This window comes from Corylus avellana, chromosome ca6 (genome assembly GCF_901000735.1).
Source record: "Corylus avellana chromosome ca6, CavTom2PMs-1.0".
Classification (NCBI taxonomy): domain Eukaryota; kingdom Viridiplantae; phylum Streptophyta; class Magnoliopsida; order Fagales; family Betulaceae; genus Corylus; species Corylus avellana.
In genome coordinates, this window is record NC_081546.1 from 2,806,289 (window position 1) to 2,876,692 (window position 70,404).

A 70,404-nucleotide genomic window follows, 5' to 3' on the forward strand; every position below is an offset into this window, starting at 1 on the left:
TTGATACCACACGTCCTTAGTGTTCTATTTTTTTGGAATGCATTGAAACTTAAAAAAAAGTCATCAGACAATTAAATACCCTTACAGTTATAATGTCAATGTTTGCTACCATGTTTGTAATTGACCGTTTCTTGATTGAGATTCTTATAATTTTTTTTAAAAAATAAATAATAATAATAATAGTTGCAAACTCTAGAATAAAATGTCACCCATCAAATCCTTTGCTAATACTTTGGTAAATTACGAAAGTTAAGTTTAGGAGGGGAGGTTTTGTAACAGCTATTTTGCCCCCACCGATTAGACAGCTTAAATTGATCATTTCCACGACATATAGATTCACAAACACACACTGACATATGCCTTTTATGATCAAGACCTGCAGGGAGAGCAGCCAAACCTTCATTCGAATCAATTGCATGGAATATTGGATGCAATTGCTTCCCTGTTGCCTTCTTTCCTACTCCTCGATCGGCAATGAGCCAAAGCTTAAGGGTGCAGACCAAGAGCAATCAACTTAATTCACATATATATTTATCAATCCCATCTATTATATATATATATATGTTACTTTCTAGAGCAGTTAAACATTTTTGTTTTTGGCATTTTAATTGAGGAAAAACGACAGGTGCCAATTGCACCATGTTGAAAGAGGTTAATCAAAAGCTACATATTTCCATCAGGACACAAGAGTCAATATTCTTAATTCCCTCAACTAATTACTAATTTCACTAACTAATGAGGCCAGAAAATGTTGTATGATCTTCAAATCTCTAACCTAGAGATCACTAAGGAATTACGACAGGTGCCAATTGCACCATGTTGAAAGAGGTTAATCAAAAGCTACATATTTCCATCAGGACACAAGAGTCAATATTCTTAATTCCCTCAACTAATTACTAATTTCACTAACTAATGAGGCCAGAAAATGTTGTATGATCTTCAAATCTCTAACCTAGAGATCACTAAGGAATTACCTAACACATAAATGAAACATATATATCTGCTAATTAACATGATGTAATAAATAGAAATGACTACAAAATTGCTAAACCAGCTCATCATATATATGCGATGCCAACAATAAGTGTCATAAGATGAATTAAAAAGGTCATGAAACTGCAACCATAATTAATATACTTTAAAAAGTTAAATAAAAAGGTTTTTCTTGTGATAATCAAGAAGAGATTCCCACACCAAGAAAATCAATGAAGGGAATATTGTCCTTGTGTTGCTCAATAGATTCATCTCCTTGCTCTTGCTCTGCAGGCAACATGGTCAACTTAGCTAATGCGGGCGAGTTATCGCAAAAACTCACTAACTGATCTCTCCGCCGGATCCTTCCATTCTGTTCATAATCATTACCAAGATTAAGGTAACCAAAGGGACTTGGAACAACCTTTGTGTAGTTTTGAAGTCCAAATGTAGCTGAAACGCGCGGCCGATAGCTGCCATGATACACAGAAGAAGCATTATTCGGATGATATCTACGAACATATTGATTATTGGAACTAGATGAGTTGCTTGCTACTGTTGCCGCCGCCATTGAAGCAAAGTTCCAAGAAAGCGAACAAGTAGTAGTGGAAGGTGATGATGATGAATTATCCGCGAATAATATCCTTTCTTTACTGGGGTTTCGGAATTCAAAGAATCTGCTAAATTCTCCTTGAGACGATGCTGTTTTCCTTTCATGAAAATTGCTAGAGTTTTTAGAGTCAATATTATTGTAAACATCTTGATAAGTCCTCTTCCCGCATAGCTTCGATTGTTCTCTTTGCTTTCTTGCCATTATCACATGCCAGTGGTTCTTCACGGCGTTGTCGGTTCGACCGGGGAACAGCCTCGCTATTAGAGCCCACTTGTTTCCGTGAATCCGATGAGCTGCAAGAAGCCTTCCTTCCTCCTCTTCCGTAAACGGCCGTCTGTTTATTCTAGGGTCAAGTTGATTAAACCACCTCAATCTGCAACTCTTCCCTGCATATTTATCCACAAAAAACAAAACAAAAAAAAAAAAAAGTGAAAAACCTATTAGACTATCAGTCGACACAGAAAGAGAGAGAGAGAGAGAGAGAGAGAGAGAGAGAAATTTTTTTTCTTCTGGGTCATGAATCATCATGATGTAAGAAATTAATAAGATCAGATAAATCCCAACCGTTGAATCTAATCTAGTAAGATCCAAGAGAGAGAGAGAGGGAGATTGATGAATATGATACCGGATCTTCCTTGAAGCTTCTCTGCAATCGAGTTCCAGTTTTGTGCGCCGTACTGGTCGACAAGTTGCCGGAGCTTTTCATCCTCGGCGGGCCTCCAGTGTCCACGTGGGCAAGTACCACTCTTGGCGTCGTCACTAGAACCGGCACCAGAATCCTCCATGGAAGAAGCGAGGGGCGGAGGTGAGAAATAAATAAAAATTAGTTAGTTGTTGGAGAGGAAAAAAGAGAGAAGTGGAGAGGAAGTATGGATAGGAGTAGAAGAAAGGAGCAGCAACAGAATAAGAAAGTGGGGGAGGTTTGGTTTAGGGTTGTGGATGGGAAGTCACTTTTGTTGGTTTTACACGACACAATTTTTAGCCTACATGCATATGTAATCTGTACAGACTCAGCCAATCCCCCTTTTTCTCTTTTCTCATTGGCTCCTCTACTTTTCTCTATATATATTCTCGCTAGCTCTTATATATATATATTAATATATTCTAATTAATTAATTAAGCCACGGTACTACGTTAAATCAAACCCAGCACCTTATTGTTTTTATTAAAGGGACATTTCTCCTATAGTACTGCAAAATTAATTAAGAGCTTTCCTAATTTCTTTCATTTTTTAATTTATATATATTAACATTAATTAATATATAATTTAACATTATGCATGCGAATTGGGTTTATGTTGTTTTGAATTAAGCTTTATATATATATATAGCATTAATGCCACATATATAAAAGTTGTTCTTCTTTTTGGCACTAGTAAATAAGTCATTAATTAAACTTTGCTGTATATTTACTCATTATGGTTCTCAGTGGAATTGAAGCCGTTTAATTATCTGGCAGATGGACTAGCAGTAGCAATCCTGCATTAACTAGTGTAGAAGAAGCTTAGTCATCTTAAGGTTGTCATTTACCTTGATTTGTCAAGAAGATAATGTTATGACTAAGAGTGCAAGCTATATTAATGTATCCACGTACATGTGTCAGCAGATAATAACTAGCTTTATATAATGGAATTTGTCTCGAGATATTTAATTTGGCCAAACAAAAGGTTAGAATGACCTGTAAAAATGCACAATTTAGGTTCAGATTTACATAAACAACAGATTTTGTACTCAAACTATATATATAGATGACATCTTATTAATTTTAACCTGATTGTCCTGTAAAATTCTTTCTTACTTTTTTTCTTTTTTTTTTTTTTGTAATAGATATATAATTACATTGACATTAACTTGATATATAACAAAAAAAATTAATATTGCAAAACTCCGAGTTCATCTGCCCGCTTCTCGGGCCAACAACAAACAAAAAAAACAAAAGTGGGCAACGATCAATGCCAATAAACTTCAAACTATTGAAAATAACGTTAAATAAATAACTTGGTCCATAAAGAGAGTTGGAGCTGGAGCTGGAGCCGGAGCCGCCACAAGGGCGGCTTGAAGGGGGTCAAATAATTGTTGAGTTATGTGGTACATTCTACATTATTTGGTTGTTATGGTAAATTCTGGGTGCAGGGGTTGACCTTGTGATCAAATCCAAATAAGTTGATAAACATTCTTGTACGAAAGCCAAAAAAAAAAAAAAAAAAACTTTAAGAAACAAGAAAAGAGTTAAAAACAAAAAAAATTACTGGACTTGTTCATGGGTTGAAGGAGAAGTTGTGAGGGTAAGCCAAATGCCGTGCGAGTCCAGCATCAAGAAAAGTATGGGTAAACCGACTTCCTTTTTCCATACTTCCATGCAGATGGCTAGTCAGAGAAAAATATTCAAATTAAACAATATTTGCGAATAAATATTAATTTGTGTTTTCTTAACTGATTAAGATTTCATACCCCACGAAATCAAACACCTTTCTTCCCATCTAAATATTCTTAAAATAGATTTTCTATTAACATCATCAGCATTAATCAATTAAACTATACATCACTCCCCCAGTTGGTATTAAATCGGTATCTAATTCTAATTGGTGGACGTGCCAATCCAACAGGTCCATCCTAGCAAACGGAATTTCTTTTCTTTTCTTTCTTTTTCTTTTTCTTTTTCTTTTTTCTATGTTTAATTCTCAGGGGATTTGTAGTTGGGCAACGGAAAATAAGGTCCACTTGATTAGTCAATCTAAATCATTTTGATCATACTTATGTTAATTAGGTTTGATTTTTGGAATGCCTTGGACTCCATCAATAACAGGTTGGTTTTGGGTAACCGTCGATCAGGTCACAAGTTCACATATATATATATTATTGGAAATTAATTTATATTTTTTTAAATTTTATTCATAATATAACTTTCACTATATATATTGAGAGACTAGCTATCAATATTTTGGTGGGAATTAGCCGCATTTGAAGAACGACCAGACCAGCCAGACCAGCTGGGACCAAGATGATAATTTGGCTTCACACTCTACACATCCCCATCAAGGCACCCATTCTTTAACTAGACTGTATTGACTCTTGCACAGCTAACTTGATGTATAAAGCTTGGACTAATATAGTAACCTATAGCATATGATTTCTTGTCTATATATATATATATAATTGAATTAATGTTAGGGATATTAGTTCCCTAAAACACAATTTGTATGATTTTTTTTATTAATAAAAATATTTATTTTATGAGAATTGAATGAACATTGGAAAATTATATATTTACTTGTTGAATATATAGTCCATAAATTGCTCTGGTCCAACTCTATAGAGTCTATTTATTTTAATCACTCTTTACTAAAATACTAGATTCAAGACTAGGAATAATCAATTCTCATTTAATCTATCTCAAGGAGATATTTTTTATCTCTTAAAGAGATAGTGGATTCCATCTTGAGAAGTAGTGTTCATGCAAATGCTAACTACGTACATGTGACCACCCAATTCATTGAGATATTAATTATATAAAATCTCATTCCTAAATACGTCAAAGAGACATACACTTCATATTTGAGTTAACGGTTCTCTCGGGATTGAGAGTCAATGCCATAAACAGTCACGAGTTTAATTTTTCAAGTGACAATAGTTTACAAAATAATAATTATACTCATCTTGCCATTTTTTTTTTTTTTTGATATGTCTGCACAAAAGGGGCGAGGGAAGGGGGGTTCGAACTAATGACTTCTGCTTCATGCATGAAGTGTGGCCCCCAGCCGATTGAGCAACTCCTTAGAGACTCATCCTGCAAATCTAGTTGTTCTTATTATAGACATTTAAAAAAAAAAAAAAAAATTGAACATCCTCTTCCTCCTATAATATGCTTAATTGGTCATTAATTTCCAGCTAATCTAACATGTTACACGAATATAGATCATGTAAACTAATATTGAATTATATTTGATATATTGGAAAATCTACACATATTAGCTAGCTACCAGGTTCGATCACCAGACTAATACAACTTCAATCAAGTTATGATCATCTACCTAAACTAATTGATGTAAGGAGGAATATTAATTATTTGACAAAATAATTGCTGAAGATGTTGGATAGAATTTGGTTACTTCATTTATTTATTTATTTATTTTCAAAAAGCAAATTTCCTTAAATGAGAAAGACATTTGGGACTTTTCTAATCCAGTATAAGGCCTACATATGGAGGCAATTAACACGTGCATTTTATTGACTTGCACATATATGAATAATTAATACACATATTCTCACATGCATGCATGCATCCAATATATGTAATTGAGTCAACATAATTAATTTCTTACCCATGGAAGCTTAAATTGCTAATTTATGATTTTATTTCAGTAATTACTAGAGGATAAAAATGTATGACATGATGCCAAGTACTTTTCAGCAAACCACTAATTAAGTTAAGGGCTATGATCCCAACTTGCATATATTATGTTGTTGAACTAATTCTTAATTACAATTAGGTGCCATATCTTTATTAATTTAACCAACCCATGCAGTACTAAACCAATTAATTCTTGCATTAAGGTACACCATTTACTATTTAATCAAAACCAACTAATTAAGTCTCCAAGGGGTAGCTCAATCGGCTGTGAATTACGCTTCATGAAGCGGAAGTCACTAGTTCGAATCTCCCTTCCCCCTTTCCTTGTGTAGACATGTCAAAAAAAAAAAAAAAAAAAAAAACGAACTAATTAAAAAAAAAAATTGAAAATATACATATCTACCAATTATAAGGTTTAACCTTAATTAATGGATTTCCTATGGAGAAATGGACCGTTAGAATTATAAAACCTGTCTGATATACATGTCCATGTGTTTCATGGGTGTTGTGTGCATGCAGCAAGCACATATAGATCGAAGGTTTTCAAATAGCTTTCAAACAGTAATTGCAAAGGGTTTCTGTTATTATTACTTGCACACCCAAACATCCATTTCCTTCGAATGTCTTTGTATGAAAATCATAATATACCTTTTCCTCCTCTCACCTTCCCAAGCAACCCCACCTCCCTCTCTTCTCTTTTACATCACCGGGCTCTGAAAATATGCAACAAACTACTTTGACTATTCACCTCACACACCCACCTAAACACTACCTATTTTTTGCACTCCTCCAGCTTCACAAAACTTCCCTATTTTGTTTTCTCAATAAATGTCTTTTGTTATATGGTTGTTGCTAATGATGTTGCCTGGCCTCCATTAAATGCCCCCCCTCATACAAAAACAAAAAACCCTAGACTTCAAACTTCATGTCAGAAACAACATGAAAACTATTGTCTAGCTAGCTAGCTAGGTTAGCCCAAGCTTGAGTCATGATTTTTATATATATCAGCGACTTAAAGATATATGGAAAAAGAAACAAAAAGAAAATGTAAAAATCAGACAACAAATTTGAAGAGGTTGTCAGAATAAATATATACTATATATGACGTGTTATATAACAAAACGGTGAAGTAACCCAGAAGAATTTTTTTGTTGGACTTTTCTTGTATTTACATGGTTACAAAAACTAGCGAATAATAAAACTGAGTAAGATATTGTGTTTTTAAATGCATCAAGTACAGTTAGTTTGCCTTTCATTGGGTTTCTTAATATCTCCCGTTTCAGAAACAACGACGTGCCGATTCTCTATTGAGGTATCTCTAAACTTTTAGTAGTGCTATAAGATAATGACGCTTCAGCTACCTTTGAGGTACCTCTTTAATGGGTCATCACGAACATTCTCTATCTAAACTTTATCTAGTTAATGTATATCTAATCTCAACTCTTAATCATAAAGTTGTACACGCGCTTCAACGTGTTAGGTTATGTGGAGCGTGGTTTGTATTTGATCTGGTTTACATTCGACCCGGTCCAACGTTGGAAGCCCTAAATATGATTATTTTTTATTTTTTATTTTTTATTTTTTTAGGCTTAGTCCATGGAGAGGAGCGCTTAAAATTGGTGGCCCCGTTTTAGTGTTTTGACTCGATTAAGAGTTATATTTATAGTCGTGTCTGATTGGCGTTGTATATGAATATATGTATTATTGAAGTCTCTTATATTGGTTCTCTTGAAAATAGTAAACTCTCGCTGAAAACTCTGTGAATGTAGCCTTTAGTAGTAAACCAAGTAAATCTCTATGTTTGTGGCTGCTTGTTTTTGCGTTCTTCTTATTTTTTGCATTTTCACTGGTTTCTAAAAAATATGATAAATTTTCTTACAAAGTGTACTAAATTTTAAGATCAATCATTATTGGTGATATATCGAGTATCAATCCGACCCGCTTAGGTTGAGAATACAGGTTTTAAGTTTAAGTTCGGGAGTCGGGCCGAAATCACGAGATTTGATCGTGAGATTACCTTCATGGCATGTAGTGTTAATTAAAAGAAAATTGAGAAATTCAAAACCAATCTGAACTACAAGATTTTGACACCAAAGAAATTTTAATCCATGCTTAAACTTACTTCTCATGCCATAACAACTATATTCCTCCTATATATACTATAATCGCAATCCCGATTATGCATAATCCATTGCAATTAGCCAGCTGTTTACTGTGATGGGATGTCAACATTAGCATTTCAAAATCAAAGTAGGTAATATTGTTCAATTACGCCGCCTTCCATGTTGAGTAATGGTGAACGTCTCTAGCTAATTCCTCACCTTTTTTTTTGGTTTTTCATATAGAAAATATAAACTTGGTCATATATGGACGTTGCTTGCTCCAATGTAACTATATGGCACGTTTTATTGGCAATCCTATTTTAGTGTTATATATAGGAATTAAGTTGGGACAGTTATTATCTTTACATGACATCCTACCTACCAGTTCTTGGACCCAATTAACAATGTCAAATATTATAATACAATTAAAACTATAACTTGGACCTTTTGCAAAGCATGATTATAATATTATGTATGAAAAAATTATCAGATTATATATATATATATAATCTGATAATTTTTTCATACATTAGTAAGTTAATAATTTTGAATATATATACAACTTCACTGTCACTTCAATATGAAGGGGAGAGCTTTAAGATGCCACTAGAGCCAATAGCTCCACTGCCATGATGTCATGCATATAATATTTGCTACATATACACATATAATGGGTGCAATACTAGCTAAGGTCAAGTGATCCTATTAAATTGAGATGGACTCATGATTAATCCCATAGATTGCTTATAGATAAAATTGGCAGCAACTGAGGCAATGAGATGGGGGTAGGTTGTATGATGTATTAATACTGCCAAAGCTATTAATTGTCGCCAATCCTGAAATAGACGATCCAAATGAAAATTAGCTAGGATTGCTTAAAGATATGAACAACTATAACCCAGAAAGTTGGGATCATGTTTTATGCAAATTTAAGAGAAAATATATTTTAGCTCTCTGAATTATTATCACGTTTTTATTTATCATTCTAAACTTTGAAAAGTGACGCTTACGGTAAAAAAATGAGGGTGGCCAAGCAACTCCAGTAGCCATGGGGTTGTTCAACCGCCCCCATATAGGATCTACCACCCCTAACTTTTTTTCCCAAAGGCTATGGTTGTCTTTTGGCAATCCCTCCATTTTTTTTAAAAAAAAAAGTTTTTCAAGAAATCGCTTTTTTATTTTTTGGCTTTTGTTGTCAACTGCATTTAACACTAGCCCATATTAAGCCCATCAAATTTCACCAGCTGTTTGGCCCATCTACTGCCGGTACACATGTCCAGCATCAGTTCGGTTGGCCCATTGTTAGGCCCATCTACTGCCATACAAAGAAGGTTAAAACTGTACCTCAGTTCGGATTTGGACGAGAGTCAACCATTTGGGCCAATCCGGACCAACACTCTATGGTTAGTTACTCACAAAAAATAAAAAACATTATGGATGGTTGATCCAATCCGGAGCTAGAAGTGGCTTCATGATGGCCATAATATATTATTTGGACAAAACGCATATGGTCCCAAAATTATATATGTTGGCCTAACACAAAAAATACAGTTTTGTAAAACTATATTTTTATAAATAATGTTAAATATTACATTTTTATTTTATTAGACTGACGTAACAATATTAATTAGCCTTTCGATTAAGAGCCCGGCCATTGTGATTGGTAGATAACCCCACATGCCTTATGACTAGCCAAAAACTTAAAGAGAAAATTAGAAGGGTTGCACACTTGGGCATGCCTAGACAACATTCCCAATGTAATATTGAGATGGCCCTAGCTATATTATTAAAATGTATTTTTTTTTTTTCATATAATATTTTTGGGATTATCAGGTATGATTTATAAAGTGAACATTGTTTAATTGTTTCTATCTCTAAACACGATCACGTTATGTTAGCCACAAATTAGTGATAAGAAGTATCACTCGACCCTAAAAGTTCACGAATGTTCCCCGTTAGTTCTTTCGGCAAATTATCCGTGTCTTTTGGTTTATCTTTGCAAGTGTATTAATTTGGCTGAATTCAGATGGTGTGGTCAACTATATTAACAGTACTGATCTAGATATTCTCATCTCAATGACCAAAGACAACACCAAAGTTAAAGTATGTTTTTCTTGTTTTGTTAGGTAAAAGTGCAATAATAGCACACTGAAACCATCCCAGGTTGGACACCGTCAATCTCCTTGGTTGCCTCTTTTTTTTGAAGACAAACCAAGGTTGACCCAGTAACCAGACCAACCCTACCCTCTCCCCCACCTTCTCCCCCTTTTTTCTACAAGATCCCATCAAAACCTAAAGCAATTAGTTGATTGCCCAACCAATCTTATTTGTCAAAGATTAATTTACATGGTCCCTCTTTCGTAAACTTAATCCTTATAAAAGCAATTAGTTGATTGCCCAACCAATCTTATTTGTCAAAGATTAATTTACATGGTCCATCTTCCGTAAACTTAATCCTTATAAATTTCTCATAGAGTTAACACAAAAAGGATTGGAAAGATTGACCTTATCACACCTATAGGCCATCTACCATTCCGATTGGTCTACCGAAAAATTAGCTTCATTTTATGAGTAATGAGACAACTTTCAACATAATTAACACGATATCAAAGAAATTAAAGCGTACAAGTTTGAACTTTAACTCTACGATTTACCTTATTTGTAGTTAAATATTCTAATACAAGCTTTTTGGAATAACTTCTGTTCATTTGGGCTTAAGAGACAACTTCTCCGGCGACCTTAAAAAATAATGTAGAGAAAGAAGAAAATAAGGAACATTATAGATAAGGTATTGAGAAGGACAGGCTTACTAGGTTGTGAGTCTTGTGACCAGCTTTCAACCTATAGGACAAAGGTGTTGGTTAAATATCTTCAGAGGTTCAACCCCTAATGCCAAAGTTAAATGAGTATTAAATAACTATTTTCCACCTGACTTTCACCGCTAGTTTCCATTTAGATGAAACTGACAGACTACAGTTCCTTCCATACCCTTGATTTGGATAAGATAAGGGAAGGATGATGAGGACTTAACACTGCAATATTACAAGTTTTGTCATCATCCTAATCCTTGCTCCTAGAAAATTTTCTTATCCCTTAATAATTGCTTTACACAATTCATAGATTTTGATTGATGTCTTCTAAGATTCATTTCCCATTACAGATGGCAATATCCAAGGGCTCTTAAATGAACAAAGTCGTTCAGGAACCAACTCAGGTTTGGTTCCAATAAATTCGATTCGGTCTCTATTCGTAATAAATGAGCTAATTGTGAACATAAGAATATGCTCAAATATTAAATTGACATGTGTCCAAAATATATTTGAGAATGCGTATTAGATACTTGTTCGTTACTGGGTGGATAAATTTTTTTTCAATTAAATTTGGAAGAAAATTTTATATTATTTATAATATAAAGATGATCATAATATCTTTCTAGGTGGAAAATCAAATCTTGTGATTAAGGGGAGAACAAGGATTTGGTGTGTGGGGGGCAAACTAATTAAATCAGCAAATCATTATAGTATTCCCTTCACTCGTTTTCCAGCAAGGCAGCAACCAAACGACAGCTAAAAGAAGTCTATTTAATTAGCCGGAGAAAAAACTGTTAAAAGCATTGAGGTAGATTTTAACAAGGAAAAGACAAGGTGGACCTTGTGAGGGGAGGTGATTAACGACGTCGTTGGGGTCCATGTTAAACAGATATTTCCAAGGATATATTCCCTTTGAAAAAAAAAAAAAAAAAAAAAAAAAAAAAAAAACGAATATATATATAATATATTCAATTTTGTGTCTATGAAGTGAGCAAGTTGTAATTGTTTTTCTATTTTTTTTGTTTTCTACTCCAATAATTATACGCATTTGGCATCAATGGACTATTATATATTTATGTGAACTATTTTGGGGGTGTACTCTCTCTTTCTTGAAGGGAATAGCCATCAACATCATTCTTGCCATTTAAAAGTCGATCTCTTTAAGAATTAAAACTTTATTTCCGTTATTTTGTGGGGTATCCATTTTTTGTTTTTTGTTCTCTTTTTATAACTATAAAGCTACTAAACTAAAGTTTTTAGAAGCGTTAATACTCGAACACATTTGTTAGCTAAATTGCCTGCCCTACTTTAAACCTAGTGTTTGGAAAACTCAATCCCATTGCTTTTTTCATTCGGATAAAAAAATGGGAAAGACCCCTTTGTAGCAATTTTACTATTTGATTAAAATATATGAATATACACACACACACACGTGATCTTCAGTTGATTGAGATATCATTTGAAAACTACAATATAAAGCTTAATATTCATGATTATCTTTATAAACTGCACTCTATGTGAACTACTCATCGTTTTCTCAATATAAAATCAGGGTGTCGCACAAAACAAGTAATTTTTCTATAATTATAATTAAGAATCCTTCAAGTTAACCTTTAAAAGAATTAATGAAATTTAAATTAAAGCCGAACATTAGATGAGGTAGGCAGTTAATCCCACTGAGCCGTTTCTTTAATCACGACTGCAGCCTAGAGGTGGTGCTTCAGTTCAGACTTCAGACTAAAAATAAAATAAAAAAATAAAAAAGCTGGCGGATTCCTGTTCCCACTCATACACGCCTTTGAAAATTTTCTACACGCCTTTGCCATCTGTCTTTATAAGATTTGGGTAAAAGTGTAAAAAGAAAAGAAAAGGAGGAGCTGCAAAAAAACCTTTGACTTTCTCATTGAGTGTCATGATTCCATTCCACACCCATTTCAATTATGTTGATCCAATACGTCACTAAGCACCACCCATCTTTTGTGCCATTTACAGCTTTCCACCCCATCACCGTACACGTGTCTAATATGTTGCCATCTCTCAACTACTTCACACGTCAAAGAATATTGCCATATCCCAAGTCAACTTTGTGATGATTGGTCTACAAATTGACCGGCCAGGATAGCCTAATGAAAATTGGAGAAAACCCATTACGGTGTTCTAGTTGCACACCGTATTTGCACGACATTGTGCTGTCAAACAACCTCAGTCGGACAAGCAGACAGACACTGCTCACAAAAGAAAAAGTAAACGAGCTTCACAGATAAATAAAAAAAAAAAAAAATTGATGTAAATTTGCGTTGAATTTTCTTTGAAGGAAACCTGAGGTGAGTTTCTCCCTACTTTTCTTCCTCACGCTTTCTCGGATTCCAGAAGATTGGTTGTTTTTTTTTACTAAAAGTAGTTGTATTTGAAGCTAAGGACTTTCTTTGAAGGAATCTGAGGTGAGCTTCTCACCACATTTCTTTCTTTACACTTTCTCAGACTCCAGAAGATTGGATTTTTTTTTTTTTTTTTACTGGGGTCATTTATTTTAACTAATTGGGTCTTGGCATGTCGATCGTTCGGATTCTTGTATAGGGTAGCTCAGTTCGCATCCTCCTAACAAATACGTTAACTTTTTTTTAAGTACTTAAAAAGTTTTCCTTATCTGGGTCTCTGTCGTTTATTTTATTTATATTAATTGTCAAGTTTGTTGTTGTTTCCGCTTCTTTATTCTGGTTTGTTGCTTCTCAACCTACCCAACCACAAAGTCTTAATTTTTTTTTAAAACATATATACGGCAATAAAGAGGTATTTTGCTCTTTGGTTTGTCCTTAATTCCACAAAGCATTGTCAACCAAAGTTTTTTCTCTTCATTCAAAGCCAATTCTGATATTCTTCTCCATCTGGGTATTTACTGAATCACAGGATATGACTTCTGACATGATCTCTATTGATTCCTCTTGAGGTTCTCCTCCTTCATCAGGTATATGCCTTTATGTTCTTCTTCTTATTCTTCAATTCCCCCCCACCCACCCTTTTTTTTTGTTCTTTTTTTTCTGTCCTTAAGTTTATTCTACAAGGAATTGAATTTCCTTGGGTTTGCCTGAATTCTTTTCAAATTGATTGGGTTAGCCATGGATCTCTTCCTTGCATCAACTTTTTTTTTTTTTTTTTTTTGTTAGTATAATTTTCTTAGAACTTGGCACTTTTCTCCTTGTTAGAGAGGTCAGCTAGTTGTTAAAGTTCTCTGTTAGTTTCTTTATGTGTTCTGTTTTTGGTAACTAAACGAAAATTTATACTTCAGGATCTTTTGAGGTTAGTATGTTAAACGAGGTGTTTCCTGATGGATCTTTTATCTTAGAATAGTATTGCATCTAGGTGTTCTGTGCTTTTGAAAAGAACCCTGAGCTTGTTCTGTATGATAAAAGGGAACCAACTGCTTGGTGCAGCGTTTGTGCCTAATATCTTTTGTGTGATATCTTTTTAGTTTTTTTTTTTCTTTAATATCAGTTGTGTGTACTTTGTTACCTGACTCCGAATTAAACTTGTGTAGATTCAAAATCAACAAGAATTATGTCTCTTTTCTACACTCTTGTTGGCATACATCCAGAAATTCACTAGAGAAAATATTTGCTTAGCCCTTTTTCACTTTTTGTGAATTATTATATTTGGACAGAAGTTGAGAAAACATTCAATCTAGCCTACTAAGTTAGAACAGGCTTTATTGATTTAAAATGACAGCAATACTTCATTAAAATTTAGTTGAATGTGGTGCGCCAACTAACTATTAACATGAAATATGTTAGGTCGAAGTGAAGCATACACTTGAAAATTAACATTATTATGGAATAAAAAGTGTAATCTAACATTTGCATGTTATACAGGCTGCTGCTACATAGCACCTTCAATTGCCAGTTTTTTGTTCTAGTTTTACCAATCCATCAAGCTGTTAGACTAAATAGTCGTGCTTATGAATGTTGATTGTATAAACTCTCTCTCTCTCTCTCCCCCACCCCCGGGTCTTCACACATGTCCATGCTCACGCAGACATATTTTCTGTTCTTCAACAAGAAAACGAAAAATGCTAGTTTCAAAAGTTAATAGAGTTCAATCAGAATTCCTTTGTCAAACTTATGTGAGAGTTTGTGATACAGGACTTGTTCTATAATAGAAGCTGCCTTCTTCCAACAGTGAGTAAGAAGAAAACTATGTCGTTAGTTAGGTCTGCAGAGCTATCTGCCACATCATATAGAAATCCAAAGCTCTATTCGCTAAAGGGAAGTGATGACTGTCCTGGCTTGTCTACCCAAATATTTGGTTCTGATAAGCATAAGATTACATATATGGCTGATTCTTACAGCAATGAAAGTTATGAAAAGTATTTCCTTGACTCCCCAACAGAAGAACTTATACAGCCTTCCAGTTCTGGCATATCAGGAAATTCATTTCAACCGCGTGGTGCCTCCATGAGCACTCAAAACCCGTTTAGCACTCCTTTGATGTCCATCAGACATGGTGATGCCTGTCGATCCAATTTTGAATTGGATTACTTGGAAAGCCAAAGCCCGGATGCAATAGACTATGATGAAGATAATATGAGATTGAAGCTTCAAGAATTGGAAAGAGCACTGCTTGATGATAATGATGACGATGATGATGATGACATGTTTGGCTCTGGTCACAGCATGGAAATTGATGGTGAATGGGCTGACCCAGTTCGGAACGCATTGCTCCATGACTCACCTAAGGAATCTTCATCAACTGATTCTAACCTTAGTAGCATCAGCAGCAACAAGGAAGTATCACAAGTATCTCCTAGGAGTCCCAGAAAGTTGCTACTTGATTGTGCTGGTGCACTGGCAGATGGAAACATTGTGGAAGCATCAGCTATGATTAATGAGCTCCGGCAGATGGTCTCAATCCAAGGGGATCCTCCTCAGAGGATTGCCGCCTACATGGTAGAAGGTCTTGCTGCTCGCATGGCTGCCTCTGGCAAATGTCTTTACAATGCTCTAAAATGCAAAGAGCCCCCCTCTTCTGACCGGCTTGCAGCCATGCAGATCCTCTTTGAGGTGTGCCCTTGCTTTAAATTTGGATTTATGGCAGCAAATGGTGCAATGATAGAGGCATTTAAAGATGAGAAAAGAGTTCATATAATAGATTTCGATATCAACCAAGGGACTCAATATATAACACTGATACAAACAATTGCCACTCGGCCAGGGAAGCGGCCCCAATTGAGATTAACTGGGGTTGATGACCCTGAGTCAGTTCAACGTTCTGTTGGAGGCCTGAAAATTATTGGACAAAGACTGGAGAAGCTAGCAGAAGCACTTGGGGTACCATTTGAGTTTCAACCCTTGGCATCAAAGACTTCAATCATCTCTCCATCAATGCTTGACTGTCGGCCTGGGGAAGCATTGATAGTGAACTTTGCCTTTCAGCTTCACCACATGCCAGATGAGAGCGTGTCGACTGTAAACCAGCGAGACCAGCTTCTTCGGATGGTTAAGAGCCTGAATCCAAAACTCGTCACTGTGGTTGAACAAGATGTGAACACGAACACCGCCCCATTTTTCCCTAGATTCGTTGAAGCCTACAATTACTACTCAGCTGTGTTCGAGTCTCTTGATGCAACTCTCCCAAGGGAGAGTCAGGATCGAATGAATGTCGAAAGGCAGTGCTTGGCACGGGACATTGTTAACATTGTTGCATGTGAGGGGGAGGAGAGGATAGAGCGGTATGAGGTTGCCGGCAAATGGAGGGCAAGGATGATGATGGCCGGCTTCACTTCATGTCCAATGGGTCCAAATGTGATTGATATGAGGGAATTACTAATTAGGCAGTATTGTGACAGGTACAGGATGAAGGATGAAATGGGTGCACTTCACTTTGGGTGGGAAGACAAAAGCTTGGTTGTTGCTTCAGCATGGAGGTGATATAGATAATCAGTTAGTAGTAGCGTGCGGGTGGTTGTATTTTTAATAATATGTGGGGTCGAGATGTATGCTGATTGCTGATGTATTATCTAAGTTAGAAATGTTTATCTAATATTTTTCATAAACCATTTCCTTTGTTGTGGAGCTTTGATTTTGAACCGTTGAGATGGGCTAAAACTACCTTGTTTATAATATTTCCAAACTTTTCCTTGGGTATAATGATGGATCCATTTCCGCAATTTTACAGGCAGGAAATAAATATAGAAATCCATAGAAATGGATTGAAAAGAAAGATGATAAACACTTGACCGCTCAAAACCATGGAGTTGCTTCAGGAACAAGAAAGGAAATGCTTACAGTAATTGTAGTGCTTAATCAGCTCGACTGTTCTCAAAATTCCATTTAAATTTTAACTTGCTTTGCCCCAGGCATGCTCACATCTCAATTTCGAAGTTTAACCTGCTACCCTTTAGGGCAAAATAGTTGCTAAACTAAAAAGTTGATTATAATTTAGGTGAGCCTTATCTACAAATCAACTTTCATCAAAAGTATTGGTTATATAGGATCCCTTCTCAAGGAAGAGGCAGTTAAAAACTATGATTGATTGGTACTAAAGTAGGAGTAATGTCTGTGTCCAATAGTACGACAAAGGACAAAACGCACAAAAAATCAGTAACATATCTGCACAACAACAAGCACTTAGGAGGCAAAAATGAGAGCACCATTTTTTAAAAATCAAATACCAGCACCAAATTGCATTATTGATGCCGAGAGTACATCACAGGTCCCTGTCACAACTACATCTTACAACCTTTTTTTTTTGTTTTTTCCCAACAATCGTGTTGGTGCCTATTTCTATCAAAATTTTGAGGACGTCGTTGCTATAGCAAATGATCCCACTAAAATTACAAGATAATGAGAATAATTAAGACATGCATATTTTTATACTCAATGCTTTACACCTACAAAACACAGAGCCACCTCAGCTTGGGCCTGGAGCTCTTCCAAGACCTTTACTAGCTTCTCGCGGCAGATACTGGTTTCACCCCGCTCTGCAAGCATTTTCCTCAACCTTCATTCCATGCAAGACAGAAGATGAACAAACATCAGACATAAAGAGACCAATTCCAATTGATTCAACCTTGCAGAGGAGAAAATTGTCTTCACTATTGAATGCCATGGACTACATCTCTGACCGCTCTCTCATGTGTGCGCACACACAATTAACATAGAAAATAAACCTAAAATAAAGAAATCGGTGAAAAACTACTAGTGGTGGTATCTGATGTTTGGTCAGATTTTTATAGTTAGATTCTGCTAACGGCATAAGCTATTTATTCATTCTCTCAATTTCAGGACCTGCAAACAACAGGAAGTGCAAATGCATTTTTCCCAATAAATGGTACAATATATCAGGGTGGGATGAGTGTATGCTATTCCCATTAATGTGTTCATGACCAGCAACAAGAAGCTGAATAATACTAAGTGGTATTTCATTGTGTTTAAGTTGACAGCCATCCTTCTAAGCTAGTAGCAGTGCCACCATATTTAAATATGATGATTGTGTTATAAAAAGCAAAATCAAAAAAGAAAAAAAGAAAAAGAAAAGGAAAGGTTAGAATACAAAGCTGACTTCTACTACATGATGTATGAACTCCAAAGATATCAAAAATCATCTGAATGTAAGGAAATATTGATGAAAATACGTTGCCAGCTACATGGCATTTGAAGTATAATGTTATATCTGTTTGGAATGCGCAGAAAGAAACATGACATGGTAACTGAATAAAACAGGTCGAATGAACATACCTATGGACAATTGCTGTGTCTCCATGGCCAGTGCAAATTATAAGCATGGCATTAGTGGGTAATGCATTATAAAGGCTACGTATTCTAGCATCCATGAGAGTTAGTATTTCCTTTAGCTCAGGCGTGACGCTGCATTTGATGCCTTTTCTGTTAGCAGACTTCTTACGACATGTAAGCAATGACATCATCTCTGCAAGTCTTCCATTCAATTTCTCTACATCCTCTGCTTGTTTTCTGAAATAGGAATTCAGTTCTGAGAATCGAGTCCAGACAAAGTGTACCTGTTCATTCTTCACCTGAAAGCAATAACAGATGTAACAAGCTTGTTATGCAGACCGTTAACACCAAGAAGAGAAAGGGACATTTACAACCCATTATAAGATCTACCTCCTTTGTGGACTTTGCCAGAGCTGCATCATCAGAGCACACAGGAATGGCATGGGATGACCCAGAGGAATATCGCTTCACTATAGAGATATCATCAATGAAAGAAGAGGTTTTGCCAGACTGACTCAAAACTGTAAGGAGCTTTTCCCTCATGTATGATGGAGGTGAACCAAATTCAGGCCCTAATTTTAAGAGCAAAAGAGCCAAAGGAATAGGTCAGATTGGACAAATATGCTTCTACATCGCTTTTTTTTTGTTTTGTTTTTTTTACAAGCAATAGAAATTTATTCAAACAAAATAAGAACGTCACAAGGAGTGTGACTACAAACTCTAAGGGGTTTACAGAAGAAAATTTGATATATTTTGACAGAAAATTTTCCTATGTCTCATATTTAAGTTACCTAGAAGATGCTTTACTGCAAACAGATAACAGGAACTTAGAATGTCATTTACCCCAAAATAAATAGGGGTAGACCTATATACAACTCATACATTGTTTCATTGGAAGCCAAAAAGTGATAAGCTAGTCATCATGTTAAAAACTAAAACTGGTTTTGTCCAAAAATTATAAGAAATAGAATGTCATTTTTCAATTATAAATCAGGGAAGAAAAATACATTTCTGGATCATCAAAATTAGTGTATTGGAAAGCAAATGCACCACGTGTTTTATGGATGATAAGTACTTTGTGTAATTCGCTGCTTGTTCGCCTAGCAAAAGAAAGATAACAATGAAGGATGCTCAATATCCCAAAAGTGAGGGACTCGAGCAATAGAAACTGAAACTGAAGAGAAGATGTGCATCCAGGGAAGTATAATTATGGAGAAGGCGATTGAATGACTTAAAAGGATAACCATGATGGCAATGACATCTATGCTAGTATCACCATATCACCACCACTTACCTTCGTAACTCAAGGAACTTTGTAGTGGCTCCATTCATTGCCTCAATTCCTAGGGAACCTCAAGTAATTGAAATATGGCTCCTCACAGGGCCTATATTTGTTGAAATGGACCTAATTTTGTTTTAAAATAGCTATGAAATTAACAAAGATAGTTAATATCTTCTATGCACTTTTCTTAATAAGCATACACAAGTATGTTTTCTAAAAGAACTTCCAAGTTGCAGCTATCCAATAATCAATCTATCGACCAACCCAATCTCCACTATTGCCCTATTTTCCTTTCACAAATGGTTCAACGCAAAAGCATGGAAAAAAAATTACTTGCCATGTCGAATCTTTAAGAGTGCTAGTTCCATAGTAGCTCTTGCATCTTCAATACTGTCATGACCATTGCCTGACTGTTGTATCTCCTGAGACAGATATCTCCTGGCAAGAACTCTCAGAGCAGTTTTGTGAGATGAACCACGGGGGTGCTTGTATAATACTGCGGTATCAATTACCAAATCATGAGAGATCTTTAGTGCTAACAAATCATTCTCCAAGGAATGCCCAACTAGGATGGTCTCCTTGTAAACCAGCTTTAGCAAAACTTCCTGAATATGGAAGCAACTGTAAATAAATCAGAAAACAGTAGTCTTAACATGCAATCGATCAGTGAAGAACAGCATGCAATCATGATGAATCAAGCAGGCAAACAAACGAAGGAAAACAAGAACAAGTAACGAACCTGAATTTCCTTGAGACTTGTAGTGACCCCAATTAACATCTCACATGTGATTCCACTAAACCTGAATATCCGTGATGAATGATTACTAATGGCAAAGAGTGAAGTCAAATCACTTTTGACACACTCATATATACATGCATAGAGAGAGAGAGAGAGAGAGAGAGTCCTCAAGTGTTCTTTTGATTTCAGAAATCCTAGTGGGAATCAGTCAATTTGGGTTTCTACAGGGAATTGGAATAAAGAAGCTTTCTCAAGGAAAAAACAATTTGTACAATTAAGTTAGTAGGACTAATAACAATCACCAAATATAGAAAAAGTATCAAAACCACACATGGAAATTTGATATCCAAAATGCCAGCAAGTTGCTAGTTTTTGTTTTGATCAACTCCACAATATGAATAACATATCTAAGGAAAAAGGGTTCTTAGTAAGTATTCCAACTTGCTTTTATTTTTTCTTTTTTTATCAAAACACAAGATACCAAAAAACCCAAAATAATTTTAAAAAGCTAGTGAAAAATATTCAAAAAAAGGTTTACTGGAAGCTCAAACGAAGGTGTACCTGGTGTTGTAGTCAATGATAGCGTTTGATGGTTTAACCAATTTATCTAGCACAACCTGGGAAAATTCAATCAGGCCTAGTTAGATGTCCAAGACAAAGATCGTTAATGGCAATCCAAATTTGCTTAGTACTTCTTTTAATTCAAACATCTACAAAATTAAAATGAGGCATTTATACCCAAAGTTAATGAAGAATGGATACTCAAAATTCTGGAGGATATGGATCCAGGTATATAGAGATTTAAATACAACGCTTTGCCATGTTGTGAATCCCACAAAAGGATATAAGACATCAATGAAGATGATGATAGTGATTTTAATAAGTACTCCATAGAGCACTAGCATAGGCTCACATTGATTAGAAGTACTTTATCCAATTTCCCCACTTATTTCTTGGCCTTTTTCCCGCCTTCTTTCCCCATTGCGGTTGGAGTTGCTTACCATATTGAGAAACTTCAAAGGGGCTTCCTGTGGGGCAGAGTTGGTGATGAGCTTAAATTCCACCTAGTCAACTGGGCAAAGATTTGTACTTCGTTGTCTCTAGGCAATTTGGGGATTAGAAACATGTTTAATAGAGCTCTCTTGGGGAAATGGTTATGGCATTACAACACAGAGGATGAGGCCTTGTGGAAATCGGTGGTTGAAGCTAAATTTGGAAACATGTGGTGAGAGTGGTGTTCCAATGAGGTTTTTGGACCCTACAAGGTTGGGGTGTGGAAAAACATTAAGAGGGGGTGGAGGGACTTCTCTAAATTTGTGGGTGGTTGAAATCATGTTGGAATTTTAAAAGAGAGACAAAGAGAGAGAGAAGGGGGGAGGGGGTCTGGCATAAGTTGAATGTCAATGTTGTAACACATTGGGAAATGAATATAATAAGAGTCAATTTCATTCACATAAACTCATGCAAGACTGAATTACTTATCAGTTCATGTGTACTCCCGCATCAGTTCTCGTTTCTCTAATTTTTCTAGAATTTCTAGATTTTTGTTTTTCTTCTTCATATGTACTTTGATTGTGCCCCTTTGCAGCTTCTAATAAGATTGAATTACTTCTAAAAAGAAAAAATGAAATCATGTTGGAATTTTAAAAGAGAGACGGGGAGAGAGAGAGAGAGAGAGGGGTCTGGCATAAGTTGAATGTCAATGTTGTAACACATTGGGAAATGAATATAATAAGAGTCAATTTCATTCACATAAACTCATGCAAGCATATTGACCCGCACAAGACAAATAGATATTTAGGCACCCAAGGGCAACTTTTAGTGAACAAATCCAAGTCTAAAATCAACAGAAAGATAGCCTTGACTTCAAAAAATGTTGTTGATAGCCACTTCCTTTTGCAAAATTGGGTTAAAAGCAAAATTAGCTTGAGCATACCTCTCCTTTTATATCCACCAAGGTCACCCTTGTAAGCTCAAAACCCTCACTTGTGATACACTACCAAAATAACCAAAAAAGAAAAGAAAAAGACAATGTAAGTGCATGAGCGAACTATTTGCTAAGAAAAATTTGTACTGTCACTACCAACAAGTCATTTGAAGAGAAGACAAATTCAAAATGAACCACTATTCTAACTATAAACATTTACTTATATTCAACCTCTAAAAGGCAACTTTCAGCAAATAAACAACCTAGATTTAAAATTTTAAGTTCAAATGCAAGTATGTGACTCTCCAGTAGGAAATTCCACCTAGAGGGACCAAATTATGTTCTGCCTGTCTTGGTATAGTATAATTTCATATGTTAAAACTGAAATAAATTAATCAGAAAAAATAGAACATATTAATGTGACACTAAATTCAACAACAATCAATGAAATGCCAGAAGCAAAGGTGCTCAAGTATTAGATAATAAAACTGTATTAGATAATAAAACTAAGTAAATACAAAAAATAAATAAATAAATTGCTAAAATTGATCACATATATCAGGCAAAAGTCAGAGTCTTATAATGAGAGATCATTACAAAATCAAAGTTATGGAATCATAGAAACATTTAAACAGTCTAGACGCAACGAGAACAGGGCAAATCAAGATCAAGCACAAATGATGAATTATAGAAAGACATCTGGGTGTCAAGAGACATGTACTAGTGGTCAAACATAGCCTAGGCTTTCACTTTTTCCATTTTTTCTTTTCAGCAAGTGAGGTTTTCATGTATTGTACCAGGTCCTTGTATCTAATTTTCTAATTATTTAGACTTCTTTTAGATCAAGCAAATGAATGCAACATCACCAAGAGTACTTCATGACCATTACAGACAGCTTTAAATTTTGCAGTTAAATGAGATGCCAGATAAGAAGATATAAGGGAAACTAAAAATAGGTGTTACACCCCAACATGAGTTTATCAAATGATCAAAGCATTTTCTAATATACATTAATACTGGTGATCAAGGGTAAAATTATCATCAAGACAAAATTGGAGAAAAAGAGTTAAGGCCAACAAGCATAAATAAGAAATGTAAAAGGATAAAATAACCATCAATACTCGCACAAAAGCCACAGAATCAGTGAGGTTGCTGAAGGTTTTACCCTTCCAAGAAAGAAGACATCACTTATTTTTCACTTTGAGTGGGACAAAATGCCAAAAAAGCATCAAATATACCCATAATGGAAACATGATGCATGTCTAATTTCTGGTTTCACTCAATAAAACATTGCCATCAAATTTAGCAATTGTAGGTCATTCACCTCACTCCAAAAGTAACAACAAGCATGCTTGTATAGGCCCAGAGAGGACCAATTGATGGAAATTCCACCAATTGAGGACCCACTAACAAGAATGCTATGATAACAATAGAAGAAAGTGCTACGTTTTCGGCCACCGTGTTCCTTTAAGTTCAAATTTAGCAGAAGTTAAACTCATTATAAATCACTAGACATTAAAAGCATTTTCTAAACTCACACATACGGACTTACCATCTCGCAATCAAGTGCTAGCATTTCATAGAATGAAGATCCTAAAGGAGCGGGAAGAGTAGAAAGAAAACCTGCATTACAGATACAGAAGTTAGGGAACCATCTAACATATAAACAAAAGAAATTTTAACAAACTTCACTAGCAAAACTAAATTATATATGAATCACAGGAGTATATTTATTTCACCTGGCTGATTGAGACAATATCCATTGTCTTCTAGTTCTTTCACTGTAAGGGTATAATATGTAACAGGGAAAGGTAGGTCTTTCATAAGTTCCACACGGGATGGCATATCTGCAATGGTAACACATCGTTCTGCATAGTGAAGATGCCATGTCAGTATATAGATACAAAAGATTGTTTTGAGAAGAGGTTAAATATTTTTACTTTGAACAAAGCAATGAACACGTCTGTAACCATTGTTCAGAGTCTAGTCTGGACCAGCCTGTCCAACTGGTTGGACTCTTTACTGGTCTTAGGACCAGCCCTCGTTATTCTCTATGATTGTCTTCAAAGTAAACCCCTTTTGACCCTTGTGAACTGGTCGTTGAACTGAAAACTGCTAAAACAGTTTTGCAGTTCGCTTGACCTTGCTGGTTTAGAAATTGCTCTTCCCAGATGCAGGTGTGTGTTGGTTAATTAATAGTGTGAAAAAGGCCACAAAAGAGAACAGGGCATGATTAAGCTTTACTCAAGCAGCATACAGCGTTTTATTTGTTTCCATCCCAATCTCATTCATATTTTCCTGTACACTATGTGTGGTAGGAGGGATACAAAGCATAGAAGAGAGATGGAGATGGGAGGGAAGAAGGGGGAGGGAGGAAGTCAGGAGAGTTCACCTCCCCCTCTTGTTGTTTGGTAGAAAGAAAGAAAAAGATAAGGGAATGAAAGAATAAAAGATATAATTTTACTACTATGACATGATTTAAATGGGTTCAAGTTAGGATGAAACTTAAAATTAACACTTGCCTTAAGAGGCTGTCTCTCCCTTCTCTAGCCTGCCCAAAGTAGGTGGGTGGGGTGGATGGATTTTGGTGGGGCCAGGGGCTTTTGCCTCCCCCTCCCTCCCCTTCTCCTTCCTACCAAAGGGAGGCTCTTTATTCTCCCTTCCCATTTCCCTTCTACCACTTTTCATCCCTTCTCTATCCTTCCGGGCAAACCTAGAGTTAAGGTTTTAACCCAAGAACACCCCACTCCAGGAAAGAAAGTCCAATTTCTACATCCATTGTTTCCTGCTCTTGCATCCAGGTTTTGCATTATTGAATTAGCAATGATGAAATGGGCCAGCTACAAAGTGCAATATAACAGACTGCTGGCCATATTGGAGTCAGTAGCAAAGCAAGCAACTGCACCACTGTCAATAAGTATGCAACAAATTGAATGCCTTCTTTTTACCTAATAAAAATTACTGAAACAAAATAAATACGGACTCATCTTCAAAAGCTTGGCTAGCCATTCCACTCATACAAGTTTTAATAGCACAAACCCTCAGTTAGAAAACTATTGAACACCTTATTTTATCAAGCAAATGATGAATTCAAGACAGGATAATGACTAAATACCTTGTTCAGATGCCAGATTAGATTTCCTTAACACTGAATTACTTTCATCTCTCTTTCTTTTCCGCTTGCATGTTAGAAGGGCATCTATTGTCTGCATTCCATCTGATACACAGCTAGTATATAACAAACAGCAAAAACTCTTAAGGAATGCACAGAAGAGAAAGATAGACATAAAATATTTTGAAGCGGCAAAAGGAATAAAAACATTATTACCAACCTAAGAGCTAAAACGGCCCTCGGATTGCCGCAGCATTCTTTGAAACTAGAAAGTATTTTAGACTCTGATAAGTACAAAGCTGCGTCCAGGCCCGGGACATATAGCATAACCACTTTTGGAATAAGAGGCTTGTTCTGCAGTTCATAAGACTGTTGTATCAGTAACTTCTATCACATGTCAGTTAGGATGCAAACCCCAATTACTATGGGTTGTAGTTGAGTTGTACACTAGTACAGAAGCCATGACCAAATGTTGTTGAGTTGTACAATAGAGTACAGAAGCCATGAACAAATCATTCATGTGTTAAGAGGGCTGAAAAATCAAAATTCAAGAATATGGGGTTGTGAAGCAAAAGATAACAAAATTATCAAGAGGGTCTCATAGGTATATGACACATTATCTAATATTTAAAAGAAAAGCCACCTTAATGACGTGTCTTCTTTTGCAATATAGGAGCTCAAAAGGACCTCATAGGTATATGCTCATTTATGCCAAAAGTAACAAGACATACACCCACAAGCATGCATTGCCCAGTATGGCCCCAAATGAAGTCAATGTGCAACATTACTTGGTCACAAGCACAATAAAGTTCAGGAAATCTTAGTCAGAAAATAAAACAATCTCTAACCAAAGCATATAGTTGAATCACGTATCGTTTTGAGCTCACTATTAGTATGCTACTATGATAATGCGTGAAGGAATACATAAATCTTTTCTTTACCTTAATGAAAACCCATGATGGCATGAATCCTTCAGCAAGCACCCAAGTTACAAGCCCTTGAACATCCTGCATCACAATCAAACTCCAATCAAACTTATACTTGATTTTATGCTACAATTAATCAACATTCCAAGAAATTTAGATGTTTGCAGAGACCTACTTCAAGATTCAAAGTTGAATTAGCTTCTGGCTTCTTGAAAACAATTTCTGCCTTACTCTGAAAAGGCATATCAAAGAATATCTATGATACTTGGACAAATACACAAATGTCGTGATTCAGCATGGACATGGTGCATCAAACACAACAACTAGTGAAAATTCACACATGATATCTACATACATAAATAGACACACACACACACACACACATATATATATATATGTGCTTGAGCAATGCTATATGCCAGACTAATATCCCACCCATCATTATCCCACTGCGCTGATGTGGCATTGTCAATCCATCATTGGATTTTCTTTTCTTTTAATAATGGCAGATCTAAGGGTGGATTGGCAATACCACATCAACATAGTGGAATAGTGATGAGATAATGATATAGTATATGGACCAACATCTATAGCAATTAGTTGCCCAAATTGCTACATTGAGAGAATCTATATGGGACCCACCTGCCCAAGTAAGTGGCCAGGCAACACAACATTTATTTGAGCAGGTGTGTCTCATATGAGCTCTCACACAATGTGCTAGCAATTTAGACAGCTATTTTGTCAGAAATCCCAATTCGTGGTATATAACATTACTCTTTTTTTTTCTTTTTTTGATAGGTAATATAGCATTACTCATAAAAATAATCCTAGTAGCAGAGGAAGCATAACAGTAATCCTTAAGTAATATAACCCTCACCCAAGTGTTGTGCCGTCATGCGGCCAACATTCCAATCTTTCAATAGGATAAGTCTCCCAAAAATCATAGGATTAAACACAATCCACCAACCACTAAAATTGAAAATATTCCAAGAGCCACCGGACCAGCATTCTTGGCACATAGAAAAGCTTTTTTTTTTCTTTATATATTAAGCCAAAATGAATTTTCTCAAGTATCATTGCAGATTACGAAAAGACCATCCCAAAAAAAAATTGTGTGATGACTTTTAAAGAGAAGATAGCCTCATATGTAGTTAGGTTAGATGCCACATATATCGCCAAAACAAGCAAATACTACTTTCCTTTTCTTTTTAAACTAAGAGTACAGAATAATCAATTGAAAGCGCAGGAATTAACAAAGATAAAAAGTTAAAGCAAGAAATAAACAGAAAATCGAAAGTAAAGTACAGAAGGAGGGTTACTTGAGGTCCGTAGATATCGAAGAAATTGGAGGGCTGGGTATTGTTGCTCGAACTATCTTCCTCGGAAGACAAAGCTTTGAATTTCTGGTTTGGGGACAGCATATTTCGGACTGTCGTTCAGAGAGAGAGAGAGAGAGTGAGAGGACCTTCGAAGTCGAGGCAACAGGACTCCCAAATCTCAGTAGGCAAACCCTTGGATACGTGTTGAACGAGGCTGCAAATTACACGGGTCGGCCCAATAATATGACCCGGTTTCTAAAAGCAGGGGGCTTGGGTCCAGCATCAGGATTAAAAATAATTCGGGCCGGTAGGAGTGTACGAGCGGTCGCGGTTAGTGACCGCTAATCGCAACTGCCAAAAGCATATTTTTTTGCGTTTATTTAAATAATTTTGAGTTAAAATATTTTTAAAAAAATTGAATACGATGAAACCCTATCTCTAACTCGTAATTAAACTCGTAATTAAAATGACATCGTGTTAAACACCAAAAACACATTGTTTTAATGTTATATTTTTAATATAAAATATATATTTATATTATTATATATAAGGATAGGCAGTTAGCTTTTTTCCTACTCCTAAAATTGCTCAAAATTGCTAAGCACTTCATTAGTAATTTTTTATAATTAAAGCGGTTATAAATGATTAGCGGATCCGGAGCGATTATATCCGCTCCGTTGTTTCTACCCCATAGGTTCGGGGCGGATTTAAAATAAACGTGAATAAAGAGAAATGATCGCTGAACTTCCCACAAAAGCCCGAACCCTCGACACCCAACGCCACGACTGACTTCGTCCCCCAGGTATCTCTCTCTGCATAGTCTTTTTCTGTTGAATCCTCGCATGTATCTCTCACTGCATCGTCAACCCCCACAGAATCCTCTCTCTCTCTCGCCCCTCTCTCTGTTTCTATCTCTCACCCCTCTCTTTCTCTCTCTCTCTCTCTCTCTCTCTCTCTCTCTCTCTCTCCTCCAATTTCTCCTCCCACCGTGAGTTCTTACGATTACTCACTCTGACCACCATGGAAATGAAAACCTTTTTATGGTTTTTGTTGTTTTATCTGTATTGGTTAGTGTTTATCAGTTTGTGCATGCAATCGATCATTGTTAGTATACCGAAAGTTTATTTATTATCATTTCCTTTACTGGTTTCACTGTGCTTTTCCATGTGTTTTTCTATATGTAAGCTTACAGAGTTTTTGAGTAGTGATGGTTTCACTGTGCTTTTCCATATTCCGTTACTGGTTGTTCAATATTTTCCCTGGCAACCCAAGCGTGTGTAAAACTTCCCGGGTCAAGACTTGTGATGGGCAGCCCTTAGATGTTCAAAAAAGAATTGCATTCTATGTATTTGATTGAAAGCCGCTTAGATTAATGTATCGCAACTCTTATTTCTTTATTTTTTTGGGATGAGTAAGCTTTCATTTACCAAGCAAACAAACCAGTTACTAAAACAGCGAACTGGTATTCGGTTGCTAATCAGCAACTCACCAAACAAACCTCCCTCAACTAGTTACATTTTTCCTATGCAAAACAGGAACCAAAAAGTGAACCATCTATCACCATACAGAACTTATAAATGGTCTTGCTCCGCTTCGTTTGAACAAATTATTCCTTGGAAGATACAGGAATTGTTTTGTTAATACAAATGTTTTGATGTTTTATGAAGTTTTCATTATTTCATTTCAGGGCCTTACAATAATATGAGTTTCTGATCATGAACTTAGTCTTACTTGCCTTTCAGATAGCAGTTAGAATCTTTTGGTAATTGACTGATGGGAGTTTGTGAATAATTTTAAGATTGATATTTTAGTCGTTTAATATTAATATTTTGTGTTGTGAATGAAAGTTGTTATTTATAGATTAATATGATTATATGAAACTATTTAAGAAATCCTTGGTGATTTTCAGAAGTGCTGAAGAACAAAAGGGAGAGATGTCTCAGAAGCTTGTGCAGCCGATAGGCCAAAAAAGGCTGACGAATGTGGCGGTGGTCCGCCTGAAGAAGCGTGGCATTCGCTTTGAGGTTGCTTGCTACAAGAACAAGGTCCTCTCTTGGCGCTCTGGCGTGTACGTCTCTCTATCTCTCTCTCTTCTTTTCCCAAGCCCTAAATTTTTTATTTTGTGATATTTATTTTTGTTTTTGTAACCCATGTTTAGAATTTAATCTAGTATTAAGAATAAATTAAGCAATGATTTTTAGATGACTTTGTGGGTATTTTCAAGATATGAATAGTTACTTAGTGTGATGGAATTTTGGGAACAGAGAGAAAGATTTGGACGAAGTGTTGCAGTCACATACTGTCTATTCAAATGTTTCAAAAGGGGTTCTAGCCAAGTCTAAAGATTTGATTGCGGCTTTTGGAACAGATGATCAAACTAAGATATGCTTGGAGGTCAGTGTGTTCTGTCATATAGACTATGATGCCCTTTGACTCAATCTAGTAAACTGTCTATGTTGGTTTCATTTGTTTTTAGATGTGTCACTTTGCTCGTATACATATATGTGTGTTGGTGGCAGATTTTGGATAAAGGGGAGCTTCAAGTGGCTGGGAAGGAGAGAGAGTCTCAGTTATCGATTCAGTTTCGGGATATCGCTACCATTGTAATGCAGAAGACCTTCAATGCTGAAACACAACGTCCTTACACTATTAGCATGATCGAGCGACTTATGCATGAAATTCATTTTGCTGTTGATCCAAATAGCAGCTCAAAGAAGCAGGTAATCTATCTGCTGCATTTGATGGGTACATATTAACAGAACAATTGATGGGTCTATGAAAAATAATAGAAGTGTTACGCTTGCAAATGTATATTGTACGAGGGTGTGAAAAGGTATACTATGCATAATCTTTGTTTTCCCGCCAATGACATATTTTACATGCAGGCACTAGAAGTCATACATGAGCTTCAGAAGCACTTTCCAATAAAACGGTCCCCAATGAGATTACGAATCTGTGTTCCAGAAAAGGATTTTTCCTCTCTTTTGGAGAAGCTGAATGTGTGGAATGCCAGCGTCGTCTCCAAAGATGATTCTGGAAGTCAGCCATCTGTCGTAAGTCCCGGTCCTGTCATGTCTACAAAGAAATGTTTTAAGTCTCGATTTACACATTTCCTTATTCAAAATCAATTTGTTTGGTGCTAGTTCAGTATTGCTTTTTTTTTTTATATATATATATAGGTAATTTGATATCATTAATAAAGCACAAAAGAGCACAACCCTAGTATACAGAGAGTATACAAAGATGAGCCCTTATAGGAAAGGATGAAAAGGATTACGTTAGATAGTAATGAAATGCACCCATACCTACTAGGAGTGTGAAACCTGTGATATAGATCAGGGTGTACCTACTTTTGGTTTTTGTTAATTTAGGTTGTTTAGTTTTATGCACTGTCACTCAATTTAGCTAGTAAATTCTCTTGGTGCTCAATTTAAATTGTTTAGTTTTATGCACTATCACCAGAGACCTAGAATCAAATATCGTGATGACCAATTAAGCGAGAGAAAGAAGCACTGTTACTTGGGGGGTCTTTGACTCCCCCTACAAAAGTACAACTGAAGATGCATACCAGGTGCTTCATATTCCTACAGAAGTACGAGTCAAGATTCACACCAGGTGCTTCATGTTTTCTGTTGGGTGTAGAAAAACAAAACATCATTTTATAATTGTTGAATTTTGAATCCTTCTCTTCTAAAGAGCATTTGTGTTTCATGGATGTGTTTTGTTTTCTTCGGTTAAATTAGGTAAAATATAACACCAATTGGTGCACTTCAAGCATGTTGTTATCTTGGTGGAGTCTTGTACATACATAATCATAAATCACTTCTTAGCAGAGCTAATTCGTGTTACGTACGGTTTTTTTTTTTTTTTTTTTTTTTTTTGGGTCTTGCAGATTTCTTAAATTAATGCTTAGCTAAGTGTAATCTTTGTTTTATTTTCTTGCAGATTTGTGAAATGGATCCTGGTATATATCGGGACTGTAGTGAATTTGTGAGCGGTCTGAAAGGAAGGTTTGAACTTCTTGCACATTCTGTGCATTTGGAGGAAGACAGCCATGTGGATAATTGTGATGATTATGAGGAAGGGCCATCAGGCCCAGCACACCTACCCAAGGCATCTGCCGACTCTGAGTCCCAACTGAGTGAGAAATTACAAAAACAGGCTACTGTTTCTGGTGGAAATGAGAATGCCGAGGGAGAGGGGAAGCAAATTAAGTGTAGTACCTGCAATGCATTTTTCGGTGATTCCAACAAGTTCAGGGATCACTTCAAGAGTGACTGGCACAGGCATAATGTAAAGCGGAAGACTAGGCAACTCCCTCCCCTAACCGAAGAAGAGTGCATGGCTGACGTGGAAGTGGGCGACTCAAGGGCTGATTTGAAGGAGTATTCATTCTAAGCTGGGCCTTAGGATTTGAGAACTTGTATGGGTTGATCAATGTCCACTTATAGATACACGATCTATAGATACATGATACATGATCTTATGTTAGTGCTTTTCTTTAGACCAATTTTGATGGGACAGATTGATTTCAATTTGTTTGTAGAAGGCACTTGTGCTTCTGTGCCAGATTACCCTCAAGTAGAAATTGTTGTTACCTAATCATTTTGTTTAGGCCATCTGCATTTAAATATAGCAGCTTCTGTAACGTACAAAATAAATGATGAGCCATGGCTCATTTCAGTACATAAAAGCTTATAGATCCCAGATTACCAAGACAACTGATTCGACTTTGCACAAAGGACATCAAAGATGCTTTGTATATAGGCAAGCCGTCGTTTGTCAAATATAGCTCCATACGTTATATACATAGGGCCTGTTTGCAAGATCATGAGGGTCTAGCCATTTAGATTGACAACCCTTTTAACTTGCTTATTGATTGTTATGTAATTTTCTGTGAAAGCAGTTTCCTAAGAATAAATTGGAAAGTAATAAATACTAGTTTGTAAAAATAAAAACATTTGATAGGAAAATTTAGTCCAATTTTAATGAATCCTTGAAAAAGATTAAAAGCTATCCTAAAAACCCTGTGTGAACAAAACAATAGTCAAGCTCCTAAAGGGATGAGAAGTTTGTGGTCCACCAATAAATCCTGGAAACCGGGTGGTTTTAGGATTTTTTTCCATTTCTCCATAAAAGTGAGTACTTTGGTTGATTTTCCTTACTATCGAGTGGCACAAATTGAGAGTTCAGTACATCAATGTCATCCACAGGAATTTGAGCACTCTTATCACCTTAGAATCTTGTAATAATATCCACTTACAAAAATAGAAAGAAATATCGAAAATACAAACTTAAAAAGAAAACAAAAAGAATCATAGAAAATATTGTAGTAGTCGGACTTTCAAAAAACAAAAAAATATACCCAGAAACTGTAGAGAAAAAAGAATGGCTCTGGAGAACTGCTTTCAAGTGAGCACAGTGTGCAGTAGCAGAGCTGCTGCTCTACAATGTTATCATCCATTTTCTTCAAAAGAAAAGCTTAATTTGCCAATCTGTAACGGATTGAAGAAGCCCATACAAACATCCTCTTTGTCATCTTCATCTTACCCGCATTCCCTCAGCAGCAAATCCCGACAATTAAGTGTTGTCTGCAAGGCTCGTGAAGCTGTGGATGCAGGTTAGCTACGTACTAACCCTATCAATTACTGATTTATTGCAAGATTCACAAGGTGGGGATAATAAATATTTTTACATTTAAGCAAAATATGGTAGCTGAACTAACAAAGGCATTTCCTCCTCTCATCTTATTCTAGCAACTCAAGGGTGTGTGTTTAAGCAACTTCAGAGGAGAACAATTAATAGGAGGTTTAATTTTTTCCTTTCAATTTTCCAAGTGAGTAGTAAGAAAGAGATATCTCATGATTGTAAGGCCCAGGCTCTTGGAGATGTTCAAAATGTTGTTGTCCTTGCTGCTTTAGCCTTTTTATTTTTTTCTTTTTCTTTTCTAGCTTGGCCTAACTTCATATAATTATAACCTCCTGAGATTTTGCCTTTGTTTTCTTCCCCATCCTAGAATTGGTGAATTCTGAGAAGAAGAACAGAAAGCAGTTGGGTTGCAGTAGTTTATCATTTTCTATGAAAAGTTACTCCCCAAAAATCAGCTCAAAAGTTTCAGAGAACATTTTCAACCCTTCTAACTTATCCAAATGCTTGCTTGGATTGTGCAGTTCAAGTGGTGACAGATTCAAGCTGGAATAACCTTGTCATTGCAAGTGAAAACCCAGTTCTGGTGGAGTTTTGGGCACCATGGTGCGGACCATGTAGGATGATTGCACCTGTGATTGATGAACTGGCAAAAGAATATGCTGGGAAGATTATCTGCTGCAAGCTCAACACCGATGACTGCCCCAACATTGCCACTCAGTATGGAATCAGGAGCATTCCGACTGTGCTGTTTTTCAAGAATGGAGAGAAGAAAGAGAGTGTAATTGGCGCAGTGCCCAAGTCAACCTTATCTACTACAATAGAGAAATATTTAGAGGTTTGAAAATTGAAGAGAGAAATGAGAATATTGCCTTTGGCAGGCATAATGGCACTGATGTTATGTTCATGAAGCTATCATTCATTCAAGGAAATATTCAGGATCATCTCATTATGTAAATGTTTTCATTGTACTCTCCTTCATTTTGTATACTTTATTATATTAAGTGACCTCCATTCACTCATGATATGCCTTCAATTACCGAGTCTTTCCCATGGGAAATTCCTCATGGATACTCGTGTATTAATTGTAGTTTCTCAAAGCATATACCATGAGTGCTTCAAACATTTTCCTTCATCTCCATCTGTTTAAGAATGCCTTTGATTCCTCACTCCCTAAATCTTCTTTTTTCCAAGCTTCAAACTTAAAATCCTTCTCTAACATAGCAATCAAACCAAATTTATTATTTCTTTTTCCAAACGAATTGTATATTTTCTCAGCAATCATAACTTCGACCATATATTTCCAACAATTCATGTCACACCTCTGCGCCTCTCTATGGCAAGGAGGAGTGACAAATAGGCGAAGAGGTATGCCAAAGAATGATGCAACTGAAATAAAGGCAAAGAGGCACGGTATAGTGATGCATGTAGTCAAAAGAAAGAGGTATTATAACTCTGATGTTATTTTAAATTGGGGATGCCTAACTGGGACTTCTATCTAAATTTTAGATAGTAATCTATTTTAATTAATCCAATACAAATGCTATTAGTAGTTATAAGACGCGTTATTTATTTGGACATGCGCAAATCCAACCCCTTCCTCCTACCACCGAAGGAGGGGGACAAGAAAATTAATACACGTAAAGAGATTAAAAAGTCTCTCTCTCTCTCTCTATATATATACATATATATGATAAAATTACATCAAGTGTAACCTCTTGCAAATTTGAATACCACTAAACAATATCAAACCCACTGTTGGATTATTTCTCCTCATACCAATTACGCTCGTCATATTTGAAGATTATTATCAGAGATGGAAAAATAATCCGTCTATGAAATGTTTTTTTAAATAAAAAAAAAAAAAAATTGTTTTCTATATTTTTATAATAAATATAGTAAAAACGAGTTTACAAATAAGATAATAAATAGCATCTAATCGATTTGAAATTCAGCGTGCACAATTAATTAGCATGTGAAAAAATATAATCCAACCGTGGATTTGACAAATTTCTGATTCATAGGAAATTTATTAAGTGGTATATACTATTTACAAAAAGTTGCACTAAATGGAACTTTAACCTCACCTCTATATAGAAAACGTACATTATACCACCGCAACTTTGCCCCTTCAGCCACACAACCAGCCACCAAATTTTCCTTTTTATATATGAATAACAGACTAGTACAAAGTGGGAGCAATGCCCTGTAAAAATTTCAACGTATGCAACCCATCTACACAGGGCCGCAGGCAATTCTGCCATTTCTCATGCTGCACAAGCAGCTACAATCAAGAACAGGAACATCAGTGTGATCAACAGAGCCTTTCATGGGGACGGTTTCCAATCAAACTGAAGATTATTAAAGCTATTAACTGCTCCTAGCCCACTAAGCAGTTGGTTTCCTAAATCCTGTTGTTGATGATTCATACTTTGGTCTCGAGCCATTGACGCCATTCCAACCCTTCCATTCATCATGGAGTTGCTTCCCATTGCTGCTCTGATTCCATTAACCATTTGAGACTGACCAAGTCCACCCATTGTAGCATATCCAGCACCCCCAATACCTGAATTACTGTTTACTGTCCCATTCCCCACCAAGCAGTTGCCACTATTGAGACCTGTGTTGTTGCTTGTCGGCAAAATCCCATTACCATTTTTAATGTCATTCCCCAGAGAACCAACACCAACCATACCACCTGTGACATTAAGGTTGTTGGACATCATCATCTCATGTAAGATTTTCTGGACAGAGCTCTGTGAATCACTTGGATCAGCATCACTGGAAAGAGCTGGCTGTTGCAATGACATATTTGCAGGTGAATTCGAGGTGCTTAGGTGATTGGCAGCCGTTAAGGCACCATGAGACGTTTGTGGGAGATTGTTAGACGAAGAGGGTGTCGGTGATTGGAATGGGGAAGGGTTGGGCTGTGCCTGTGGGATAGTACTAGAGGAACCAGGGGAAGGAATCTGAACAGAACTTCCTCCTCCATAAGGACTGCTTGCATTGTTCATAGAATTTTGCTGTCTGGAGTTCATGGAGTTTTGATGGAGAAGCCCAACAATTGTGCTCGCTGAGGTCGACGTGGATGCTGTGTTCAGAGAATTATTTACATTAGGCACACCATTGCTAACAGCAAGTTGCATAGTGGATGCGTGGACAGAGCTTTGATCGCTGTTTGAGTTCTGAGCCATTGTTTGCTGCTGTTGTAGCTGTTCCTCAGGCTGTTGAGACTGACCGTGAAACCCAGATGAAGTATTTGTCCTCCTAGGAAACTTGGCCAAGCTTTCTGTGAAGAAACAAACAATAAGCTACCCTTTGGCAATAATCCATAGTAGTGTTGTAATACAATTCGCATGCAATAACACATTCAAAAGAACAAGCAAAAATCAGAAGCGCGCACACAAATCTAAGGGCATAGGAATATACCAATACACTTGCATATTGTTTCTAACGGTAACATGAAAAGTTTCACATGTAAATAGATGGAGAGAATAAAAAATATATATATATACAAACAAACAAACAATTTCCATCATAAGACTAAGCAAAATAATTTGGGGTGGAAGGTAGCAGATTATTTATAACGGTAACATGAAAATTTTCACATGTAAATAGATTTGAGAGAATTTATAAAAAAAAAAAAAAAAAAAAAAAAACAAACAAACAAACAAACAAACAAACAATTTCCATCATAAGACTAAGCAAAATACTTTGGGTGGAAGGTAGCAGGCTCTTTATTTGTCAAAATCGGGTCCCCTTTTTTGATAACGAGGAACCCCTCCAAGGCCAGGCTACTTCGTGTTTCCACTCCTATCGGGTAAACCCCGGACCCATGTAAAGCGCCGCCTCTATACAGATCGGGTAATACTCAAGCTTCGCTGGCGGGCTGGCCCCAAGGAATTGTTTGCACCCAAGGAAATTTGAACCTTAGAACTGATGGAATGCCACCAAGACCAAGGCTTTTACCACCTGAGCCAACCCCTTGGGATTATTTCTCGGAATCAAGTCCTTAAATCTTGAAAACTAAGTGTGAGCATCAGGTCTCAAAAATTAAATGATTCAATAGTACCCACTCAAAACCAAACTGCTGGCTTCTGACCATTGGGCAGTTCAGTTTTGTAGATGAGTTACCAACAAGCATCAGGTCAATTATTGGTTTTGGTGTAGGTGACCCAATGAAATCCAATCAGTTTGACAGCCATGTAAATACCCTATTAGATTGACATTTGCAATCAACCATTATTTTATTGGCAGCATAAAATTCGGGTCCACTAACACATTTTCCTCTTCTTTCGGGGGGTGACGGTGAATGTCAAGGCGACTTTAATAAGATTCTGTCATCGTCTTCAATTACACAAACTGATAGGAAATCAATTTCCCGTAATTTCTACGGCAAATCAAGTGTAAAATATTGACTGGCTAGCTATTCACCCCAATAAAATCTCATTAAATAAATTAGTCTGACAGTATCACAACACAACCATGAGCACTGTTAAGAGTCTCCCAGCTCCATTCCTTTGCTCTAACATTCCCAACATGACACTAAGCCTTAGAAGAAATCCATCAATGTGGTATATACATGTAAAGGTAAAAGTTCTAAAGAAAGAAAATTCACGTCAAACTTACCCATAGGTCCCATCCTTGTTTCCCGGCTATAATCAATCAAGTCTTTCATACTATTAACCACTTCTGATATCTGCAAACCAGAGAATGATAGACAAAAACAAAGTGGTCAATATTGCACACAATTTTCATTAACTTGGTTCATTAGCATGTATCCTAGAGGAAAGCCAGAATTTATCTGACATATGATCTAGTTCTAATCTTTACCAAAAAACACACTGAAAAGAAAAGGAAGAATAAAATAAAAGTGAAAGAAGAAAGTAGTTGCTACTGGTTGTAATCCAATTAACAGAGAGACATTGGAGGTACAAGCATTCCATGCTGGGACCATGACTGTAACATCAATCTATAATCATGAAACTTATAACAAAAACTCAAAGCTCAAATATAACGACTGTAAATCTCCAAGCATTTCAAAGATTTATACATTTCAAGCATTGCATGGAAGTTATGCTGTTTTGTACCAAATAAAGACATTGTAATAAACCAACAGTTCATACCTACAGAAACTTCTAAATTTATCCTTCAAAAATCCACAAATGAGCATTTTAATTAGAGGAGCATATCATTGTGGTCAAAAGACAAATAAAAAAACTCTAAAAATAAAGGACAAGTGCTAGGTAATAGGGTTTTTGAGAGAGGTGGAAACGCTGGAAGCAATACAAATTCCCACAAGCACATAGAATAGATAGAAAAGATTATGGCACTGTGTTTGAACTGCTAGATTAAATGAGACTCGATTTAATCAAGTTAGTAGAAAGAAAATAATGTCAAGCTCAATCAATGGAGAGAAACGTCAAGTACAACTATGATGCAGTTGATCCTAAAGAAAAGACATATTCAACCTAACACTAGAATGGAATCTATTCAAAATAGATCTGGTAGAGGAGAAAGGAAGTATTGGCAATGTGTCAAACAAAGAATCTTCTGGCAAAATCAAATTTAAAACAGCAATTTTTATCCAGGAAGGCAATGGAGGAAGGAAGATTTCACTACAAGAATTAAAAATTACACTGGGAAGAAGATAATATCACATGCCAATGGAGAATTCCAAATTGGAGATAAGACTGGTGGGCAAGGATATGTACCAGGAAAATGAATATTATCCTACATCATAGAAAGTACCCTGCCCATACTCTAAATACAGCAGTACTCAAAGCGAAAAAGATATGCTGTTCCTGAACAGAAGTTGAAGTGACTTCAAGCATATATCTCTAACTCCTAAATCGCATTTTTTTCTTTTTTGTATGGGAAAGATGCTCTGCAGCTCTTAAATGCAGAAAATACACACAGCATTCAACTTTTTAATACTTAAAAGGAATAACACTGAATAATGCTAAATAGCACGTCAAGAAAAATAAGCATTACCTGAAGGCATCGAACATATCTCTTTGTATATCCTAAATCATTTACCAATGGCACTTCCAAGGCTTTTGCTAATTGTCGAGCCGACGCTACAAACCTAAAGATAAATGCACACAAAAAGAATCAATGAAAGGGCAAAAGGAAATACAATGCAGATGAAGGCCAAGGCAAGTCAATCACAAATCACCATGTCACTGCAACAATTCAAACGTAGATATACCCACAATCATCTGAGCAGTAACTATCAAATAGACATACAGCAGATATGGGGGGAAAAGAACATACATCCAACCCCTAAACAGTAAGAGGGGGCAGAGTGACCCAGATTTATATACAACAAAAGCACCAACCAGTTGCAACAAATATATTACAATAGCAGCTTTGTGTAAAGAATAATTTGAGATAGAAACTATATGTCATAAATGAAGCACATTTGAGAATCAAATGTCCTGTCTTTTACAGATACTCTGCAAAGTTCAGAAGAAACAAGCTTAGAAGCTAACATCTACATGCTGCGAAACTTCATAATTTACTTGTGCAATCTAAACCCCATGAAAACCATGGATGCATGTGTTATGCATCAATAGAAACTGTATAAGGCAAATTCTTTCTGTAGAGACCACCACGGTTCAAGTAAATAACGATGACAACAACTTCATCATTTTTTATCTCAACACGCATGAGTGAACAGAGAACAAGTGAAGAAAGAAATACATCAGTATGTATATATATATATATATATAGAGAGAGAGAGAGAGAGAGAGAGAGAGAGAGAACTAAGCGATAAACATTTAGATGCCCTCTAGATATTCTAATATTCTAAACAATTTAAGAAGGGGACAATATGTCCTCTTTTCTTTTTGAAAAGGAACTAATCAAACTGCCAAATTACAGTTCTGAACAAAAATAAAGCACGACTCAAAAGCTCAGAGATAGTAAACAAACAAGGAAACATATTAATTAAGGACTCACATATTACAATTATTTTGCAACTCTGGAACAGACAAATTGGATGAGGCATTTTGAGTAGCAGCCTGGTATTTTTGAGCCGCAGCTCCAAGCTGACTAACCTGTGCAGCACAAATAACAACCGTAAAAAACGAGAAATATCTTATAGTGACAAATATACTTAAATGTTCCCATATACATTATGGCATCCAATGAATTTACTTTTGACATCAATATTAGAGCAATGAGAAATTTGACAATGAAGGCCTGCTTTGGACATCCCAGGGAAAAGTAACTGGGCAATGGAATGTTAGAAGATACAAACTCCAGTAATGGTATGTTTGAAAACCAACCCACCAAGGTACAGTGCACATAGAATCCAAAAATAATATAAATCCAATGAATATCATTTCAATCAATGCAGAACAAGTATCCAGCAGTTTAGACATTCAGTATGACTAGATCTCTAAATATCAATCGGAAAAATGAAATTTAAAAAAATAATAATAAATAAAAAAAAATAAAAAAACAGTGCAATCTTGAAGAAAAAGAAAAGAAACAAGACAAGATTATTGAAACTTTCCTCTCCAAGTAATTTGTTAAACAAAAATCCTGCTAGGAAATTATTCTTTTTGCATACACAGGAAGGAAATATACAAAAGAGACACCTAATTAGAGTGAAGAAAAGAAATACAAATCAAACATTCTGAAAAGTTAGCAGCAAGAACAATTGAAAGCAATCATCCACCCATAGAGAGTTTTGAACATTATAATTTTTAACTCTACTACCTTCTCTTACAATTTTTAATGCAAATACACCACATCAAGCATGGGAAAACCATCCTCCATACTTCTATAATGAGATGGCTACCAAAAATGGCTTCTCCAACTAGCCAATAACTCCACCACCTGTTGGGACATACCCATTCTATCCCAAAAAGGGGAAAATTGAGACCCACAAAATTCTAGCTACTTCGCAATGCACGTCCCTCCATTCAGTCCATAACAGAATATGATCAATGAATTCCCCACTTTTCTTGCATATGCAACACCAATCCATCACTATGACATTCCTTAGGTTATCCAAAGTCAAGATCTTCCCTATCGTTGTTGTCTAAACAAAGAAAGCCACTCTTGATGGGGCCTTGTTTCTCCAAATCGCATGATAAAAAGATCTAACATTGAATGTCCGCCTTTTGGAAGGGGTCCAACAAATTCTATCCTCACCACCTCATTGCAAACTGATATACAAGAGATTAAAGAACGAAGTGACCATCTCCACCTCCCAATCATGCGCATATCTGATAAAAGTGATATTCCACTATAAGGTATCATTGGAAAATAGTAAATGGTCTACCATTGAGGCCTCCTTATACCGAGCAATACCAAACAACACCAGAAAAGCTTCCTTCAAGGTATGATCTCCACACCTGGCATCATAGCAAAACCTAATCTTAAACCCATCTCTTACCTCGAATCTCACATTTAGAGAAATCCCCCTACCCCCTCCTAATGTTTTCCCACACCCCCACCCCATAAGATCTGAACACCGCGAGGATACCTTTTTTTTTTTTTTTTAATAAGTAATGAAAAACTTTATTGAAAGCGTAAAGCACCCCTAAGTACACAAGCCCATATACACAGGGAGCTCCCATAAGCCCAAAACCCAAAAACCAGCTAATAACCCCACAACCCAACCCACCTAAAAAGCCTACAACTGGGAGATTTAACTATGTAGATCTGCAAGCGTTCTGCTAAAGCCTTGATAAATTAAGAGTCAAGATTTCTGGAGGAATGTAATAGGATTTGCAGCAATTCCACATTTAATCCAATTCGGTCTCACCATTTACAGATATGCTTAAATAGGTCTTTTCAGCTACCTTCATCTTGCATTAGAGGCACAAAGTTAACAAGACTGCCAAACTAAAATGGAGTTACAGCAAACATTGGGAACATAACCAGCTGAGATATAATGAACATGAACGGTTTAATTTGTCCAAATCATACACAATAAACTCAATCCAAATGATGCAGAAAGACAAATTAAATTGAGGTCACTCTTATGTATTATACCATGGGATGATTACAGATCCATCATACATAAATGGTAACAACACAAAGAAAAAACATAAAAATTAACACATTCAAGCTTAACGGATCACATTTGTGTTCTCCTCAAGGAAGTCTAGTACAAAAGGATCAGTACAACAAGCACACTAGTATTAAGACAATGGTTATAAATTATTTATAACTCATTCTACAAATACTCTTTTTTTCTAAGCGTACAAATACAAATACCTTATTTGCATGAAAATAAATGGCACCTTATCATACTCAAAAAACAAAAAAACTTTACAAATGATAAACCCAATCAGCCAGTTAGCCAGTTAGCTTGGTTCCCCTAACCATGGGGCAAGAAGGGGGGCGTTGACAAGATTTTTTGCAGGAATCAACAATAAACGGAGGAGCTTTTCTTGTTATAAGATGAAATGTTTTCATTATTTACCTGAGGTATCAACAATCTTCGAGGGATGAGCTCTTCATGGCGCCGAGCACAAAATTCCCAAGAGCATATCTGGTATAACAAATGAACAAAGACGATAGAATGTCAACGAAAGATCCCTAAGGAATATATAAGATGTTAGAAGTAAAGAAGCCATTTTCTTTTGTGCATAACCTTTAAGTCCGGAGAGAAAACGATCCGAAGTTGACCGTCACGAACAACACGAAGTTGCTCAAAAACACTTTCCTGTATTGCTTTTGCATAGTCCAGAACAATTTGACCAGATGAATTATGATATTCACGGGGCATATCAACATAGAGAAGTTCTTCCAAAGTACCACTTTCATACTTGATTTTGAAAAGTCTGGGTAGAACCTCAACGGTTGCTTCTGGAAGTGCAGTAAACAGAATTCAGATGCCAGTTAGACATAGTTACTCCATTCATACAACATATACATATGCAAACTACCCTGACAAAAAAACAATCCACACAGCAAAAAAGCAAAGATGCTATTGAACCAACAGCATGATAGAGATATTTAAGGAGGACAGGAATTTAGAGCAGCAGTGAGCAAAAAGGACTAGAACAAGATGCAGTGAACAATAAAAATTGGTAAATAACTAACAGTGACATACCGAAACCACGGCCAGGCTTACGATTGCATATTTCACAGTGCCACACATCCTGCAAAATCCGCAAGATTGATCATTATCATGTGCACTAGTGCTTGGGATTAATAAGCATCCTAATTAGGACGTATGCACAGAGATCTTAGTGCTACTAACATTTCGAGAACATAGATTGAAATGATTATTTACATCAAGAGGAGGTTGTTAAATATCACTGGTATACAAATAAATACACGATACCACTAAGATGAGCTTAAGCAGATTTGGATGTCCCTAACAATAATTAAATGTCATTAGCAGCAACCTGAGGAAAAACTCCAGTTGTTTGGCGGCCACTTCCATACATAGAAACACACCACTTCTTTCTGGCATTGGGAGCAAAGTACTCAGCAACAAATTTCCTCCAGAATTCAATATTGTTGTCCTACATCAAAATTATGCATTATTACAAATCATAACAGCCACACCACATATGCATACAAAAAGCTATCAATGGTAAGAAAATCTTACTTCAGGTCTGTGTTGTTGCTGATACATGTAATGTGTGAGACGCCGGGCACATGTCCCAGGTTCATAGGCTGATTTTACAGGAGGCCTCAAAGGCAAATTCTGCTGTGAAAACTGCTGCGGCAATTGTGACCGCTGCTGAGGTATAGCCTTCAAGAGTTGCTGTTGCTGGTGTTGCTGGTGTTGCTGCTGTAGTTGCAAGAATCTTTGTTGATGCAAAAGGTTCATATGGGCAGCAGCAGCCTGAGAGGACTGCCTTGACATGTGGAGGAATTGTTGTTGTTGTTGTTGCTGCTGCTGTTGCTGCTGTTGATGCAGAAATAATGATTGATCAGAATTTTGGGGTTCCATTTTTACTGACACAAGACTTCTCATCGTTTGTGGTTCCAGCTTCACTTGACCAAGACTTCTCAATGACTGCAACTGCTGCTGTTGCTGTTGCTGCTGTCCATGCTGATCATTTGTCACTTGGGGTTCCAACTTTACAGGTCCAACACCACCTAAGCCTCCTCGAATTGGTTGAAATTGCTGTTGCTGCTGCTGCTGGGTGCTGTGAGGAGCAGAGAACTGTTGCATTGGCTGCTGACCATGTTGGAAATTCTGGGATTCAAGTTGCTGGGACTGCTGTTGATCTGATATTAGCTGGTTACCAGAAGGGTTCGAGAATTGCTGACCCTGACCTTGACCGGATGAACCAGGGTTCACCATGTTCGAAGCTACAAATGAAGATGAAGGAGTATTAAAACCCATATCATTGCCAACATTAGAAAGTGGATCTGACTCAGCCCCAGTATCAATACCTCCACGCTGGCTACTCCCAGGACCAGAAAGTCCAGAATTTGGAGCTCCATTTCCGAATGACTGATTAAGAAGAGAGGAAACATTGGGCACGTTTCCAAGCATATTCATGCTATTAAACTGAGTACGAGGCGACATAAGCGAAGGAAAAGCCGTCTGGGAAGGCATGGGACTCCCTTGAGCTCCCAACATTCCAGAATTAGATCGCAAGAGTGAAGGTGTAACGGACTGGGCGCCACCGATTGGAGTGGGTGGCCCCGAAGGTACCATCTTTCCAAAAGCACAATCTACAAACACTCACAGAAGTACTACAACTATCTAAAACAACAAGAATTTAACAAACTACAGTTACACAATAAGACGTGAAAAACCAGACAAATAGCTCAATCCAGATAGCACTTCAACCCCACATCCAAGGCCACAGGCCTGAAAGCCCTTATTGTGCACCAATAGAAATGGACAAGCTTGGTGCCTGTGCATATCGTGTTGACTTCTTCCAAAGGCAAGCCAAATACCGATATAAGCCAAAACGAAGAAACTGTCATCAATTCTGAACATTCTAGAATTGTAGTGTCTCTGCAAAACCGCCAATCTCCGAGCCGCTTCCGCATGAATCTCTGTATATTATGCGAATATTTAGATCTACTATAGCTTCGACCATTGTACAAGAAACCAAGAAAATGACAATCAGAAATTTACTCCCAAACCCAGATTCCAAATCTCAAATTGCTCACACTATCAGCCAACAGCTGCAATCAAACCCCAAAACAAACTCACATCACCAATATTCACAAGCCCGCAAAAAGTTCTAACAAAAGTGAACCAAACCCATAACTCGTTTCCAACACCCCGAGCTCAGGTTTCCAACTCAAACCTCCCCAAAACAATCCCAAAAAGCACGAAAACGAAGGTTTATCAAACTAGAACACAAAAACTCCTAAATAATCAAAACCAGAGAGCTAAACAAATGCAAACAACAACAACTAAACCCTCATCGATCGAACCCAAGACTCCAAGAATCAACGATCCAGAGCTCCCAATGAGCAGAACACACTCCAAGAACTCACAGCAACTACCTGATTAACAAAATTCAGGAAAAAAAGAAAACAATAAAGCAAAAGGCGAAAGAGTCGGAGTCAAAGACTAGCAAAAGACTCACCGAAGTTGGAATTTGAACAGCGCACAAAGTCTTCAAGACCCACTCACACACAAAATCCCGAAACCACACCAAATTCGGACTCTTCCTTCTTTCACACACGCATATACGGATATTTCTTCGATTACTTTGGCTTCAAATTGCAGTGCCGAGAAAAAAACGAGTTCAAAGCTTTTTCTCTAGGGTTTCATCTCAGTCTCTTCTGCTCAGTACAAAGCCCTGTTCCTCGCTGTACTCTTCTAGAGAGAGAAAGAAAGTTTTAGAGCGAGAAAGAGAGTGTGTGTCTGTGTGCCTGCGTGCCTGTCCTTGCGGACGTCAAAATTGTATTCGATCCGATTGAATTTTTCTTCATTCTCTCTCTCTCTCTCTTTCTCACTGTGACGAACCAAGTCAAATGCTATTCTTCTCCTCCGCTTATGTGCATATGCATATAAATATCATCACTATCATCATCATCATCATCGACTCATCGTCATCTATCATCATACATGATGTTACGGTGTAGTGTTGGAGTTTCTTGTGTGCGCGTGCTCTGACCCTATCATGGTACTTGATAGCTTCAGCTCTTGCCATCTGTACTTAGCTTCAGCTCCTTTGTGCTACTACAAATTTTAGCTTCGTAATTTTTTTCCTGAATAATTTATTAATTTGGTAATTTACCATCCGATTCATCTCGTTAAATGGCTATAAGAATAGAATAGAATATTCTGTTTGAATAGGGTTACAGGTTTTTTTGGTTCATTAGGAATAAAATTGATTCATATAAGCGTACTATAATGTAAAGGATAAATACTCTCACAAGATAATCTCCAGTCTTATTCTAATAGACTCAAGATAACAAGCTATATTTTAGATTATGATAAATTACATATTTGAAACTGTATAGATAGATTACATTATCTCTTATCTCAAAGAAAGTTAATACATTTGAATTGTAACTATGCTAGATTCAAGAAATGTGGAAAATATTCAAATTCTCTGACTTTAGATGGTATCAAAGCAATCAAAAGACTAACATCAATTTTTTTCTCTTTCCGCAATTTGTTTTTCCTACGTAAGTTTTTCTCTCACATCATACTTCTACCCGAACCCACCCTCATAGAAAAAATTTATGGTCACCTATTAAGCTGCGTTTTGAACAAACTCAACCAGCCATGGATGTCTCAAATGTAGTAGTGCATCTTGCCTCCTTAAATTCACCTCACCGTGGTGGTCGTAGCAACCATGGAGGCTACTACAATTTCGACCGTGGCTACTCCTTCAACCATGGAGGCTACTATAGCCGTGGCCGTGGCTCCTACAACCGTGGATCCTCTTCCATACATTATCTTTGCCAAATCTGTAATCGTCTGGGTCATGTTACAATCGATTACTACCAACTCTATGAAGAGCATACCACTACCCGAGAGCCTCATTCTCTCATGCAAGCCAACTTCTCCAGTACTCCATCAGGCGGCTTTGATCAAAACTGGTATCCCGATTCCGGCGCCACACAACACCTCACATCCGATTTCCAAAATCTCAACCACCGCTCCATCAACTACATCAGATCTGACCTAGTCCAAATGGGTAACGGTAGTGGTTTAACCATTAAAAACACGGATGACACCCTTTTATTCTTTCCTAATACATTTTTCCTATTGCACAATGTTTTACATGTTCCTTCCATCACAAAAAATTTACTTTCTTTTCATAAATTCACTCTTAAAAATCAATACTTTCATTGAGTTTCATTAGAATAAATTACATATTTGAAACTGTATAGATAGATTACATTAATTATCTCTTATCTCAAAGAAAGTTTATATATTTGAATTGTAACGCTTTAGATTATAAATAAATATCATCAGCTTATCTTGGATTAAAGAAAGGTGAAAAATATTCGAATTAATTAAAAAACAAAAAAATATATATACAAAAGATTCTCAGATAATGATGTAACGATGTCCTTCATATGCTAAATGCACTGGATGACTCGTCTTGTATGTGTTTGATACAAGAATTTCCAAAGCAACATAATTTTCTACATTTATATCGAATTTTATTTGATTTTATTTTCTATGCAAATATCAAAGTCCATTTGATTATTCAAAAAAACCGTACCATCAAAGGATTCGTTTTCTCAAAATTTCAAATAGATGATCGAATCCTACTTCGAATGATCCATTCAAATTAGTAATACTCGTAATTGGTGACCCAGCACAAAAGTGGTTATGCTGGTCATAAATAGTACTCAAATTCAGTATACAAAGTAACATCTCATCAACTAGGGCATAAGATCAAGTCTATATAAACTGGTATGCACGTGCCAAAAAATTTCATTTTTCATTTTCAATCAACGCTTAACTAGTGGCAATGTCATACAAATTATACTTCTTTATTTCATTTTTATATTTGTAAACCTTGCTGATTGGGTTAGGGTTGTAAATAAACTAATCTTTTCACAATCAAGCTTTGGATTAATTTGTATAAGCTCGACTTGAGCTCAATTCATTTAATATATGAGTCGTTCATGAAAATAAAATTACGTTTGATTATTAAATGAGACATACCCATATAAACTCGACTCGACTTTATTAACGTTCATGAACATAACTTGTATAAGCTCGACTCGACTCGACTAATTAGCTCTTTCATTTTTCTTGATGTGCACATATACGTGTAGATAACAATATTAGAGTGTATGTTTAAAGTTTGTAATAGAAGCTCTTATATGTTTACTAAATATGATTTTGTGAAAAGGAAATATTTGTTAGTGATTTTTTGCTGCAAGATTTCTCTATTATATTACAGTAGTAGCATCTTGTAGAAAATTTACATATTTTTATACTTGCGGCTTAATAATAAGTCGGGGGAGGGGGAGCTAGAAAACAAGGTGATAAAAAATAAAGAAATAAAAAGAGCATTGTGGGGTAACACCTTCAACCAATTAACTTTTAGAAATAACTTGACATTGAGAGATTGACATCAAGAGATTGAGTCATGGGCTTGACACCTAAAAACTAAGCCATGAGCATGGCATAAATTAAATAACTAACCCTACCGGAGTGAGGGCGGCCCAAAAATGGGCATACGAAATAACCAGGAAGGAGAACCAAACCAGGAACAATACAAGCAAAATGAATAACTCCGACGGCAAGCAAAAAGAAAATCTCAATGCCCGACCAATTAAATAAATTGTCATATCAATGGAGGGCAAGCCTAGTGTTCAAAGCTTGGAGCCGAATTAACATAAATATTTACTCATTGTAAATACTAAAAAAGGCTAAGAGTCTCTGCCTACATATTACTACTACACAAACACAATGCTATTACGTGACAATAAAACAAGGAATCTAATATAAAAGATATGGACATTTTCCAAATAAGATAAGAGCTTCTCATTGGAGGCTTCTTGTCATCTTCCGTCACTTCGGTAATTTTTTTCTTATCTTGCAAGTCCCATTATCCCATTCAACCGTTCAAAAATATGATTTTGAACCTTACTATCCTGATTATATAGTCATCCGTGATCCATTGAAAAATTGAAACTAAGTCGTATTTTATGATGGGTTTTTTCCGTAGCATGATATTTTTCTTTTTGATAACACAAAGTTGAGCAAAATAAATAATTTGATTGCGTAAAAATGATGGTAATAGAGGTAAAAGTAGAAGCCAATTTATTTACGCACTGAAAGTCAAACCATTGGTTAGATAATCTTAATCTAAAGCACCTTGAATTCAATGTGCTGCGGCATTCTCTTGTTCGTTTGAGGGTCTCCATCATGGCCGTTGAAGGGTCCTAGGCCCACCACCTTTTTACCCTTCTTGATGTAAAAAAATAATAAATAAATAAATAAATAACATCAACTAAAAGTAAAACTTAGCATGAAAATAGGACTACCCAGATTATTATGATAATGAAAATCAGAAGAAAATAACATGTATCAGTCATAAGATGATTTACACTTTGCATTAGTCGTACGTACGTACTACTATATTTTCCTTTTCTTTATTTATTTGTCTACTTTTTCTTTAACATAAAATGTCACAACATCAGACAACTTTATAAAAGCAAATGTATAAACTTTAGTACAACCAATTGACTCACTCACAGACATATATCACTAGCTTCCAACGATAATTTTCAAATTTCGAAAAAAAAAAAAAATTATTGCAAGATAAAAATATCACAAAAACTAAAAATAGAAATACCCAATAATGACCTTGCTTAGTTTACAAATTTTAATAGATCTACTAGAGTAATAATATACACCATCATTTTATTATATAAAATTAATGTAATTTTTAAAATTATTATTAAATCAAAATTTAAATGGTTTATTCTTCGATAATTAATAATTAGTGGTCATTATATTCTTGGATAATTTTATTTTTATTTCAAATAAAATGTAAATAAACTAATTTATGGTTCAGATTGAATTTTTGTAAAATTTAAAATGACATGATAACATCAAAAATTTAAAAATTACACTATTAAAAGAATAAGAAAGATGTCGGATCAATTGATTAAAAATTCAAATTATGGATAAGATAAGGTTATTAATCTTGAATATTTCAACCTTAAAAAAATAAATAATAATAAATAAAATTCCAGCTCACTTACGTGTCACCATGACAAATGAGTTTAAAGAGGTACGAGCATATAGATACGAAAGTATCCCTCAAAAAATAACCGGTTCATCATCGAATGCTGGGGGAGGGGGGCAATGCTAACGGCACCGCCCCCGGCGAACGATCTCTGTGGCTATTGGCTGATGGTTAGTCAGGGAAATGACGAAAATGCCATTTGGCTGACAAAGAGATAGGTACTTTGGGTATGGGATACTGCCATAGTGCTTTGCTCTCAACTTAATCATTTCCAATGATGAATGTAGCCCACACATCAACAATATCTTAGCTGACCTTTTGAGGTTGACGACAATGCCCCTATGGACCAGACAGTTGAAACAATTGATAAAATAATTGTAGAGTGAATAATGAAATCAAAGTACCTCAAGAAGAACAGATCATGCGCAGGGCTATCCCACCGTATACCAACTCATCTATACAGATAGGCCACTCAATTAAAAATAAAAATAAAAAATAAAAAATACTTCAATGCTCCTTTCACTATTATCTTTTATCAAATCGTTTTCTTATGTTTACATTTTATTAATTTATTTCCTAAGATTCCATTTTTTTATTAAATAGATCATTCGGACCAAGTTTATAAAAAATTTTGAATGATAGTCTTGAGTTGTAGTCGTTTTTCAATCAGATCATTCCATGTATTTTCTGTCAATTTTCTAACAAAAATCAAATTAAAAATCTAAGTATACCCGGCCGACAAGAATATAAAAGATAAAAATAAAAGTAAAAAAAGAAAAACCTTTGGACCACCCCTCAAGAGCTTTTCTGCTTGGTGCCCATCTTAGAGGGATGGTTTGATAGTGCCCAATTTATAATGTTTTATTTTTATTTTTACAAGTCGTTGTGAGTAATGAGTATATAGTTTATATTTTACATGTTTTTTTTTTTTTTTTTGGTTATAAAATTGATAGAAAATGTACACGTAGATAGAGTTGCAATAAAACATTTAAGGTCATTAAGTTTGATGCACTGTATACAGATGGATTTGAAGTTGCATTTAAAATCTGATTGGAAATAATACCCGTTGATATTATAGCAGGTATTGGGATGAACTCATAATAATTAGTGCTTTAAATTAATGAATATCTGGATCCCCAAATCCTTATATATATATTATTGGGTCTATTATTCAGTTTTTGGCTGGCCAAGGCCTCCCTTGTATACGTTCATGTCTGGAACAAATTAAGTGACCCTAATATTCCTTACCACAACATTCTATATGGCCTACTCTAATTCACATGCCTACGTGGACAAGATCCAGTGCTCCTCAAATGATCTGATTGCTTCCTTTTTCAGCGTGCTTTATCAAAGCAAAAAACTAATATTCATATTTATTATTATTATTTTTTTTTTGGGTAACAAAATCCATATTTATCTTTCTGGCCATTTATATAGCTTGCAAATCCTCTAATATGTTGTCATGTTTAATTCGGAAGTGAAAAATTTAAATGACTCAAATTTACACTTATTCTGATTGTATAAGAATTTTACAAAAAAAGTGCGAAAATAGATCAAACCTAACACAAAATAATTAACCAAATATAGACATGCAATGAATATTAAATAACACAGATATTTGGTTACGAAGAGGAAACATTTTAGAAAACTCTATAAAAGTAAAACATCTCTAGGACAACCAAACCCAGGAAATCACTCACAATAGAATAACAATAAATTACATAATGTCAACACTTACAAAAACCTTGCACTTACAAACCCGTGTACTAGACAAGCGACTCACTTGCCTGCTACCGCAGTAGTTCTTCCACAACCTCTAGAATGTTTATTCTATGTGATCTCCTTTACCAGAACTCCGATAAGCTTCAGTTGTTTTGGGTCCGTGGATGAAGACACAACCTCGAACTCTAAAAGAGAATTAACGCTTTATAACAAATATTCTCTTAGCACAAAATTGCCAAACTCTAGATGCAGAATTCGCACATCTCTAATACAATAGAGATGAATATATAATAGCCTATAAAACCCTAGACACATCAAAACTTTATACATGTCTAAAAACGGTTTCAGATAAGTGCTATCTAGACAGGGAGTTTTCGTGTCCGGACGGCTCTAGGGCAACATCTGTAACTTAAGAGACTTTTGGTGGGGCGTGTCCAGACGGTGTGCAAACGGCTTGCATACGATGGCGATGAAGCTCTCAGAAACTCGTGTCCGGACGAAATTGATTCTTGTTTGGACAGCTTAGCATGGAGATTGATATTTCTCACGATATATCGCGTCTAGATGGTCTTGCATTTGGGATAATTCTTAGTACTTGAAGCGTCCGTTTTGATCACTGAATTTAGCCAAAAAAAGAAAAGAAAAGAAAAAAACAACAACAACTAATAGCAAGCAAGAAATATTTTCAAGCCCATATGTGTGGAATATCCACTACATAATAATAATATATAAAGAAAAAAAAATTATAAATATATGTCTCATGACATATATACCTCCTAAGTCCTATCCCATTATTATATGCAGATTAACTTTTAACTAAATAGAAAATATAGATTTTAAAACGTAGTTGATGAAGGAGAAAACCTAGAGAGAAAAAACATGTGCTTCCTCCTCTTTTCCCCTCCCCCTATTCTCCTCCTTTCCTCCTCCGCACCTTCCTGTTTTTTTTTTTTTTTTGTTTTTCTGACCAGTTCAATTGCTTCGGCCATCTGGTTTTGCTCAGCCACGCACCGGCCTACTGTGCTCTCTGGCTCCTCAATTGCCCATCGGTGCAAATGGCTCCATCTCATCTACCATGTGTTGGCAAGTGCGCTTCGCCTCCCTCGCCCCAGTTGTAGTAGTTGTTTGCTATTTTTTATTTTTTTAATAAGGATTTGACTTTTCCTTAAATCTACTTTTATGAGCGATATTTGGATGATAGTTTTTATCCTGGCCTTTTGGTCGAGCATGATTAGTTTCGGTAAGAAGGTTTTACTCCTATGGCCGAGAAAATAAAGTTGGAAATATGAGCTACCTTTGTATTAGATTAAGTTTGCCTAAAGTAGATATGTTCTATAATTGTAAGTTTAGACATGGGTTAGCGAATGTTAAAGTCATAGATAAGATTTGATTGTAATATTTTTATATTTGTCTTTATGACGTTGTAACGTCATAGCTTTGACTATAATTTATAGAGCTTTATGCTATTTGATGTAAGAACTTCATGCTCTTGATCTTTTTTCAATTAATGAATATGAAAAGATTCACCTAAAAAAAAAAAGTCATATCCCATTATTTAGAACAAACTATGGACTATAATTTAATTATATCTTTCAATTAAATGCAAACAAAATTTTTAAATATAATATATTTTAAAATTATTTAAAATAAATAATTGTATTTATTTATTTTAACTAAATCTAACCTTCTTTACTTTCAAGTCGTTTTCTATCTAATTTTAGAGAGAGGAGCTCTCCCATCTCCTTGCATGAAAACTATGCCTCTCCTCCACCTTCATTCATGCACAACTCCCTCACATTTATGTGCCTCTATACTGAGTGATTCTACATGGCCGATTGGAGTTCCTTCGGCGTCCATCTTTACAGATGTAGCTGACTTCCACGTTAGGCTTAAAAAAAAAAAAAATTCAGATTCATGTTTTAACAAGAAGAGATGGACGTTGGAGGGACTCCAGCAAGCCATGTAGAATTACTCCTCTACACTACCCAATGTCGCATGTACCTCATGCGCCGCCTCTCCTTTTGGCTTCATATAACGGTTTTTTGGCTCTCCCATACATACTCTCCCTCCTCTATCTCTTTTGCCTCTGCATAGCTGGTGCCCCATTTTTTGCTTATGGAGACCGTTATATCCAAATTCAACGTCCCCTAAGTGTTAATTACAAGACACCTCTCTTGCTAGACATGGCAGTTGAACTCTTTTTCTACGGCTTCAATCTACTTGTTATTAGTACTATCTTCTGTATTGTAGTTACCATGTTCTCCTATGTATCATTGGATTCATTGTAATAGAAGTTTTAACATGCAACTTATCTACTAAACTCAGTGGCAGCTTGCCCCTTCAAAACTTTTTGATTATTATTATTTTTTTTCTAAGGATATTTTCTTTTTAGTTTTCTTGACCTAACCTTACTCCTCATTCTCCTGTCTCTCCTAATACGAATTCCTAGATCCGCTACTAAAGTCTAAACTGCTTCAAAAATTACCATTTCTTATGGCCTACATGTCAAGAAACCATTAGTTTAATTGGCCTATTTGTAGATTTTATTTATTTATTTATTTTAAATTTTTTTATTAAAAAAACTCTGATGTAAACTTTGTTAGTGGAAACTTTACCATATAAATTAGAAGACAAAAAAGTGATCTCAGATAAATGAAAAATAAAAAAGAAAATCCTCACCAAACAAATCCCTATAGCTTGCTCTAAATTCTAATGCCTACCCTATGTAGACAAGATTCAATGCTCTTAAAGGATCCAATTTCCTTCCATTTGTAGCGTGGGCTATTGTTGTAAATGAGCATACTAAATCACCCTTTTTTTTCATTTCACAACACAAGATCTAATAATTATTATTTTTATAATTGAGGATAATTTATAGGTTATTAGATATTTTTGTGATATATTTAGAGCACTCGCAATGACACCTTATAAGAGCATTCCATCAGTTTTTTCATTTTTTCTAAATTTAAAGATAAAAACTATTTTTTACTTCCCTATCTACATGCACTATACAATAGCTTTAATTTATCATTCCCTATTTATAATTTATTTACTTTTTTTTTAAAAAAAAAAAATTTATAATTTTTTTACTTTTTTAATGATTCAGGAAGGGTTGTACTGTAGCGATCCTAATGTTGAGAGCGCCGAAGTGATATAGTACTCTGTTTTGGGTGGCTTTTTGTGACTTTTTTTTTTTTTTTTTTTTTCTTACATTTTTCCTAAACTTAGGGAAGGGAACCACATATAGGGGAGTTGCTGTAAATGTTCTAACACATTTCCTTTCTTATATATATAGGAAAAATCTAAAAAAAAAAAAAATCACAAAAAGTTATATCCAGCAGCTTCCCTAAACATTGAGAATGTCACAGTGCTACCCAATGTGTAGAGAACCAAAAGAGCTCCATGTACATTATTTGAATATAATTATATAAATATTTCGCTTCCACGTCTTCTCTTTCATCGTTTAGCTTTGCTTTTTATTGGGGATTGTGTTAGAATTTTGTCAAAAATTGGAAGGTAGGTATAAAATTTGTACTTTGTAAATAAATAATATTTTAATGGCATATAAAAAGGTAACATAAGCTATTGTGAAGTATATTTGAATAGAGAAGCAAAAAGAAGTTTTGTTCCCTAAATTTAAGGAAAATGAAAGGGAAGTTACTGCTAATGCTCTTAATATTTCTTCCAAAAAAAAAAAAAAAAAACAATTTCTATGTTTATCTTTCTAGTCATCCACAACTTGCCATTTGTCAATTGAGGATTTGAGACGACGTGCCATGGTAATATGGAATGGGCTTGATTGAAAAAAATATATATATATAGAATGGGTATTTACGGGGCAAAGTGAGGCGACAAATGTAATTTTAATAGAATTTTCTAAATTTGACGCAAGTGACGACACATAGAGCTGGACTACAAGAAACCCTAAACCTAAAAGGAAACATAAACATCCTGTCTTTTGTCAAAGTCATACATACATATACATACATGATACATACATGGCATGCGGTGCATAAGTAATGTGCGCATGGATGCATGGCATGCGTGGGATAGGCTCACGTGTTACGTGGATGGACGGAAAGGCACCGTTATGTTGAAGAGAGAGAGAGAGAGAGAGAAAAAAGGCATAACGGCCGTTTAAAGCTAATACTATCAACTTATTAGCTGACAGTTGGACCCTGACCTTAAGTGCTTCAAAAGAAGATTCTCTTTCTCACTCTAATATGAAACATTTCTATAAATTGATTTTGAGGTCCGGTTCTGTGCATTCCAAGCGATCATATTAAATGGTATCGTCTGCTTGTGCACCATTGGATGGTGGTACGTGGATTGTCTGGTAGCTCCTGTGGGCTGGGAAAGAGAGGCGTACGGTAAGAGCATTCCACACTATCATAAGGTCATTAATTAACGACTTTATCCCGTTCTTGTTTTATTTCCATTTCTTTTTTCCTTTTGATTTTTGATTTTTTTTTTTTGGGTTTTCAATAGGGTGAGCTGTTGAGGTAGAAAGGAGACTACCGTATTTTAAATGTGCAGATGATCTAAGGACAAAGCTTTCTTTCATTGTGCGGGAAGAAATTCTTTTAATCTTTAGATTAAATTCATATGCATGATTTTAAATGCATGTGAACATTTTGAACACATGTCAATAGTGGCGGAGCCATCAATTCATTTTTGCATGAGCCAAACTTTGAGACGGAGGAATGGGGGCCGGTATAGGCGATGCCCCTCCCCCAAATTTACAAAGAAAACAAAAATTCAAGGTAAAAAAAATATTATGAGGTAATTATTATTATTATTATTTTGCCTATTGTCTCCTAGCCACTAAATATTTTGGCCATTGGCCATATTCATAGTAATCTCTGCCTCCATCCATGGCCAAACTAAAATAAAATACAGACTTATCTCTTCAAATTACTACCCAATTGATAATGTCTTTCTCAAACTTTCAATTAAGATAATATCTCTAATAAATTACCAAAAATTGACAAAGTCTCTCAATGCTAACAAAAAGACAAAAATGACCTTAAATTTTTGTCAATAAGACACAAAATACTCCAACAAATTTGAAAAAAAACAAAAAAGAAGAAAGAGAAAAAAAATTATTATTTTTTATGTAAGAAAAAAAAAAATTTAAATTCCATACCTAGTTTTTTATTTTTATTTTTTTAACAAAATTGTTTTTAGTTTTTTTTTTTAATTAATTTTTTATTTTTATTTTAAGGGTATTGTCGTCATTGGGGGCATAGACAAATTTTTGTAGTTTGGGGGAACATTGCCACAATAAAAGTTTGGAGAAGAACATTGTCAATTGGATAATAGTTTGATGAGGTACGTAGATTTTATCATAAATAAAACAAGATATATGTTGCGACTCGTGAGTTCAAATCCTATATTTTTCAATAAAAATGACTTCAAAAAAGATAATTTGAATTTAAAGTTGTTAGAGCACTAGCAGTAGATGCCCTATTTGCCATTCCCTTCCTTATGTTTAGAGAAAATTTTAAGAAAAGTTAAAAACTACAAAAACCTACTCACATCAGATTCTCTATATTTAACCAACCATTAAGAGTTGCTACAGTGTTTCCCAATATGTAGGGAACAAAAAATGGTTTCCTACACATTATTTTAATATAAACATTTCTTTGTTTTATCTCCACTTTCATATTTTTGTCTTTAACAAGGGATTGTGTTGAAATTTTGTAAAAAAAATGAGAATATGTAAGGAACTTGTATTTTGTAAAGAAACAATATTTTAATGGAATAGAAAAATGTAAGAGAAGTTATTGTGAAATATATTTTCATAGAAAAGTAAAAAATAGTTTTGTGCCATAAACTTAGGGAAAATCAAAGGAGAGCTGCTGCTAGTGTTCTTATGTATAAATAAATGGATATAAATTTCCTCCAAACCAATATAAATGAAATATCTTATAATCTATTTAAAATAGTGCAAAGTGTCTATAAACATTTTAAATACAAATTAAATTCTTAACGTCATTAATCAGTTTACTAACTTAGACTAAATTTAATGTGTCTTTTAAATATTTATAGACAATTAATATTATTTTAAATGGGCTAAAAGATATTTCGTCGAGACTAATTTGAATGAAATTTCTGATCTATATACAATCCATTGGTCTTTATTCGAGAGGATTTCTTCATCCATCCATCGTGATGCGTGAAACACGAGAATCTGACCTCTGATGCATCCTTTCTGAGCATTGACTTGAGCTGTTTTGTTTCCTGCTGCAAACTCTTCATTCCGGCCTTTTAACTGAGCCTCTTGTTGCAGTGAGGCATGTCTCCTATTATCATTTGTTTTTGCTGTGCTTCTGCCTTCTGGTACTGCTTAGAGTTCTCCTTCATTCTACTGCTCACATCTCTCTTTATTGTATTTAATATATATTCACTTTGATAAAATAAAAATAAAAATAAATAAACTCAGTGTGAACAGAATCCTTTTCTGCCAAGATATCCTCCTTCGAAAGGACAAATTTCCTTCCATTTTCAAGCTTGAGTTTCATAAAATTTCGACAGGGAACTAAATGAAAGAGTCAGGTAATTTAGGTGATTAATTGTAATTTTTTTTTAAAGTTTGAGGGGAATATTTCAAATTTGGTAATAATTTAAAGATGCAAGTGTAGTTTTTCCATTATTATTTATAGTCTGTTTGAGATTGCGTTTAAGAAATTGAGATTTTAAGTCAAAAAGCGTTTTCTAAAAGTGCATTTTGATAATTTTTAAACTTTCTGGACTATTAAAAATAAAGAAGCTTCACAACAACTTAATCTAGAATCTGTTGGAGATAAGATATCCGAAGATTTAAATTCAAATGTTTCTGAAAATTCAAATTCAAATGTTTGTTATTCAAGTTTTAGATAACATCTCAACGAATCATTGTATTATTATTCTAGTGTAACAAGTCATATATTTTGGTTTAGTTTGTTTGTAATAATTAAGAGTGCTTTTAATTTTTTTTACCAAACGAAATATATATATATTTTTTTTCAAATTAATTTTTTGAGTGTTATATACACTTTTAGGCTCCTTAAACGCACACCCAAACAAGCTCTTATAAGATTTATTATTGACATGTCAACTGAGGGTTACTCAACTGATTTCTGTGTTGGCTTAGAACCTATTTGTGATTGCGTTTGAAAAATAAAGCTTTTAAGTCAAAAAGTACTTTTTGTCAAAAATTTTATTTTTAAACTTTTACCAAAAATACCTCTTAACCATTTTTTATTTTTTTAAACTCTTAAAAACGTTTAAATTCAATGTCATATGTCAAGTAACTATTGAAATAAGAAATTTTTTGATATGGCCAAATGGGCAGAAAAAGTAAAGGAAAGGGGCTTTTTCCTGTAGAGAAACAGCTGACAAAAAAACAACAACAGTTGAATATGTTCGTTTGGTAAAAACACGCCAAGTTGCTATGAACAGGATAACAAGCCCTACCTAGTACCTAGTTTCAGAATTATCCTTATTAATTTTTCAAAATTATTTCCATAAACATCTTTTTTTTTTTTTTTTTTTTTCCAAATATCTTAAGCAATTTTGTATTTATATATTTTTTCCTTCTATAAATTGGCCATACAACATCTACAAAGTTTTAAATAGAAAGAGTCATAAATTATTACGAAAAAACAATATTACGCTACTAATGAGAATTAACATCAAAATATTATGCTAATAAAATCAATAAATAATTTTTTTAAAAAAAATATTGGTTTCCCAACAGCTGTATTCAACTACTTCAACATATTTACCAAAACGAAAAGCACTTTTTCTACATGAAAGCTACAATAGCTTCTGCATGCCCATTCCTTTAGCAAACTGGCTCTAAAATTCCCATGAATGGTGGCCAAAAGAATTAGACGATGAAACCCGAGCCCCCGGTAACGCTTCATGAGAAAACCCAATTATTTCTTTCTAGGGTTTCATTATTGTTGAAATTAGTGGCTCATATTAATATCAATGGAAGGTCAAGTAGAGGGGAGCAGAGTGAACGTCGCGACAACGACGTTCATGGAGCGTGAGTAGTTTAGGGTAAATACGTCCGTACAAGTAGGGTTTAAGGTTTTTCCCATATATATATATATATATATATATATATATATATGTATGATGTAATCCTAAATCATTAAAAAATAAAATAAAATAAAATATAGTCGCTTCTCTTTAGACGTAGGCAAATTGTCGAACCACGTTAAATCTGTGTTTAGACTCTCTCTATTTTCGATTCTATATTGTTTATCAATTATTGTGCACGGTAACAACAATTATTTTGTTTGTTTTTTTCCAAAGATCTTGTTCATGTTCTTATGTAATTTCGTTAGTATTACATCCAACAACAGGTCAATGTTCCAGGCCCAATGTTGGACTGATTATAATGGACCACAACAGGTGCAGGCCGAAAATCGAGAAATCCAAAAATAAAAATTTATGGGAAGCCCAATATCTACTCAAATATGCTATAGTCTGTTTTGAGATTTTTTTGAAGTGTCAAACCCATGGGAAGCCCAATGTATGAAGGCCCGGTCGAAACTTGGGCCTAATTTCAAGTCCTATTTTGTTGGGTCTCAAGTTCTTTGTATAACCAACCCCTTTAACAAAATCTGTCTGATCCCAATACAATATTGTTTCTCAGTTCTCACCAATCTTTGACGTTTTTCTTTTATTTGTTTAATTTCTTTTAGAAAAGGGGAAGGAGGGTTTTGTAGCTACTTTGTGCCCATTAAAGAGCATATATCCCTTCTTCCCCTTTGAATAGAAAAAAGAAGAATAATAATATTATATTTTTTACTTTAAGGATAAATAGGGCGTGTTAGGTTGACCAAAACATAACCCGTTATTTGAAATGAATGACCCATTTGAGTATTCATGATTGGATAGCTCCATATTAATTTTATTTGTGTAGTGTTTTTAAAACGTTTTCATCTCGTTACCAAAATCTTTGAATTAATTTTTTTGATGCTTGCATGATTTTGGTACAGGGCCGGCTCAATGGCTAGGCCACTAAGGCAGTCGCCTAGGGCCCCCAGTTCGTAAGGCCCAAAATTTTTTTTAATAAGGCCTAAAAAAAATTTTAATTTTATTTTAACTTAAGGCCTAATTTTTTTTTTTTTTTTTTTTAAATAAGGCCCAAAAATTTTTCCTATAAAAATTTAAGGCCTCTAAAATAAGGCTCCAATATAATAAGTCCATTGTAAAATAAGATCAATTAACCAAAAAAACAAATATGCCACATCAATTTTTTGGGCAACTAGTTAATAGTTAAACTTAAAAGTCATGAAAGAACAATGAGAATGAAAATAATAATAATATTATAAAAATATAATATTATTATTATTATTTTGTTTGATAATCTGGATTGCTATAACTTGTGGCCTAAAACGTATTTTTCAGCATCCACACCCAATATTACCACCAATGCTTCAGGACTCGATATTATCCGCTAATTCAGACGATTCTCAGGCCACAACTCTTTTTACAATCCTGATAACACACGTCTTATACATAGGAAGAATGGACGTTTTCCAGAATATATTAATGGCATGGGATGGGATGCCTCTTAATTTCGCCTTTATTAAGTGACCCAAACATCATCTACCAAGCCCTTCAAAGGCATTTTGTCCCGGCCTGATTGATTATCCACCGTCAACAAGCACACTTGTAATTCAAACAGTTCCTAATTGGAAGCATTTAAGCATGGAATACACTGAAAATATTCTACTTCCTTTTTCTCTTTTTGAAAAACTGGATATCTTATTCCATTAAGTCGTTAGAAAAACGATACAATCAAAGAGGAGGTAAAGTTTTCTCACCCTTTATAATATCATAGATGCACAGGGGTATCTATGATATTTTTGAAGAAAAACGATATTATTTCGTTCGTATACAACATGGCGTTGTCATCACAGGAGCCTAGCTACAACAACTTAGAGAAGGGAAATTTGAAACGAACAGGATTATTGAAAATGATGGTGGCCGGGTGGTCCAATGATATGAACAACTCAAGTTTGTCAGTGTGTGTCACGTGCCTAGTCGTGCCCATGCTGAACTCCATTTCCGTTTGATTGCTTCTCTTGGTTATTATGAGGTTTTGGAAGCCCCATCTCCACAGATTCTTCTGGTTCTGGAGTAGGTTTCTTGCTCCCTCCCTTGTTGTTACGGTAGATGAAGTACAGTATCAGTTGCACGGCCCCCAGCCCGCACCCGAACCCATTGGGCACCTGCAACAGCACACCAAATTACCGTCAAATTAGGATACTAGCCACTTGTTTTTAAACAGTTATTCCAACTTTAACCATTTTACACGATGCAATTCACATGAAAAATCACTTAAAACGCTTCAGGTAAGCCCGCACTAGGAACAGATTTACGAGGGGACCGGTAGTGGTCCTAGTCCCCCCAAATTACAAGGAAAAAATTTTTTAAGGTAAAAAAAAGAAATAATTTAAGGTATTTTTTTGTCAATTGGTCCCTGCTCAAAATATTTTTGGCTCTTGGTCCCCCAAACTCAAAGTTGGCTCCGTCCAGCACCCATTTCAAAATGGTCAATCAGAAGGTGTAGTGGACCTAGCCTATGCCCTCTTAAGGGTCAGTGAAAAAGAAACAATCAAGCTGTCTTGAGTAAAAACCACACAGTATCAAGAGGAAGCTCAATCGGCTGGGGGATTACGCCTTATAAAGTGAAGGTCACTAATTCGAATCTCCCTCCTCCCTCTCGTGTGAACATGCAAAAAAAATATAAATAAAAAAAATAAAAACCACACAGAAATCAGGATGTTCAGACAGAAAATGCGATGATTTAAGGGAAAATATTTCCTTTTCCATATACAAAGAAGCATTGATGTATATACTTACAGCAACAAAAGGGTCATGGCCAAGCAGACCAAAGACAAACCAGGAAGTGCCACACAAGAACACAAACAGCGACAGGAAAAATGGCATGAATTCCACACTCTTAGTTCTAACCACGATCCTCTGCATAAAACAATCAATTTCTCAATTAAATGCCCTGATAATTACAAAATCTACCTTTGTTAGTTGACAGGTAAATTACTAAAGGCAAGAAATAACTTACCATAATTGATAGAGGTGAGGCATACATGATGATGGAGAATATGGTAGCAGCAAAGCCACAGAAGAGCTTCCTGCCCTTGCCATGCAGGGCAAAGAGGGAAACCAAGGCCACCGCCGCAAACACGGCCAGCACAAACGTCAGGAGTCCCAAAATCTTACCCTTCTCTTTCTTGGGTGCATATATGATGAAGAGCACCACGTATATGAACTCGATTCCTGCACCGGTGCCATTGATTGTTGACACTAACATGTTGTTAGGAGACACAAAGGGAAGGCCATACCTGTAATTGTCAAAAAAAAAAAAAAAAAAAAAAAAATCAGTAATTAGTGCACAATATTTTGGTGGGATATTTTCACAACTTGGTTTTGGGTATAAATTAGGAGAAATTATTATATCTCTCTACTACTTCAAATCAAAAGAATATATAATTTTATTATTCTTTTTGTAAAGCAAAAGAGGTGGGGGTGGGGGTGGGGGCAAAAACGTCTTTCTGCCCAATTGCTACACACCAAAAATAAAATCACGGGAGAGCCGGATTACATGAAATTAACGTGAAGTAACAGCAAAAACCCATATCGCCATTATAATTAAAAACACACATAATCCAAGATGTAAGCAGAGAAGGTAAAGGGGTGAAAAGGTGACGATAGAATAAAGGAAACTGTGAAAAAACAAGAAGTTGAAGAAAGGAGAAGGTTACCAAGCTGAAAGGAGGCAATTGAGCATGGTCATCACGTATGGAATGCCCGAAAACTGCTCTGTGGACTTGTGCCATATGATCCTCTTAAAAGTAATTCTACCACAACACAAGAACAAAAAAATTTCATGATTCCTCGTACAAATGAAAGAAAAAAAAGAAAGAAAAGAAAACTATTGTATGTTCTGGAATTGTATTTCAGATTGAGCAGATAATTGAAAGAGTGGAAAAAATTGTACACCAAGAGAATCAAAAAGAATAACATGCAGAATCCAAATGGGTCTGTACATATCAATACCCTTTTGGGGAGAAATGATATAAACAGACAAAGATGGAAAATTTATAAGACTCCATAAGAGATCAGAGAGAGAGAGAGAGAGAGAGATGGTTCTTAGTGATACATACATTGGGGCCAAGAAGAGGAACAGAGCAGTAGCGTTTCCTAGTAGACAAAGATAAAGAAACAGAGGAACCATTAGTCCAAAAGCCAAGAGAAAGAACTTCAACAGATAAAAGGAAGGCAAGAGAAGAAAAAAAAAAGAAAAAGAAAAAGAAAAAGAAGAAGAAAATGAAAACCCACCAAAGATTCCGAACAAGAAATGCGCAAAATCCATTGTCTTGAGTCTATTTTCCACCAAATCTTGAAAAAAGACAGCGAACCCAGATGAGGAAAGACTCTGAAAGAACCGGATAACTCTTCCTTTTCCTTCCTTTTGGGTAGACGTGGGTGGGTTTAGAGATGGAGTAGAAGCAGATATAAAGTCGCAAGCTTCTTTGCAAATGGCAATGGGATGAGCGGTGCAATGCCCAGAAGTGGGTTTATATAGAAAAAAGAATGACACAGTAATTACTTAAGCCTTTGGCTGTAAAATCTTGATTCTTGAATTTGGTCTTATCCGTACGTAGATTTGAGTAAAGAAATCTGTCAGCTTCTTATACCCTCTCTCTCTCTCTCTCGCTCTCCGTCTCTTTCTCTGAACCGTGTGCTGTGTGCCAACTGCCAACTGACATGAACGTGTGTACGTATTGGGTGACACTGTGCCAGTTACAATGACATGGGTTAATACAGAGTTACGGACAGATCCATGGAGTCATGCGTGGATTACAAACCACCAAATAGGCTTGTAAATAAGCTGACACATTTGATAGTTCGCTCGATATTCATTTAATTAAGCTCAACTCAAACTCAAGTCTGATACTGTATAAGTTCACTCTTAAAACTCACTTGATTAGCTAGTGACACATACCCGGCTCGCTCGATTAAACTCGATGGGAGCTCGTGAGTTCGACTCGTTTAGGACTTGCAAGCTTGATTCATTTATGATCCGAACCGACCCGACCTGCACGGTAATGTAACTAAAAACTAATTAACTATGTTTTTGGACTATGTTATTAATCAATAATAATTATTGGTTCAATGTGTATACAATTAACTAATTCAGATTTAAGGGTATAACTAACATTATATTGACTATGTTATTAATTATAGGTTTAATGTCCAATGTCCAATTAAAAAAAAAAATAATAATTATAGGTTCAATGTGTATAGAATTATCTAATTAAGAGTATAATTAACATTATATGAACTATATTAGTAATTTTAAGTTTAATGTCCAATGTTCAATTCAAAAAATAATTATTATTATAGGTTCAATTGGTATACAATTGACTAATTCCTTCGAACTTGATCGAAGCAGGCTGGGACATAACGTCAAGAGGAACGTGAATCATGCAGCCCATTGTCTTTCACAATTTGCTGCTCATAATGCTTTAGTTAACACTTGGCGTCATGTTACGTCAGACTGTATCAGGGAGACTATTTATCTAGAGCAATCAGCTTTGGATGTTTGATTTTCAATGAGAAGTCATTGCTTTCTTTAATAAAAAAAAAAAAAAAAAAACAAAATAAGGGTATGACTAACATTATATGAGCTATGTTATTAATTATAAATTTAATGTCTAATGTCCAATTCAAAATAATAATAATAATAATAATAATAATAATTACAAGTTTAATGTGTATACAATTAACTAATTAATATCTAAGGATATAACTAACATTATTTGAACTATGTTATTGATTATAGGTTTAATGTCAAATGTTCAATTCAAAAAAAAATAAAATTATAGGTTCAATGTGTATACAATTAACTAATTAAGATCTAAGCGTATAACTAACATGGATCCGGCTTCTTTCATGCGGTAGTGGAAAACGGTACACATTACCGTTTAACCCAGTTAAAACTAGGTTTAAAAAATTAATAATAAAAAATTTATTAAAACTTAAAAATTATAAAATAATAATAATTAAAAAGGTATAAACATTAAAAAATTAAAACAAAACAAAAAAAACTAAAACAAAATGGGGTGGCCGGTTGGCCAAGGGGGTGGCGATTCCAACCCCTTTGGCGGCGAATGATGTCGGCAGCAAAGAAGAGGTTGCTGTCGGTACGAAGGAAGTGGCGGTTCTGTTTGACGAGGAGGACGAACTTGAGCTGAGGCCACGGCACCGCTGGACGATGCTCACTGTGGAGTTCGTCACTCGCTGGTGGAGATTGGAGCTCGCTGCTCGTGGGACCGCGCGGTTGTTGGCGCAATTGCGGGCAGAAACCGTTGAATCGTGGGTAGAGGCCACTGGTTCGCTACTGGGATGAGGTTCCGTTTTCATCGCCAAACTCGTCGCCATCGCGTCGGGGAGGGAGAGAGAGAGAGAGAGATTGCTGATGGCTCTGCAATGCCCTCAACTGTTCTCCATGTAGGAATTCCATCAAGTGGAGATGAAAACTCCAAGTTGTGAAATGATGCACCACACTCCGACATAGGTGAATTGTACACCTGATTTCCGTCAAAACCAGAGCAGATATTTCCCGGATCGGTATCAATCCGATCAAATGTAGATGAGGGTTCTGCACCTAAATCATTAGATTTGAACAGGTTCTGTGCAGGTAACTTTTTGGTTGACCCAAATCCTCAACTGTTGAGCTATTCCCAGTAAAAGGTCGATTCTTTGCAAAAAGATGAGGAATTTCTTTGTGTATATTATCTTGTTCGATATGAAAATTTTCTTCACCTGGGTGCTGGAATTCAGGATCAAAGGCATGGACAGGGACGGCAGTACCACTAGTGTCGGTGCCACTATCCATCAGATTTTGTGGAAAAACATGATGCATAAGATCCAAATTCGATCCTTGGAGTCCAAAATGATCTTGTTCGAATCACCAAACTCGTTGCCATCACTGGAGTGGTTGGAATTGCCATCCCCCTCGTCGGAAAGAACCGCCACTTCCTCCGTACTGACAACAACCTCTTCTTCGCCACCAAGGGGGTTGGAATCGCCACCCCCTTGGCCAACCGGCCACCCCATTTTATTTATTTATTTATTTTTGTTTTTATTTTTGTTTTAATTTTTTAATATTTTTACCTTTTTAATTATTATTATTTTATAATTTTTAAGTTTTAATAAATTTTTTATTATTGATTTTTTAAACCTAATTTTAACTTGGCAAAACGGTACCGCATGCATGCGGTTTTATATAGACTATGTTATTAATTATAGGTTTAATGTCCAATATCCAATTCAAAAAAATAATAACAATTATATGTTCAATATGTATACAATTAACTAATTAAGATCTAAGGGTATAACCAACATTATATGGACTATGTTATTAATTATAGGTTTAATGTCCAATGTCCAATTCAAAAAAATAATAATAGTTATAGGTTCAATATGTATACAATTAACTAATTAAGGATATAACTAACATTATATGAACTATGTTATTAATTATAGGTTTAGTGTCCAATGTCAAATTAAAAATGTTTTTTCTCTCTCTAGATGTGTGGTTACCTCTTGTCTCTCCCAAAAAAACCTTAGCCCCTGCGTTGTGTGAGTGCCGCACAGATGGGGAGGAGGGGTGGCCTTCGCTGCCTCCCTTCCTCCCCTTGTCCTCAACCTTTTTGTGCTAGGCTATTTACCTAATGCTCCCTAGCTTTTGTGCGGTACTTCCCCATTCTCTTCCTCCATTTTCCTCTCTTGTGTCCCGTTTTTTCAGCCCCTCTCATCCAATTTGCTCAGCCCCTCTTTTCATCTCAAAGCTTAGCCCCGTCGTCTCGTCGCCTTGCCATCTCCTCCGTTATTTTCGCTGGATTTGACTGGGCTCTTGGATCAACGTGAATCCCACCTCTTGGCTCTCCAGCTCCACTCGGGTCCATCGCCCCTGCCGCGGTTCTATCGTGTTCCGATCAGTTTTTCCTCCTGCATTTTTCCTTCCGTCGAGGCTTCTGTTGTGGAGGTTTGGGTGTTTTCTGCCTTTTATTTTCCTAGTTCTATTTCCTGCATTTTTTTGCTTCTTGTTTTTCCTGTTTGTTTGTTTGGTTTTTTGCTTGTTTGGCACTCTGTGTGGGTGCTGGCGTGCCGCCCTTGGGGTTTTACTCAAACTCTCCCCTTCGGTTCTGAATGGGCCACTGATTTCCTCCGCGTCCGCTTTGCCGCCCACTGTCCGCTGCCGGTCTTTTAACGCGTCCCCCCGCGATGAGCTTTCAATGCCACCTTCTGCGTCGGTTTCCGGTCAGCACGCGATCGGCTTCCTCTCGGTTGTCGTCATTCGCATAGTGTGCTTTTCCTGTTGTTTCCTTTGGTTGTATATCTGTTTTTACCTGTATTTGCTTGTATTTCCATTGGTTTTTTTCCCTGTAAGTTTTTTTGTTTGTTCCTTTTTATTTGGTTGTATTTCCGTTTTGTCCTTTTATTTCCTTGTACATTTTTCTTTAATGGTTTTTGCTTGTAATAAGGCTCTGTCCTCTCTCTTTGTTATGCCCGTTTGTATTTTGATGCTATGTGGGGTATCTGTTTTTGGTCCAGACCTTTGGGTTGTGGATGTGATTGATATCCTGGCTTTTGGGGTCGAGGATGATGAGTTTTGGCTTGAAGTTTCTTTGCCCTTAGGGCCGAGGAATAAACGCTACCTATGCATTGAATTGTGTGCCTGTTTGGTGCAGATCTGATATTAAACCTGATGAATAGTCATGGGTTAGCGGATGTTTTTGTAATGATTGATTTGGTATGTTGTTGACGACTATAACTTTAGTTTCGGCTATGATTTGTTTCAGAGCTTTTGCTCTGTTTATAAGAGCTTTTCGCTCACGACCTTCAATCAAGAATTAGTGTTGAATGCTTCCCTTTCAAAAAGAAAAAGAAAAAAGAAGAAAAAAGGTCCAACGTTTAATTAATAAGCTATTTAAAAACATTAAATTATATGGTACTAATTTAAAAAATTCATTTTAAAAAAATTGTATTAAGTAGTATTTAAGTTTTTAAGTATTGTTTAAATTTGTTAACTAATGGTATTGCAAAATAAATGATAATAATGCTATAAACAACCAAACACACGTTTAGAGTTTTTTTAGGGTAATATTAACTAACAACTTGTTAACTTAAATAAACGCTTGTGATTGAATTGAGTGAAATTTTATTAAAGATCAACGGTTTAGATATTTATGGGAAAATAGAGAGGCGAGCTCATCTAAAATTGTGCACACGGTATACTTTTTTTTTTTTTTTTTTTTGAATTTTGAAAAAATCGGAACGTTTATCTAGATTGATTATAGCCATCCGATTAATTTGCAGTAATCCGTAGCCGTTCGATCCTGAAAGTGAACAATAGTTGTAAACCACCCCCCACAAAGATATGTATCCGATGCTCCGCATTACACCATGAGCTTATTAATTGCATGATCCCAACTTGAATAAAATTAATAAGATCAGAATAAAAAACAAATCATGTGCAGAGATGGAACCGGATTCAGTAAGTCATGCCGCGGAGAACCATTTCGGCTTCACCTTTTTGCATGCAGCGCACGCAAAACGAGATTGACACATCTCGGTAATTCAACAATCGCTCCCAGTCATCCGTTGTTTGTCTATTAAAATGCAGCCATTGGATTGAGAAAATGGACGACAGCTGTAAAGCAATCATCGCTTGATAGTTATCTAGTGTTCCGAAATACCACATGAGCTCACTAATCCAACGTTTTGAAATAATTTTTAAAATCAATCTCAGAATAAACAGTCAAGATGAAATCTTGTGCATACATTGCACCGGATTCACCAACTCACCCACGCAGTGGATTAATTATCCAGTCTCGTTTCTTCACGCAAGCACGACAAACGAGACTGATAGGTCTGATTCTCATTTCAGCCGTCCATTTTTTTGCGTTTAAACTTCAATCGTTGGATCAATCTAATG

General features: G+C 35.7%; 7 protein-coding genes across 14 annotated transcripts; 3 read left to right on the top strand and 4 right to left on the bottom strand.

Moving 5' to 3' along the window:
• Nucleotides 1-1,094: 1,094 nt before the first annotated feature.
• LOC132185714 (transcription factor CSA-like) lies at nt 1,095-2,458 on the bottom strand. Its single transcript, XM_059599484.1, has 2 exons — nt 2,211-2,458; nt 1,095-1,971 (listed from the first exon to the last, which is right to left on the bottom strand). Exons 1-2 carry the CDS (start codon nt 2,368-2,370, stop codon nt 1,175-1,177), a joined length of 957 nt encoding a protein of 318 aa, XP_059455467.1. The 5' UTR covers nt 2,371-2,458; the 3' UTR covers nt 1,095-1,174.
• Nucleotides 2,459-13,134: 10,676 nt separating this feature from the next.
• Nucleotides 13,135-16,962, top strand: LOC132184486 (scarecrow-like protein 1). Of its 4 annotated transcripts, none has more exons than XM_059598136.1 (3): nt 13,135-13,171; nt 13,755-13,812; nt 14,984-16,962. In XM_059598136.1, exon 3 carries the CDS (start codon nt 15,038-15,040, stop codon nt 16,766-16,768), a length of 1,731 nt encoding a protein of 576 aa, XP_059454119.1. In that variant the 5' UTR covers nt 13,135-13,171; nt 13,755-13,812; nt 14,984-15,037; the 3' UTR covers nt 16,769-16,962. The 4 variants fall into 4 exon arrangements, with proteins under 4 accessions (XP_059454119.1, XP_059454118.1, XP_059454120.1 ...); XM_059598135.1 differs by lacking the exon at nt 13,135-13,171 and adding an exon at nt 13,188-13,288; XM_059598137.1 differs by lacking the exon at nt 13,135-13,171 and adding an exon at nt 13,373-13,637.
• A 610-nt stretch (nt 16,963-17,572) lies between these two features.
• On the bottom strand, nt 17,573-28,060 carry LOC132183614 (small RNA degrading nuclease 5). 2 transcript variants are annotated; one of them, XM_059596970.1, is made up of 14 exons: nt 27,880-28,060; nt 26,736-26,792; nt 26,576-26,641; nt 25,855-25,988; nt 25,638-25,750; nt 24,262-24,390; nt 24,075-24,145; nt 22,532-22,591; nt 21,157-21,212; nt 20,596-20,656; nt 20,194-20,461; nt 18,965-19,146; nt 18,578-18,873; nt 17,573-17,840 (listed from the first exon to the last, which is right to left on the bottom strand). In XM_059596970.1, the coding sequence occupies exons 1-14, from the start codon at nt 27,979-27,981 to the stop codon at nt 17,717-17,719; spliced, it is 1,719 nt and encodes a 572-aa protein (XP_059452953.1). In that variant the 5' UTR covers nt 27,982-28,060; the 3' UTR covers nt 17,573-17,716. The 2 variants fall into 2 exon arrangements, with proteins under 2 accessions (XP_059452953.1, XP_059452954.1); XM_059596971.1 differs by lacking the exon at nt 27,880-28,060 and having other exon boundaries at nt 26,732-26,792.
• A 531-nt stretch (nt 28,061-28,591) lies between these two features.
• On the top strand, nt 28,592-32,514 carry LOC132183615 (uncharacterized). Its single transcript, XM_059596972.1, has 6 exons — nt 28,592-28,681; nt 29,789-29,947; nt 30,144-30,273; nt 30,399-30,599; nt 30,765-30,932; nt 31,825-32,514. Exons 2-6 carry the CDS (start codon nt 29,814-29,816, stop codon nt 32,275-32,277), a joined length of 1,086 nt encoding a protein of 361 aa, XP_059452955.1. The 5' UTR covers nt 28,592-28,681; nt 29,789-29,813; the 3' UTR covers nt 32,278-32,514.
• A 683-nt stretch (nt 32,515-33,197) lies between these two features.
• LOC132183616 (thioredoxin M-type, chloroplastic-like) lies at nt 33,198-34,547 on the top strand. The gene is made up of 2 exons (XM_059596973.1): nt 33,198-33,499; nt 34,050-34,547. Exons 1-2 carry the CDS (start codon nt 33,268-33,270, stop codon nt 34,367-34,369), a joined length of 552 nt encoding a protein of 183 aa, XP_059452956.1. The 5' UTR covers nt 33,198-33,267; the 3' UTR covers nt 34,370-34,547.
• Nucleotides 34,548-35,670: 1,123 nt separating this feature from the next.
• Nucleotides 35,671-46,447, bottom strand: LOC132183617 (transcriptional corepressor SEUSS). Of its 4 annotated transcripts, XM_059596977.1 has the most exons (11): nt 46,062-46,446; nt 44,905-45,978; nt 44,108-44,820; nt 43,902-44,021; nt 43,604-43,652; nt 43,142-43,356; nt 42,971-43,039; nt 40,489-40,586; nt 39,520-39,613; nt 38,155-38,224; nt 35,671-36,814 (listed from the first exon to the last, which is right to left on the bottom strand). In XM_059596977.1, exons 2-11 carry the CDS (start codon nt 45,170-45,172, stop codon nt 35,853-35,855), a joined length of 2,658 nt encoding a protein of 885 aa, XP_059452960.1. In that variant the 5' UTR covers nt 45,173-45,978; nt 46,062-46,446; the 3' UTR covers nt 35,671-35,852. The 4 variants fall into 4 exon arrangements, with proteins under 4 accessions (XP_059452960.1, XP_059452958.1, XP_059452959.1 ...); XM_059596975.1 differs by having other exon boundaries at nt 44,108-45,519; nt 46,062-46,447; XM_059596976.1 differs by having other exon boundaries at nt 44,108-45,974; nt 46,062-46,447.
• Nucleotides 46,448-62,132: 15,685 nt separating this feature from the next.
• On the bottom strand, nt 62,133-64,959 carry LOC132184172 (bidirectional sugar transporter SWEET1). Its single transcript, XM_059597692.1, has 6 exons — nt 64,737-64,959; nt 64,562-64,598; nt 64,160-64,255; nt 63,460-63,739; nt 63,240-63,359; nt 62,133-62,605 (listed from the first exon to the last, which is right to left on the bottom strand). Exons 1-6 carry the CDS (start codon nt 64,768-64,770, stop codon nt 62,414-62,416), a joined length of 759 nt encoding a protein of 252 aa, XP_059453675.1. The 5' UTR covers nt 64,771-64,959; the 3' UTR covers nt 62,133-62,413.
• Nucleotides 64,960-70,404: the final 5,445 nt, after the last annotated feature.

What these genes read in the sequence shown, in the direction of transcription:
- LOC132185714 (XM_059599484.1), bottom strand. Translation starts at nt 2,370, where the DNA reads ATGGAGGATTCTGGTGCCGGTTCTAGTGACGACGCCAAGAGTGGTACT. An exon ending in GAAGCTTCAAGGAAGATCCG is followed by an intron (nt 1,972 to 2,210) that starts GTATCATATTCA and finishes ATAAATATGCAG; the next exon opens with GGAAGAGTTGCAGATTGAGG.
- LOC132184486 (XM_059598136.1), top strand. Translation starts at nt 15,038, where the DNA reads ATGTCGTTAGTTAGGTCTGCAGAGCTATCTGCCACATCATATAGAAAT.
- LOC132183614 (XM_059596970.1), bottom strand. Translation starts at nt 27,981, where the DNA reads ATGCTGTCCCCAAACCAGAAATTCAAAGCTTTGTCTTCCGAGGAAGAT. An exon ending in TCGATATCTACGGACCTCAA is followed by an intron (nt 26,793 to 27,879) that starts GTAACCCTCCTT and finishes ATGCCTTTTCAG; the next exon opens with AGTAAGGCAGAAATTGTTTT. An exon ending in TGGCAAAGTCCACAAAGGAG is followed by an intron (nt 18,874 to 18,964) that starts GTAGATCTTATA and finishes TATTGCTTTCAG; the next exon opens with GTGAAGAATGAACAGGTACA.
- LOC132183615 (XM_059596972.1), top strand. Translation starts at nt 29,814, where the DNA reads ATGTCTCAGAAGCTTGTGCAGCCGATAGGCCAAAAAAGGCTGACGAAT. An exon ending in AAACTAAGATATGCTTGGAG is followed by an intron (nt 30,274 to 30,398) that starts GTCAGTGTGTTC and finishes TGTTGGTGGCAG; the next exon opens with ATTTTGGATAAAGGGGAGCT. An exon ending in CTGGAAGTCAGCCATCTGTC is followed by an intron (nt 30,933 to 31,824) that starts GTAAGTCCCGGT and finishes ATTTTCTTGCAG; the next exon opens with ATTTGTGAAATGGATCCTGG.
- LOC132183616 (XM_059596973.1), top strand. Translation starts at nt 33,268, where the DNA reads ATGGCTCTGGAGAACTGCTTTCAAGTGAGCACAGTGTGCAGTAGCAGA. An exon ending in TCGTGAAGCTGTGGATGCAG is followed by an intron (nt 33,500 to 34,049) that starts GTTAGCTACGTA and finishes TGGATTGTGCAG; the next exon opens with TTCAAGTGGTGACAGATTCA.
- LOC132183617 (XM_059596975.1), bottom strand. Translation starts at nt 45,172, where the DNA reads ATGGTACCTTCGGGGCCACCCACTCCAATCGGTGGCGCCCAGTCCGTT. An exon ending in AGCAACAACACAGACCTGAA is followed by an intron (nt 44,022 to 44,107) that starts GTAAGATTTTCT and finishes ATTTTGATGTAG; the next exon opens with GACAACAATATTGAATTCTG. An exon ending in GAAGATTGTTGATACCTCAG is followed by an intron (nt 40,587 to 42,970) that starts GTAAATAATGAA and finishes TGTGCTGCACAG; the next exon opens with GTTAGTCAGCTTGGAGCTGC.
- LOC132184172 (XM_059597692.1), bottom strand. Translation starts at nt 64,770, where the DNA reads ATGGATTTTGCGCATTTCTTGTTCGGAATCTTTG. An exon ending in TTTCTTGTTCGGAATCTTTG is followed by an intron (nt 64,599 to 64,736) that starts GTGGGTTTTCAT and finishes TTTGTCTACTAG; the next exon opens with GAAACGCTACTGCTCTGTTC. An exon ending in CCTCACCTCTATCAATTATG is followed by an intron (nt 63,360 to 63,459) that starts GTAAGTTATTTC and finishes TGTTTTATGCAG; the next exon opens with AGGATCGTGGTTAGAACTAA.